This window comes from Tauraco erythrolophus, chromosome Z, assembly GCF_009769465.1.
Source record: "Tauraco erythrolophus isolate bTauEry1 chromosome Z, bTauEry1.pri, whole genome shotgun sequence".
NCBI classification, from domain to species: domain Eukaryota; kingdom Metazoa; phylum Chordata; class Aves; order Musophagiformes; family Musophagidae; genus Tauraco; species Tauraco erythrolophus.
Genome location: NC_141496.1, coordinates 27327464 through 27399552, shown reverse-complemented (window position 1 = coordinate 27399552; position 72089 = coordinate 27327464). Strand labels below are relative to the sequence as shown.

General features: G+C 39.7%; 1 protein-coding gene across 3 annotated transcripts; it reads right to left on the bottom strand.

Moving 5' to 3' along the window:
• Positions 1-15489: 15489 nt before the first annotated feature.
• PIK3R1 (phosphoinositide-3-kinase regulatory subunit 1) lies at positions 15490-70736 on the bottom strand. 3 transcript variants are annotated; one of them, XM_086628750.1, is made up of 15 exons: positions 69977-70736; positions 42654-42746; positions 40845-40919; positions 37835-37966; positions 36747-36948; positions 36468-36547; positions 26457-26559; positions 25690-25788; positions 25384-25564; positions 24774-24899; positions 23578-23720; positions 23130-23306; positions 22953-23021; positions 20476-20646; positions 15490-20022 (listed from the first exon to the last, which is right to left on the bottom strand). In XM_086628750.1, exons 1-15 carry the CDS (start codon positions 70308-70310, stop codon positions 19833-19835), a joined length of 2175 nt encoding a protein of 724 aa, XP_086484876.1. In that variant the 5' UTR covers positions 70311-70736; the 3' UTR covers positions 15490-19832. The 3 variants fall into 3 exon arrangements, with proteins under 3 accessions (XP_086484876.1, XP_009978980.1, XP_009978973.1); XM_009980678.2 differs by lacking the exons at positions 36468-36547; positions 36747-36948; positions 37835-37966; ... (1 more) ...; positions 42654-42746; positions 69977-70736 and adding an exon at positions 30136-30151; XM_009980671.2 differs by lacking the exons at positions 36468-36547; positions 36747-36948; positions 37835-37966; ... (1 more) ...; positions 42654-42746; positions 69977-70736 and adding an exon at positions 27963-28068.
• Between the last annotated feature and the right edge of the window lie 1353 nt (positions 70737-72089).

The window sequence follows — 72089 nt, the reverse complement described above, 5'->3', positions numbered from 1 at the left end:
TGTAATTCCCAGTGGTCACGAATGTTTTTGAATTTCAACAAGTCAAAAGGATCAGTAGGTGCTCAGCACCTCTCCTCTGTGAGAACTGAGCCAGCAGGCTCATTGGAAATCAGGTCCCAGAGCAGTGCAGGTAGGGAAGTGCATATCTGCTGGTGGATGAAGGTTGAAAGGTCTATAATTCCTTGATCAACATCAGCCCAGACAGGCTCTGATGCAGTCCTGGGATAATGCAGTTTGGCTTTGTGTAACTGAGAGCTGGACTTCGCTGAACAAGGAGTGTCTGACTGAAGTCCCATCCATCTATGGTGGTCCTATGCATGTCAGCTACTAAACAGCAGTTTTCCATGTTTTCCTACACTGTAGCACTACAAAGCATGTTGTGCTTCACTGGCTGGGTAAGGATATGATTGAGTTCAGGACTAGAAAACCCACCAGCGAGCGCGAAGAGCAAGTAGCTTTTGCGCGACACCTGTTCCATAGCTATGACTACATTCATGACCATTCAGGATTTTGCTTGATTATTTTGTTGGGCAGAAAAAACAATCCTTGGCATAAGCTTATCCTTTCATTTTGAACTCTGTTCCTGCTTCCTCAGAGATCCTGTCTCAGCAGGCTAAAAAGCATCATTTTTCACTCATGTTAGCTCAAGCAGTGCAACTCATGCAGCTCAAAAACTATGTTAGGCTGCAGGCTAATACGCTTAAAAACTTGTTAGCTGCCCATATTTGGCCCAGGGGGGAGTATAGGCTGTAATGCATTGAGTAATACACCTTCAAACTTTCTTTTGCTCTTAACATAATATAAATAAAATCAGGAAATCGTATGGGTATAATTGGATTCCAAAGAGACACATCGATCACTGACATGTATGCAGACAGATATACACATAGCCTCACTATCTAACTTCTCTAGCAGGTATCCAGTGGCATTCACAAGAGCGACACGAAAGCCCATGCAAAATCTACTGGATATTAGAGAGATACTAGAATTTTTGCAAGTTGCAGCTATTCATTGTACTGGGCTTTTCAATTGTCTTAGGTTAATATAACTGCACCTTTTATACTGATGTAGAAGGATCAGAGACATATCATCGAAGATAGATTTTCTGTACCCCTGACTTGTGATGAATGAGTCTTATCTGACTGAACAGCCAAGCTTTATCAGCGTAATAGCTCTGTTTTACTTGAAAAAGTTTGTACAGGAAATGCATTCTCCCTTTGTTCCTAATGCACATGGCATCTTGATATGGGTAAATTCATGCAGGGATTTGTTTCCTGGCTGCCGATTTCAAGCCCAGACTGAGAATCAAGCCTCAGCTTTTCCAGAGATTTTTATTCAGTTCAAGAACGAGATGAGAGCACTGTGGATCATTACCAATTCAGACCCAGGGCATCTAAACACACAGGTGAGCTGGTGTATAGTTACCGCTGCAAACCCATCCCAAGCATACAGCATGGTATGGATTTTCTGTCTTCTAAAGCCTTCTGGCAGATGACAATGTTTGCTGTCACAGTAGTTCAGTTTCTGTTTGAGGTAAACAGTAACCATAATACATTATTAAAACTAGGAAAAATATTTCCTAGTCCACATTGGAATAACATCCCAAATGTACAGGGCAGTTCCGAAAGCATGTCCTGCCATGCATCATCTTCCATGAGACTCTTCTGCACCAGCCCTTCGGGGTCCATTACCTCTGCCCCGCTCCTTATGCTTGTACTTGCATGACTTCCTCCTCCACACAGCCTCCATCACTGGCAAATCTTCTTGAATGCTTTATTTGAAAATCTAACCAAAAAATATCCAGAGCGCTCTCCCAGTTTTTCCTATTACTCATAGCTTTAAAATATCTAAGCAGTTTATTTTAAGCCACTCCTTCATCTAATTCCATGTCTGTAATCAAATTATCCTGCTGTTAACTGTTCTCTCAGTAATCCTCAAAAAATTGTTTCTCAGCTAAGCTGATTTGTAACAAAGTCTCCTCCACCACCACAACTCTGGAGCCACAGCGCTTGGTCCCTCCACCCTGACCCTGAGCTTTTAAAGTCTTGAACCTCTCTGGGCTGTTTTGCCTGGACATAGATGAGACAAGGTGGTGCCAAAATGCTGAACAGCTCCACAAGCAAACCTTGTTTCAGTTGACTTCCAAGTCCATTTGCAACAGTCCTTGCCTTCCTTCTGTGCTCCAGAAATCACTGAAAAGGTATCAACTGAGCTGAGGCAACGCATCATCTGGGATGCAGTTTTTTTGCCACATCAGTGGCAGGCAACAGTTTTCTTCTTTCATAAAAGTAAATGAAATATACATAATACTACTGTTGTTTGGTGGGAGAAAACCCAAGGCGAAGGGAGAGCAGTCTCCTGCTCACTAGAATAGTTAATTGCTAATGAGCTTCTCTCTCTGAGTCACTTTAAGAATAAAAAAGTATCTTTTTCATGATGTAGTGGAGTACTCTCACCATGATGCTAATAGGCACTTGGAACAAGACTTTTTCAAGTGAGATCTCTTGTTAGTGCTATTAAAGTAGATAAATAGTACCTATTAGTGTATATAAATAATTAAATGGGTGCCAGAGTAGGATCTTGAACCTCGTTCTCCTATATCCCCTGGTGAGAGATCTAGCCACTGAGCCATCATATCCCTCCCAATTGCCTATGCTTTCTCTGGGCCTGTGAATGTTTAATTATTGCTATAGACAGGAATAACTCCCGCAAAAAAAGACTGGTGTTGATGAAGTCTGGTAGTGGTATTGGTTTGCTGAACTTAGTGTGTGGTTATAATATCACAATGCTCTTCCAGAAGTGCAATGTCCTTGGTTGTTTCTCCCAGACACTAAAAGTGGATGTTTGGTGATTATAAGCCTGTGGAAATTGCTTCTGTTAACTTTCAGAGGTTTTTTTCTTTTTTTGTACGCGTGTCTAATATGTCAATTTTCATTTTGTATGGAGTGAGTGTTCTCTAATGCCTTTCCTCCCCACCTCAAAGAAGCTTGTGGCAGAAAGCTAAGAGATAAGGCTTTGCTGAAACAGAGAAAAAGAAGAAATGTGACCAATTGCAATGACAAGCTTGTACTGGGTAATTTAGTACACACTCAAACAAATTCCTGCTTGCCTAACACACTGTACTACTCAGTGTAGCAGCCAGATGGCCACAAGAAAAGACAAAACAAAAAGAAAAAGAAATTATCGGAGGAGGGGAGAACCCACCTATATTCCCAGGGAAGGATACATTTTTTTGTTCATGAATATTTTAGATTACTTGTGTCCACTTGTTCCCAAAGCCATCTAGACAGAAGAGGCAAGCTGATGAGAGCTGTCAGTGGGGTTCCCATGCACAGCCCGGTCCAATAGACAAAAAACTTTTGCATAGTGTCCTGCCAATTAACTCCTATTCTCACGCAAGTCCCAAAATGAAGTAAAATGGGCGCGAGGCTACTGAGTAAAACTGAGGAATCAAAGAATAGGACAAAGTTTATCAGACCCATGTTACATAGTCTCTCCTATGACAGAGCTTCATCTAGTCCCTGGATTAAATTCCAGATGTCCCTTCATACACTACTGAATAGGAGGAACTGGAATATTTGCCTTGAAAATTGTTCAGAATTATATAGTTTTGTAGCAGCATGACTCTTTATCTAAAAAGCAGGAGGGAAATATTGGTTTGTCGCTGTCTTCATATGAAAGAGTTTTTTTGGGTTTGGTTTTGATTTTATTTGCAGTGTTTGGAAATAGAAGGAGATTCCGTTTTACTAGTACATGTTCAAGTAATGGAGAATGACAAAATAGATAAATGGCAGGAGGGAATACAAATTTAGAAATGCAGCAGATGGAAATTCAATGATTGACCTATGATAATTCAGGAATGAATAGGCTGAATCTGGCATAATCCTACGGCTTTTTTTCTCCCTCCTCTCACTCCAAGATAAAACTTCCCCTTATGGCTAAACACTGGCTAATAATGAAAAAAAAATCCTCATTTTTTATCCTTTTTTGGGAGAGTTTTCCAGAAAGGAAAGGAGGAGGAAGCCCTATTTGAATGACTGGAAATTAAAATGACCAAATGATCAGGAAAATGTTTCTAACAAAGAGCATCTTATTTTCATGCAATATGAGTTATAGAATCATAGAATCATAGAATGGTTAGGGCTGGAAGGGACCTTCAAAGGTCATCTAGTCCAAACCCCCTGCAACAAACAGGGATATCTCCAACTAGATCAGGTTGCTCAGGGCCTCGTCCAACCTGGCCTTGAATGTCTCCAGGGATGGAGCATCCACCACCTCTCTGGGCAACCTGTTCCAGTGTTCTACCTCTCTCGTGGTAAAAAATTTTTTCCTAATATCCAATCTGAACCTACCTCCCTCTATTTTAAAACCATTACCCCTTGTCCTATCACAACAGGCCCTCCTGAACAGCCTCTCCCCATCTTTCCTGTAGGCCCCCTTGAGGTACTGGAAGACCGCTATAAGGTTACCCCGCAGCCTCCTCTTCTCCAGGCTGAACAGCCCCAACTCTTTCAGCCTGTCCTCATAGGAAAGGTGCTCCAGCCCTCTTATCATCTTCGTGGCCCTCCTCTGGACCCTCTCCAACTGGTCCATGTCCTTCTTGTGTTGGGGGCTCCAGAACTGGACGCAGTACTCCAGGTGAGGTCTCACGAGGGCAGAGTAGAGGGGGAGAATCACCTCTCTCGACCTGCTGGCCACGCTCCTCTTGATGTAGCCCAGGACGCGGTTGGCCTTCTGGGCCGCAAGAGCACATTGCCGGCTCATATTGAGCTTCTCGTCCAGCAGTACTCCCAAGTCCTTCTCCTCAGGGCTGCTCTCGATCCATTCTCCGCCCAGTCTGTATTTGTGCCTGGGATTGCCACGACCCAGATGTAGGACCTTGCACTTGGCCTGGTTGAACTTCATGAGGTTGGTACGGGCCCACCTCTCCAGCCTGTCAAGGTCCCTCTGGATGGCATCTCTCCCTTCCAGCGTGTCGACGGCACCGCACCGCTTGGTGTCATCGGCGAACTTGCTGAGGGTGCACTCCATGCCACTGTCCACGTCACCGACAAAGATGTTGAAGAGGGCTGGGCCCAACACGGACCCCTGAGGGACGCCACTCGTGACCGGTCTCCACTTGGACATCGAGCCGTTGACCACTACTCTCTGAGTGCGGCCATTGAGCCAATTCCTTATCCACCGAGTGGTCCATCCATCAAACCCATGCCTCTCTAGTTTAGAGAGAAGAATGTCGTGCGGGACAGTGTCAAAAGCTTTGCACAAGTCCAGGCAGATGATATCCATTGGTCGACCCTTGTCCACCGATGCTGTCGCCCCATCATAAAAGGCCACCAAGTTGGTCAGATATATTCAGAGTTCTGAATATATGGGCAGGAAATTACCCAATCTATTACAGGCCACTGCATATTGGATGGCAGCTACTGAACTCTTGGCTTCAACATGTTTGGATAGAGCAGTACCTTAATTCTTCTTCCCCTTTCTGTTAATGGGAAGAACAGCAGCTGGGAGGAACATTTGCTGTGGGCAGAGTGTAGACTGCATTAAGGATCAAACATTTGAGCAGAACATTTCAACAGGGATGCAGAACCCATTTAGATTTCAGCTGTGAACATGTTCAATCTTGTTTAAAACTAAGCCTCTCAGAATGCCTCTGCAAAAGCAGAGAAATACTAGAAATCAAGCTTGCCTTTACCTTTGAAGCAAAAGGTCATAACAACACAGTAAGAATATCTCCTTATTTGTTTATGTTGACAAATACTTGGTGTAATTTTAGTATGTGTAGCTATGGTACTGTACACCCCAGAGTTCGAAAGTGAGTCTCACATCCTCTTGTGGAGGTAGAATGCTGACAGATTTTTCCAAAACTTGTATTAGATCAGTCATGAGCTCCTGGATAGTTAAAAAAAAAAAAAGAGTAATATCCATGAGACACAAGTTTCAATCAAAATTCTGAAAAAATGCCAAAGCAGAACAACATCTCACATTTCTGAAGGTAAAAGTTTAAATCACTCCAATGCGGAGTTGAACATTGCAGCTGAAGTTTTAATGAGCCTAACCTCCAAATCCTTAAAAAATTTGGAATTCGGGTCTGAATTATCTCAATAACATTTTTTTTAGAAACTTGATTTGTCCCCATATAATAGCTTCCTTAGTTTATATTTGCTTCATTTCTACCTGCAGTCTAAGGATTTTACTGCCTGGCAGTTGTAGCAGCAGTTTTTTTGTTCAGTTGTCCTGATGGATTTGACTGCCATGAATGTGTCTAATCACTCTTCGGTATTCAGTTTCTCAGCTCAAAGAATTTCACAGTTCACCTACGTATTATTTGTATTCATTTGTTTTCAACCAACCACCTGTTAAGTTTGTTTGATGCTCGTGGACCTTGTGTTCTGAGAAGCAGCAGCTAAATTGTCTCTGTTTGCCTTCTCTCTGTCTTTCAGAAGTGGTTGTACCTATCACTCCTCATCATCAGCCTCTTTTCCAAACTAAAGGACCCTAGTCTAGCTTATCTCCCCTCTCACTGGAGCTACTCCACACCTTCAACCATCTTTGTCATCCTACCTGGTACTTTTGCTAGTTTTTTCATCTGGTTTTCTAGATGAAGGATACCACAATCATATATAGTCTAAGATTTTCACCATCTTTTAAACAGCTGAATTGCTTACTGACTTATGAACTGATCTTCTTTGGGTTGGGCACTATATAAGAGCTTTCTCACAGATTCAGGTTTGATAAGGCGACAGACTGAGGTGTGAATTTCACCTGAGGAAAAAAGGTAGGTATGGGACTTCTGACTGATTGTGCTTATGGTGCAAGCTGGTGCTGCAGCAGTGACAATTACTTACTGACTTGTCCTATATGCCTGTCTATACACATGTGAAAACCCCAGAGCAGTTTTATACATTGCACTTTTAGAAGAGGAAATGTACACCTCCCTTTGCCCTTACCACTAACGAAAAAACCACTTCCTCTCCACCCCCTCCACTGCCAGCTAGCTTCATGATAAAACAGAGACAGAAAAAGTCCAACCTTCCTGATTCAGGTGACTGCCACAAGAATATCTTTTCACAAGCCCCTGTGAATTTGCTCTCATATAAACTGTTTGTCTCATCCTGCAAGTGACTGCTGATGACCAAGTAAGCCAAGCATCTGATCAGACTGTCAATTTGCCCTCTCCCCCTCCCTCCTCCGAGCTTATTTTTTAGGCAGGGAGGTGAACACGCAGAAGAACATCAAGAAAATTACCCCTCGCTGTGGGAACTACATTTAAACAGAGTTTATATTTGAGATTCAATGCACAGAGGGCTTAAGAAACTTGGGCATCTGAAAGAATAGTCAGACTCTCTAATTGGGAAATATACGTTCTACTTTCCAATGCAAATATCATTCAGGTACATTGGGTGCATGCAGTCAGGCACACAAGTGGAACAGGTTTCTATGACACTAGTACAAAAGCACTCAATGGGAGCTTGCAGCAGCAAAATTAAATGAGACAGACTGATAATTTACACTTTCTCACTTACAAACGCAGTATCATCAGTGCTAGATAAATTATTGAAAAAGTTGTCCAATAAATTGCCGAGTGGATATGATCACCATTTTTCTGGTTGAACAGCATTTGAACAGGTGTTCCTCCAATACCCTCCAAATGGGATGATTTGAGTGAAGTTTTAATGCGGCTCTTCTTCTACTGAATTTTCTTTAATGAATACCCTTGGTGTAATTCTATCACCCACTTAGGATTTTTGTACTTTGATATGCTTCCTTACAAATGACAGGAGAAAACTTTCTCCTTCACCAGACCATGCATGTCTTCAAGGCTAGGAGGCCTGATCAATGATTTCTGTTCAGCCACATTTAAAAATGTTGGGAAAGAAAGCAGAAACCATTTAAAAATATTTTAGCTTAGCAAGTAGGCAGGGCTAATCACTTTAATTTAACAGTAAAAATAGTAACCTGAATGGCAGCCAAATCTATCTATAGGGAACGAAGATAATTCTGTGCTGGGATTACATGGAGTCAGTGAACCTAAAGATATTTTTGGCACACATAGACCCATCATGTATATTTGCCCTTTTCTAGTTCATATGAATTTGTGCTGGGGTTGGAGCAGTCTGGAGGGAAACAAAGACCCAAGGTTCTTTCCTGACTTTGAGCTTCCAATCAGTTAACAGTTACGCTGTAGTACATTTTTAGAGCCATAAAAGCTTCTTACACATTCATTGGCCTTTTTGCTACTGCTGTGTTGAAATGTTCATGTTTCTGATCCAAAGACTAGGCAGTATTGAGCTTTTCAGTAAAAATGAGCCAAACCAAAACTGAGGATCTAAAATACCTTTGATTTCTGACTGGGTAAAGTACAGTTATGAAAACACCAGTCCAGTCTGGTTTCTGTGTCATACTCAGATCTGGCTGGGTTTGGTTTCCTGTTCTGTTTTTAAGTTATATCTGTTCAAAGCAGAAGGTTTCTGATTTCTACAATTGCATGACTAGATTTCTCATGGCAGAAAAAACTTCCAGATTTTTAGAATCCAAAGCCAGACTCACATTGCACACTAATTAGGCCTTGAAATATATTGATCTAAAAGTAGTTCTGATCTAGATGTCACTTCTTAAGCTGTAATAGTCAGTAAAGAACCAAGAAATCAAACTGGTTAGAGAAAAACACCACCATCTTTACAGCTATACAATACCTGTCTCAGCCTAAACCTGCTTAGTTTCCAACGACTTTGAGGCTTCACCTTGTACACATGGAGTAACCATTGAAGCAGGGATGTTAATTAAGTCTTCTCTTGTCTCTGGTGAGTGCCATAATGACTGGGCACTATAATCAGTTTTCTTTATCCCAATGAATATTTTTATTTATATGGAGTAAAACCATCAGTGGATTGAAGGCAACTCTTTAGCCTGGTGGGAAAAGCATTCACCTAGGATGCCTTGTCTCTGACTTCAGCCACTGCTTGCTGGAGACTCTCCTAGACCTCATATATCCTAAGTGACTACTAGCACGGTCACTGTCAGGTAACAGGCTGTATTAGATGGAAAATAGAGTCCTGCTTTTAATTTTTAACATTGAAATAGTTCTGCTGAATCTGTAACTCTTGTGAGGGTTTCATACCAAACAAGTGAAGTTTTTTTAATGAGAATTGTCCTTGCAGAACTTTCCTTGATCAGCTGTAGGTGACCGAGTTTGAGGCTTACATTCCTATCTCTTTCAAGGTCTGTAACTAGATTAATTTCTAGGAAAGGATGGAGAATGAGGACGTCTCGTTGCTTAGTGGGCCATTTATCTGGCACAGGAATGTAGCCTTGGATTATCAAATGCACCAGCACTAACAAAACATAACTAACTTTAGATTGATAAAGATGTTGGGTTGGAAAATTTTGCCTTTAATGACCTGCAGAGGAAAATTAAAAAGATAAGTAAATCTGAGGTTTTAGTAGACTATGTGACTAGAAAAGTTAGTCATTAACAATCTTGTCATATTTCTCCGCCTCGACCTTTCCCCTTGCATTCAAGTAGATCTCTCAGGTAACTGATCCACTGAAAATGGGTAGCTCAGGAAAATATTAGAAAAAAAAGCTTTTCTTCCAGGTCTCATGGTCCCTCTATCTCACTGGAAGCCAGTTCTCAAAGCTCCAGAGCCAGGTTTTCTTCAGAAGTTACAGAGGTGAAAGTGTAGAGGCTTCAGATACGAAATATCTGCTGGGACTAATACCCACAGGTATCAGTTATTTTTCTCATGGGGAGCCTACAGTCAGCTGTTTCAGCTTCAAGACTATGCAGAGTAGAACTGACATTAAAAAAAAAAAAAACAGAAGAAATGAGCTGTCTAACTTGTGCTGATGCTTTTCGTGAGCTAAAAAGCTTTGAAGATCGCAGCTCAAGAAAGAAAACATACATGTTGAATTGGGCATGGACGTGCATCAGTCAAGGCCCACATAAGTATTACCAGATATGGGAGCACTTTCTTTGAGTTTCTGAGATCAGGCATGTTCCTCAGGTGTGTCCTGGCTTCACATCAAGGCATAAGACAGCAACCACCTTCCCTTGCAGCCTCATTGCTACAGAAAACAACTCAGGTGCTTGGGTGGGAGCAACCTTGGTTGCTTCAGCTGGTTCCCCTGTCATTTGCTGGCATACTAAGATTTGAGGACAGTCAAAAAGACCTCAGTCTTTGTTTTTTGACTGGAGATGAATCCAGTAAATCTGATCTAGAAATCATAGATACGTACAATAAGGATGGGGTGCAGTGATGGAACTGTGGTAGACTCACTTTCCAAGCTCCAAAGTGTCCTTTCTGGAAAACTCCTACTGCAGTTTGTTTCACTCAAATAGCGTAGCTACATATTTACTGAGGCATTGACATGGATTTTTGAGGCTTCTCAAGATGTTTTTCACCAATTTTATACCATTTTGAAGGGATAAATGAATTTCAAAAATGGAGGGAGTGTGGCATTTTGAAATGAAGACTATTCACTGGCACAGCTTGGCTAAGAAGCTGAATACATTCTCAATTAATCAGCTTGTCTTCAGATCTGAGGCCACGTTACTGGTTGTACTCAGCTAAGAAATGCCAGGTGAGCCCAGGAGTGCCCGCAGGTACTGTAGTCACGGTGTCTGCAGCATAGACATGCTGAGGGAGCATGAGCAGCCACATTGCCGTTCGTGACCTGAAAATAAGGGGGGAAACCTGCTCATTTAATTGCCACAGCTAACCACCTTCCCCAGCAAAAGGAGCTTTCTTGAAACATCTTAATAGAAGATGTGCTCTTCTGTATGTGGCAACAAAAGGAAGATTCTCGTGAAAAAATTTCTTACCACGACTTTAATAGTAATCTCTTTCCTTTCCCCTCCGCTCCTTGCCTCTGAAAACAGCTGTTTTGAGCCAGTGTCACCAAGGAGCTGTCACACACAGCTTGCCAGAAGAGTGCACATGCACCCAAGTGACTTGCACTAAACGAAGACAACTTGGGTTCAGTCTCTGGTTGCATCCTGCTGGAAGCCCATGTGGCCCAGCCAGATCAGAGTCACTTTCTCCACTGGATAATCAACTTGTTTGTCTGTGCCTGCCAAGATTACAGTGGGAAATGGACAGACCGTGTCAAGACTACAGTTTTAGTAATGGTGTTACTGGTAACAAAGATCAAGACATTTTGAAACATCAACATCATTTAATTGTGTGTATTTGTACACTAGTTGACTTTTTTTTTCTTTATTTTAATCAGTTTGTCCTCTCATCCCCTCTGAAATACTCACGCATGAGCAGGACAGTGGTTGTGCACATTTATTGTCCTGCTGGATCAGTCTGTCTTCAGCTAGGAGCATTGTTCTTTCATCTGGAAATCTACACTGCATACCATAAAGAGGTTCAACACTCCGAACCCATTCTGAGGATCTTATTCACATATCCTGAGGACTCCTGGTGCTCATGGTTTGTTTGACAGTTCATGGCTTTCTTGTTTGTATTTCCTGTTATCAGTAAAGCAACAGCTGTTCGCATAGCAGCTTCTCCTCTTTCATCCCAACTTTCCTGAAGCTTCTCCCCAAAATGTTGTTTCTGTCTTAGACCTGTCACTGCATCTGTTTTATCCACTGAGGCTACATAAGGCCAGATCTTCCATTTCACTGGACACGGAAATTCCCCATGCAGTCTGCAGGCCCTTCTCAGAAGAGCATTCTCCACTGAAAGGTTTGGTATGCATATACTCCCGTACCCAAAAAATATTGTAGGGCCTGACACCTTCTTGAACTTTCCATGTAGTAGGTGTATGGGGAGTTTCACACAGCTCTCCTGCCCTGAGAAGGTACTTTGACTGAAGGTAATTTGACTGAAGTCCTTCCTGTCTTAGTTTTGCCATCACAACATCTTGGCTATGGAACAACTGGAAGGAAAGAAAATCAAGTCCCCTAACTTTCCTGTGGATAAGAAAGGAAATACAGATGTGATGACTAACAAACTGATCTCACTTGGAAAAAACAGCAACGTCTTCTTCATCCATGTCTTTTCAGCTGACCACATGGCTGACAAGAGACCAAATTATTCCCCAAAAGATAGGTCTGTGACTTTGACATAGACAGACTGTTGGAAGGCATTGATAAGCCAGGCCTGAGGCAGAGCCAGGTTTTGCCCTGGAGCAGGCAGAGAAGCCACCGGTATCCTGGCATTAGTACTTATCTGCATTCCTCTGCATGGAGTCCAGCATTACAACTCCAAGGAGGATATGGTCCAGCATCTTTTTGAACCTGTCTGCCACTTTCGCAATTATGATGAAAGACCCAAATTCTACAAACCAACTGAACTTCTTGTCTCGAATTCATTGTCCCTTATCATTATGCCTATGAGCAGAAGATATTGCAGCTGGTAGTGGAAAGGTTAAAACTGAACTGCCTATCAGCAGGGAAAGAGTCTGAGTTCATCTAACCTTAGCCACCTTAAAGTTGTGCATCTAGTGTAAGTCATTTCCCCAGGCTCCCCCTCCAGTCAATGGAGTGACTCCAGAGTGTGATTCACCACATCCCAAGAATAGTGCCTGAGGTAGGTGGGGTGAATCACCCTGGGGAATTGCCTGGCTCCCTCTGAGAAGAGAGCTTTGCCAGACGGCTTTGATGACACGCCTTTCTTTTAGGTGCTTAAAATTAGATGAGATGAATCCCATCTTAAAAGGTTCAACCTCACTGTCTTCCCAAAACAGGGAAGAGCTGCGAATTGCATGAGCATGCAAACAGCCGCTGTTTTTAAGTGGCAGCCTTTACCCAATGGAGTAATGATCCTGCATGGATTTCACAGGGAAGGTGGAAGGTGCCTGGATCCCCAGCACGGTGCAGTCTGCGTCCTTGCCCAGCGGGTGCCAGTAGAGATGCCAGGCTGTTCCCTTTGCCTTTTTCCCCTGGTATGGCATGGCTTGCTCCAGCTTTGGCAGCTGCTGGATTTGCATTCCTCTCCTATTTCCACTTCATGTTCTTCCAGGTCTCTACTGCCATTCAGCCACAAAACAAACAAGTTGCTAAAAGTTGCTATACCCACCTTTTAGATAGGTAAATCTCCCATTCTGCTGAGTGCAGTGACAGGCCTGAGGGCACAGGAAAGCCAGCATCAGTATGAAGCACTGCCACGGGTACTGGACAGGCAGGTGTGATGGACCACCGTCACACAAACTAGCCACACGATTCTCTGCAGGAAGGTCAGCAAATGCTGACTCATGGTGTGTCTATTTCACCTAACACCCCGTGGACAAATCTGCTTGAAGTACTCTGGGTGGTTGCGACATACAAGATAAAAAAAAAGATTAATCCAGCAACCTTCACAGAACGTTTGTTTTACACCAAGCGCAAGATTTGTGGAGAAATAAACTACGTAGGAAATAAACATTTATAGAGGAAGAAATGTTCCAGGTATGAATTCATTATCTTTCTTCTCAGACTACAGTCTTCTAACGAGTTAGGAATACCAGACACAACAGAGAAATCACCATCTGAATTAGATATATTCATGTCCAGTTTTGTCAACATCGTTTGTTCAAAGACCTGAGGAAGGCAGGTTTTAGATCCTTTTGTGTGCTACTTGTTAATTTTTTCTCCTGTCAATATTTGCATATGTTTAAATCAGTGGCCTAAACTCCTTTTTTAGTAAGCAAAAGGTAATTTCTTTGTAGAGGAAAGAAGGGCGCAACCAGAGGCGTCCTTGCAATGCCATTCTGGCAGGAAACACGTCCTGGTGCAGCCATGGATAAAAACCTCCTTTTTCAAAGAATTGTCAGGAAGGTTCTGCTTATCTGACTGCTGTTCAGAGGTTAAAGTGCTGGTCCCTGCAAAGATTATCCAAAGTTTGAATAGTGGCTGATCGATTGATATCTATTTATTCAGAAGGTCCCTACAGAGTTTCTATTTTTGGTAGTCTATGTATTTGGGGACATAGGTCCTCAAAAGGGGTGACTGGGAAGCCTGGGTGCTGGACCTGGGGTGAGGCGAGACATTGGGGGTTGCAGGGAGGAGAAGGCATCTGTCCCTTCAGTGGAGCCTGGAGAAGGCAACAGCCAGAAGTTTTAAAATCTCCTCTTCCCTTTTTGTCTTTGCAGCTCAGACAAAGGGATTTGTGTGAAGTTACTTGCGCACAACTTTGCACGAGTCAAGCGGCTCGGGGAGAAAAAAAACACCGTGACAAGTGTTCCCAAGCCCTTAAAAATATCACATCCGCTTGTAGCTGCAGAGAGATAGATTTAAGCAGTTTTTTCACATTCCCTATGAAAAAGAACCATCAAGCTTTAGCAAAAAGCAGAGAAGGAAAGTGGGTGCATGTTTGTCTGCAGGTAGCAAAAATAGAATGACATTTTTGCAAACTATTATTCCAGTCTGCCAAGAGTGATTTCTATACAACATATCATACAGGTAAGAAATCTGCCGCTCCCCAGAAGATCAGCCAGTCCTACCTCCTCTCAATAGCTGATGATGGATAGTGCCTGATTCATGACCCAGCTAACCTTACTTTTAGATGTTGAGCTTTAGGGCTGTAGAAGAGTTTGTGTTACTCAACGTCGGTTCAGGGGGCAGGAACGAGATAAACTTGGTGTCTGTTGAAAAGAATCAGCTTACTGAGGAAAACTGCAACAGATGCGTTCATCAGAGATCTAACCTCCCTTTCTATTAAGTGGGCTAAAAATATGAGAACAGCCTCTAATCTATGTTTCTTCTAAGCACATCCAAGGGCCAGTGACAATGTGATTATTATTTCAAGCCTGTGCTACCTGAGTACCTGTGCTACCCCCCCTCAGTCAAAGGGTATTGTGTGACCACTGTGAGCAAAATGTGGGCAGAGTTTGGAATGGAAACCTTGGACAGAATGAGAATAGGAATCTTTTTGTCCTTCCAGAGTGGCTGGCTCACTTCCCCAGAGGACCTCTCATAGGGCCAGATATGGATGGGCTCAAAAATGTCAGATACCACATACCAATAATGAGGGGAAGAAAATAATGTTCAGAACTGGTCTTGCCCAATCCCCTTCCCCCCTCCTTCCTCCCTCTTTTTCATTCTCACATTGGTTTTCGCAATTACATGCAGCCATGAAGCTGGTACATGACTTCTAGCTGCAAAGACTGACAGGCTGGCTCCACAAAAATCAAGGACAAAACTCACACTGATTTCAGAACCAGAACTTGATCTGCAGTGTAAAAGGCAGATCACCAACATTGTACTACTTTTGCAGGAATATGAGATGAGCAGAACTGTCATTTTGGCACTGTTTGACATGAGACTATCCTGGAGCTACTCAACTACTCTATTCGGTTCAATACATAGGACGGCTGTGAGTCAGCGGAAATTATTTGCTCCCTAGTCCCCTCTAATGATACAAGCATTTGGGTCTCATTTTCAAAGTAGGCCACACATAGACAGGAAGAGCCAGCCAAGGATGCTGGTAGATAGACATCTCAGTCCTTAAGGAAGCCTCAGCAATTGAAATGCAGTTTCAAAACAACCTTTATTCTGCTTGAAGACTTATTACAATTTTTAAAGCAACTTAAAAACAAGACACAGCTCCATCAACTCTATAGCTTGAACAAAATTTAAAGGAGGCATGTTTTCATTGTTGCCTTGTAAAGGCAATCTACAACCCACTTTACCCTCCACCTCCTCAAAGACCATTTTAAAACAAAGTAATCTTAATGTTTTAAAGACATTTAACAGAACAGAGCTTTATCTTTAAAAACAAGAATAAAAAAAAAATAGCAGCATCTTGGGCAGCTAATGCAGTCTCATTAGGACAAGTGCAATGTAACGTTACCGACTCCCACAGTCCAGTTTACTCTTCAACTGCAGTAAATACAACATGATTCTACATAAAATGTTGCATTTTGGAACCTTGTCCCATGGGAGGCATTGTGCTTTGAGCTGCCCGTTTCTAAAGTGACCCTGAAAAAAAATAGTATCAGGATTCACTTTCCCAACTTAATACCATGCATAGCAAAAGCACTGTGTGAAAATCGGCAGAGTTTTCCCCATTAGAAGCATCTGAATGTTTTCCCAAGCATTATAATTTCATTGCCAATTACAAGACAAAGCCATTTCTTCACCACAGAACAGTTGACACCAAACAGAAAATTTGAAGATTTGGTTTTACAGATTGCTTGACAAGATTTCTTAGATAACTGAACCATACAGACAAGCTTTTTTTTTTTTTTTAAAAAAAAAAAGAAAATATCCAACAACACAGAAACTCAGTTTCTAACTGTATTTGGAAACATGCTGCACCCACAAAGGTCTAGTGTGCATGTGTGTGTGTCTTTAAACAAAGTTAATGATATCACTTACTGAATTCAGCAAAATGATCATGTTTGGTGAAAATGCACCTATACTGGGATCTACTCATATATAAACACAGCAAGTGTGCACGCATATGCACAGACAAATATCCCCAAACCTGCAAATTCATATTTCAACTTATGGAAACCAGAAACTCCTGATTCTGCTTGTGGGTTTTGGTTCTCTGTGTTATGTCTCATACCTTTCAAAGGCCTTGTGAAAGTGCTGCTGCTGTGCAGCGTAAATCAGGGATTTAAGGTAAAACAAAAAACTCCCCATACTGACAAAACACAACAAAGCAAATCCCACCCTTGAATCACTAGATGGAAAAACTACATGTTAATAGAAATACAGAAAAGCACCGTGTTTCTTCAGTCATATCCACGTGCTTTTTTCCTGTATATACTAGTCTGTTCGAGATCAAATCAAAACTGGAGTGAACATTATGGTATATTAAGGACAAACAACTCTGCAGTGAATAGGGCCTTTGGCAGGACGTAGCTCTATGCATTAAGGAGGGAGGGAAATGCAGAGGCCACACAATACGTAAGTACCAAAAAAACCCACTCGTGCCAATTTGGGGGTGTAAGTGATCCTTGCAAACTGCACAGACCCTGTGTAGGCAGAACTTCCCCTTAGGAAGCCCTAAGCACTCGTCCTCACAACATAGTGCTTATTTCTCATTGTTGCTTGTGCAAGAAAAGCAAGTGCCAAATTTGCGCATATACTACTTTTTTTCTCTCCTACAACCACAGATGAAGAGAAGTTGTACAGCACAACAGGAACAAATTATACCCCATACTGGGCTGGGCATGCTAAGGATATGGCCCACTGACATAGCAGAGGTTTTCTTAATATGAGGAAAATTAGATCCAAATGCCTTAACTATGATAAAATTTCTTGACAAATGCTATGTGAAACATCAATTCAGATTATATGTATCTTGTTTATAGAGAAAAATTACAATTTTACTCTTAAAATATTTAACATTCAAAAATTAACATATGTCCAAAGAATATCTTGAATTGCTACAAGTGTTAAAATGTTGTATATTGAACTAATTTCTCACTTCAAGCCCAGTAGTATAATATAACTGGCATGCTGGAGTAATTGTTGGTGCTTTTCATAGTAAAAGCCAGTTATTAGTAAACCAAATTTACATGGTCCTGCAGGCCTGAAAAGAGCACGGAACGAGGATGGGAACGGATGAAGACTAAATTTCTATTCAGAAAAAAATATTCAGAACAATTTTGTAAGTGGTTACTATCCTGAAACATTAATGTCCATTGCATCTTGTTTCCTGATATAAATTCTAGTAAGAAAATACATCCATAGGAAAGCAAAGATAATGCACCAAAAAAAAAAAAAAAAAAAGAGTACAAAATCAAAATAAAATCAAAAGCCTTACATCCTCGGAAATGAAGGAATAATGTGAAAATTAAAAGATAATATAAAAACTACTGGAGACTGGCAAATTTCTTCTTACAATTTCCAATAGCTTAATAGGCACTGTGTACTTCGAATCAAAACACATGTAGCTCTAAAACAGAGCTATTGTGAGAGAACTCCATGGGTTTTACTCTTTTGATTGTGTGTACAACTCCCTTTAATAGTAATGGGTCTTGCCTTTGCAACTTGGGGAAGAAAAATTCTTATGTTCACTTAGTCAAAACTTTTTCAAGATTTCTCCAAATTCCATTACTTTATCAGTTTGCAATGTGCGAATTTCCTCAGTGTTAGGACAATAAATAACCATTGCAAACCACTCACAGTGAGTTGTCCCAGAATTCCTAATAAGTTTGCTCTAGTGGGATCCATGTATTTGTTTCCTTTAACTAAATCATAATTTTGTAAGTCTCTGGTGCCTGAAATTATTGAAGTGTTCACTTTGATGCTGCCTCAGCCTACAAACTTGCAAAAATAAATCCCAAATGTTAAACATGATAGGCTAATAATTTTCAAGACAGACATTTTCCAGTCTTAATTATCTCTACGTTATATCCAAACATTCTCAGTAAAGGTGGGAGCTGTTTTTCACAATACTAATACAAAAAACAAACCTAGGCAACAGATTAGAGAAACCTCCTTCATATCAAATGAAAATATCTTTACATGCTGACAAAAATTCTGCCACAGTAGGTCAAGAAGTCATTTATACACTATGAAGAATGGATTCATTCTGAAATCCAAACTATCTATCCCCATTTTTTTCTGCAATCACTATCAGAGAAGGATGCAGAAATTTTTGTCTTATAATACAAAGACAATCATGATAGAAGTTCAAAATGCTTCGAGAAGCAAACATAGCGTGGTACCATATTCTAAAGATATCTCTAAAACAATATTGTTGGACTCAGTGATATTTTGTAATGTTCATATATTTTTTATTGAATAAAGCAGCTTTGAAGCTTATCAGGCACTGCCCAACAAAATATTTAGTCAAAAAGAAAAATTACGAATGTTTTAAACTTTGAGCTAGTAGCTCAATATTCTATACAAAGAAAATTGTAAAATATTTCATAGTTTTAATTCTGAAGTCAACTCTTGCTGGCTTCCTGTACATTTTAAAAAAAAAACCAAACAAACAACAAAAAGAATAACAAAAAATAATAATCAGGAAAAATATTCTCAGGCAAAAGAAAGAAAGAAAAAAGAAGACAAGGAAACACGAAAGAAAAACAAATTTAACCTGTAGATATGCTTAAGAGAAGACTACAGCCTAAAGAAAATTCAGTATTGCATAGCACGGTCTAAGAATTCAGCTTTCAGCAAACACAAAAGGGAAAAGAGAAGCAGTTTGGTATTGATAGTTTCCATCAATGATAGTTAGTCATCCAATACTATGTACATTATTATATACTGTATGCCATTGAAAGTCCTGTTTTCTTCAGTCTTAAATATATTCTTAAAACAGGATTTTTAAACATCTAAACAAAACACTTCCTGGCACTTTGCTATTACAATTACTCTGAACAACATACTGTAACTGAAGTCCTTTTAAAGTGTCCCTTAGAAACGAAAGTGCCATTCTGCTACATATCATTCACCAGAAACCAAAAAATCCACAATGCTGTGTGTCTGGATCCACAGAGTGCAGCAACACCAAATTCAAGCCAGGTCGTGACCACGAAATTCCAAAAACTGAATGACAAAGACCTCTTACACCTTGTGTTTGGCGAATCCAATGTTCTAGCTGGTAAAGCTTCAGAAGTGGTCGTAAACAAGCACCATGGTTAAAGGCCTCTATGTCCCTGCAGGGAGATCAGGTTAGGATTTCTCTCTCTTGTGTTTGTCTTTTCTTAATTAAAAAAAAAGCACTTCAGATTAGAAACATACGTTCACAGCTTCATACTGTGATGTCTCCCACTGCAGTTGTGAAGGAAAGCTCTAGTCCCATCTGAAGACAGACAGCTTTGATACTGCAGCTCAAATTCTTGAGTAAGGCTGAAAGGAGCCTTCTCTCTCCAGAGGCCTCAATGTTGTCAAATCTTTTCTTTAGGAAAAAACCAAACAACCCAGAGTAGAAAGATCTTCATCGCCTCTGCTGTGCATATACTGGGTAGGCTAGTGTGACATTGAGAGAGTCATTGTGCTGCACGAGTGATGTGTGTTGATAATGTAGCACCAGTTCTTTGAGCGAGTTGTACAAGTTATATGGCTCTGCAAATCCATACCCAGTAGGTGTTTTGTTTATCACACAGTGCTTTACTTCTCCATCCACCCTGAAGAGGGAAAAAAACAAACAGTTTTTAGTCTGACAGTACAGTAAAGTTAAGCTAGAAAATAAGGTATTGGCAATAAATTTTAAGATTCTGGTCACCCCATAGAACTCCTGCTTTCTGTTGGGGGATAATAGTAAAAGCCTTGGTTTAACCCAAACTCCCATATGTTGTGTTAGCTTAGGGAGGCAGGAGACAGGCAGGACTTAGCAGCTGCACATAAAGGAGTGCACCCATGCTTTGGTTTCCCTTCTGTGTGAGGCTCATCTGTGGGAATGGCACAGGTCTGAGCTGTTTAGGAAACAGAGTGGCATTAAGGATGATCTCAGGACTTGTTGCTCCACTTCTAAGCCCGAAGGTCCAATGGGATCCACACATATGCAAGTGTGTATCTGGCCCTGGCTCAAGATAGGTGCCTCAAATATTGGTTATGTATTCACAAATTAGGGTACGTACACAACAGAGCAGGCGTAGCAGCCTTGTTTGCTGCTCTCTCGGACAAGGAATGTTCCATCTCGCTTTCCCCGCAGCAGATTTTCGGCTTGACTTCTATTGATATTTCCCACATTCCACGTTCTCTCATCATGATGGGGCAAGTCCTCATCATCTTCTACCATAGAGTATTGGCTGTTGAAATAAGACAAAACATGTCAATGAAACACACAGCACAGCAAAATCCATGAATTAAGTAGTCCCCATTCCATATTACTTGAAAAAAAGTCAGTCAGTGGTTAGTAGAATGCCTTCCTGGTAAAACTAGGGATGTAAACCATGTAATACTGTACCGTTTAAACCACTGAACAAAAATAAAAGCTCTGGTTCTTACTTATTTTAAAAACATTCAAGTAAATCTGAAGAAGGATAAAGAAGGATGCGGTGTTATCTTTCAGAACCTGCTGCGAGTCACTTCAGTACTTCTACTGTTGCTCACCATTTTGGTACACAGCAAACCCAACTAAATCTAAAGCCTCTGAGTCAGCTTCATTTCCAAAGGTGAGAACACTTGGTCACCAGTGGAAAAATCATGCAATGTATCACCTACAGCTGCTGCCTGGGAAAGCTATGAACAGCTGTACAGGTAGACAGATTAATTATTTATAGGGGATATGGCTTTGTGGAAAGTGTGGAATAAGAAGAGTGCTCTCTCTCTCCTTACAACCAGATTATGAGAAGAGCATATAATATAGGGCCTTCTCTACCAAAACGGCCACCAACTACAAAGCTGATTCAGAGTTACGGAGAACCCTCTGAGCTAAAGCCCACCATGAAAGATGTCTCTGGTTCAGCTTTGTGGATGCCATTTTGATATTCCGCAGCTCCAGAGCTCCCCACTCCCCCAGCAGCCTGCACAGCTGGACCCTGCCTCTCCTGCTCGGCTTGCAATCAGTCTGTGTTTGGTTAATGTACTTATTCCCTCTGTAATAGGTTTTTAATCAGATGTCCTTGGTCTAAGAAAACATGACTTCTCACTCATCCACAGTTCTGTCTTTCTGAAGATTCTCAAAGTAGTCTACAGAAATCAGAAATCTCACACAGAGTTCAATTTTTCAGAAAGAAGAAGGGTTCTTTTGTTTCAGATGACACGCTCTCTAGGTCCCTTATCTTATTGTACTCCTTTGTCCTGCATGGTATTCAAATGGATTCAGCAGTAGCTCTTATTTTCAACCAGGACCTAGAGAAGGTGATTCCTGTTTTTCCTGCTGTTCCTTATATTGATTTTTTTCTGTATTACAACTTTTTTTCTAAAGTCATATTCTGAAAGTTTAATTTTTCAGCAGAAACCTGAACACTTACCAGACTCATTGGCAAGGAGAGTCAGAGAGTGAGAGAAAACAACAATCTTCTTTACTATTTTGATGCTACATTAAAACTATGGCCCGGCATTGTTCTTTGTCTACTGTTGAAGTGATGGGAGTACTACTGGAAACAGGTGCCTGCATATTCTCCATCGTATCTTCTCTGAGCTGTGCTAAGACTGAGTGAATGACATGGCTTTAAAACGGGTATGCCATTTTTATCCCCTGCTTCTACCACTGCAGCCACAGCAGAGATGCACACTTTCCAGGATAACAGTAGAAGACTCAATGAACCCAGCCAAATTAAAACAAATGTGGACAAGGGTAGAATGGAAATCCACAAAACAGTCATTGTCAGTCTGCTGCTTTGCTGTATATTCAGCCAGGTAGTGTAAAAGGCATGCACAGGAAATTACACAGACAGAAAACATTGATATGAATATTATTCAGGTAACTTTCTTTTTCTGTTTGTTCATTTTTCACTGTTACTACATTTTAGATATTATTTTGTGGCTTGCTTTTGTTTAAGCTTGGTCTACATTCACATCACCCAGGTGCTTTTTGCTTTTTTCCCAGGGATTAAGTGAAATGTATCCATTAGCCAAGCCTCTGTCAGAACCTATAGTAAACTGAATTGCTGAAATGACAGAATACTATCTTGCCACTTCCTAGAAATTTAACCAGACCACAAAACCAAAGAAGGACTGCTCTTCAGCATACACAATTTTATCATGTCCAACAGCAATGTGATACACTGATGTGGCTACACCACTATACTAGATAGTATCATAGTATCAACACCTGAAATTTGCAAAAATCCTGCTCATGTCTAAGGGACCTTCTGAACAATTTATCCATTACATTTTGCTGGTAAGAATACAGACACGTGTTAAACTCCTGTGCTTTGCTACAGCAACTTGATTACATACTTCTCTGAATAATGGAGAGTAGGGGGTGAGACAGAGTCCTTTCTAATACTTGCATGATTTAGGCTGCCACATGTTAGCAGTGTGCACAGTCACTGGGGTCCTACGCTTGAGATTTCCTCTGTGTGGTCCAGGAATTACATGAGCTTTATCTCACTTTTGTGTAAGATGATTTGAAATACCAGAAATATTTAAATCTTTTAATACTCACTCTTCTGTATTTTCATTTCCAAGCCATTCATTTAGCTTCTTTTGCCGAACACCTTTTTGAGTCAGCCACCTGGACAATAGTTGCAAATAAAATTTATTGTTAGTCACAGAAGTTGGATATCAATTGAAAAAAAAAATCGGAAAAAAAAAAAATTTGTTATTTCATAACGATACTCACATCAAGTACTGATCTCTCGTCTTCCTCAGCTGTATGAGGTCTGGCTTAATGCTGTTCATTCGCTTGTCTATCTCTCTATATTCAGCTGCTTGCTTCTTTAAATCCTCTTCTAATCTACGCCTGCTGTCCACAATTTCACTTATTCGAGACTTCAGTTTTTCATAGTTGTGCATAATTCTAGAATGGAATAATGTGGTAGGTTACACTCTGATGATGTCTTATTCATAACTTTATAATCATTGATTTAGCAGTGTAGACACTTAAGAGAACAGATTATTTCTCTAGATGTAGCTATACATTTGGCAAGTATCTCGTCTACCCCATTTGAGGCTTGCTTTGCTTATAATTGAGCAACTTTAAACTTGCCATCCTGCTTTAGTTTTAGGCAGGTCTATATTGTTTCTTTCTTCAAAATTATACAATTTGAAATACAAATACAAATACTAACCTTTGTATTTCTTTTTCATTTCCTTCTCGTTTAAATTTTTCAATGTATTCCTTACTGTATCTTTCTTGCGTCTGGCACTGCTCTTCAAATATTTTTATTGTTTCATTAAATGCTTCAATAGCTGTTCTTTTCATTTGAATTTCCTGAAAACAAAATAATTGTTATTATAGTTGTTATCAGACAGAGGGGATGATTTACTGGCTTGTATCACAGAAACCCTTTAGTATATTGTAACAGAAGACTCCAATAGCCCTTTGCCAGAATGCATTCTGTCTGCAGAGCCTTATAACACAGAGAGAACAGGCCTGTGCAAAAGGTCATCGTGACTAGGCTTTCCATGACGAGATTTTCCAGAAAGAAAAACTGCTAGACAAAGAGCTATCTATAACCTTTGTTTTGTAGAAATAAATTTTATTTGTGATTATTAGAGCCTTATGGTGATGCACTTTGCCCTTTGTACCAAATAATATCCTTAGATGCACATCTGGCTTCTGAAATAAAAGCACAAGATATGGGCCTGGACATGTCTCAAGAGGCCATCTAGTCCACCCTCCTGCTAGTCAATAGCTAAGTATTTTAAGTCATTAGTTTAAGTTGCCTGCACTTCTCTGCCTGTCTTCAATTACTTTTAGGCGTATTTCCTACACATTTTAAGAAGCAGTCTTGATTCTGGGTCTGTAACACAGCACTAATTCACTGGCACTTCAAGACTTGGCTAATAATTTGAAAGCTAATTTGAAAGCTTGGCTAATTAAGTTGAAAGAAGGAGAGAAGCAGCTCTTCATTGCTGCATTGTGTCTACACCTCTCTACCCCACATAGATGAAACCAAGACCTTTCAAAAGCTAGTAATAAAATACAACGCCTCCCTGCAAACTGAAAACTGTAACTCAGCTTGATGAGAGCAGTGTGCAGAAATGTTGGTAAATCAGGATAGCTTGTGCTTGCTTTGGAAGCAGGTGTCAGACTTGGGCACAGCATGGCTTAGGTTACAGGTGGTGACTGTTCAAACATGGGTAAGTGATTCTACTATCCTGAGCAAGCACATCAGATATGTTCCCTCTTTTGGGCAATGGTAGTGGTGGTGGAAGGGAGGGGAAGGAGGATGAAGAAAGATGACAGTTATGAATTTACAGTAATATTCCCCTGAATCTACAGAAGTCTTCCACTCTCCATTTGATTTCAAATCCAGCTCACCTGAGATGTTCTTGTGTAGTCTTCATAGAGCCTGTCATATTCTCGGCTTTTTTCTTGGAACTGGGTATTATATTCATGTAATTTCTTTCCCACTGCTTCAATGCTGTCCTCTTTTACAACTTGATCCTGGAACGATGAGCAGAAGAAAAGATACTCCATAAAGAAACAATTATATTGCACACATTTTCAGCATAAAACTGCTTAAAAATGCCTAGATAGTTACATGGTAGATGTGACTACTCTTCCATCAATATGGAGATATAATATAGTATATGCATAATATGCAAATGAGACATTAATGACATTAATTAAAAAGCCATTTTGTATTGCAACTGTTCAGCTTTATACTGAATATTATATATTTCATCATTAATGAGTATAATATTTATTAAAATAAGTTTATTTCTTAATAATGTGTCTGCACTAGTTAAAGTTTTAGTTATTTATATGAAAACTGTGGAGTTGGTTTTAAAACAAAAATACCCAGTTTTATACTCACTTTATTTTTTCAAATATTAACAGAGCTGAAGTTCTTCATGCTAAATGACTTTCCAGTCTGCAGTAATTTCTCTGTATTTAAGTGAAACACAAAGCAAATAGACCAAATTACCTGCTGGTACTTAGACACTGGATACAGTAGTTTTACATCCAGTTTAGGATTATACTGGGCTAGAGATTCATTCCGGTAGTGGTTTATTAGCTCGACCACAGAGTTGAAAGTCAATGGGTCAGAAAAGCCATATTTTCCATCTCGATGAAATATTTTGATTAATTTGTTATTTCCTCCTTTCCTGCAAATAAAGTTTGTGGAAACGTTAGGCATACTTCAAGTACTTTTTCCTAAATAGCACTGTATTTTAAATGCAGTATTGCATTTTACTGTCAAATATTACACAACTAGTGTAACTAATCTTACCTTAGTGTAAGTGTGTAATCCCCATGCATTTTGGTTGAAGCATCTCGTACCAAAAAGGTACCATCAGCGGTGTCTCGAAGCTTCTCATTTACTTCTTCTCTAAAATGAAAGCAAAAGTAACCATTTCAGCTTCTTATCACTCATTTATTCTCTCTCTGCGCTCTATATTCTTCTGTTTTAAAATAACGAGGTTTTATAAGCCTTCTTGATCTCCATGTTAATAAATACAGTTATTTAATAGCTTATTTAACATTGCTGGAGAACAACTGGGATATAAAAATGGTATATCCTATGGCCTCTCACTGCTGGACAAAATTATATTAATGCAAAGGTCTTTCTGCTTGTTCCTACAAGCCTGCACGATTGGAGCAGCTAGTGCTAGTCTAATGTACCTATATATAGTACAGTTAAAAATGGTGCTAATATATTGCACTTGTTAGTCTGGTTGTGCCTACAGTTGAGGTTCTGGATGAAAGACAAGAAGAAAATACCTATTTCTTGGTGTTGTCTTTTCATGCTAGCATTTCATACAGCTGTCTTAAAGTAACAGAACAATCATTTCACATACAACATTCTATGTGACTGCCAGTAACTTTTTAGTCATGTTTGGAAAAAAAACAACTGTAATACATTTGTGTTGAAAAATATCCTAAAAATGGCTCTTAGAACTGTAATTTTCCTATATTTAAGCATAATACATACACACAGAATAGCATAGTAAGAACATAAAGGCAAACATAAGAAATAAATGTCTTGAACTGTTTTACCTTGAGATATCTCCCCAGTACCACTCAGCATCTTGTAATGACATGTTGTTATTCATGCCGTTGTTAGTTACAGTATTAGGTTTGGGTGGCTTAGGAGGCAGTGCTGCAGATGAAAGGGGGCAAAAAAAAAGTTGATTACAACTCATTGAAAACCTGACTATATATTCCTTGAAATTACACATCATACATGAATGAGAAAAAAAAAAAAAAAAAAAAAAGAAAAGTTACAAAATAGAGTTTTCCATCAGTAACAGTCTTTAAAAAGACATTAGAGGAATCAAGATATTTTACTGAAAACAATATAATTCAACAAGAAAGATGTACTGTTTCAAAAAAGTATGTTACTTTTGCACTAATATATTTTAAGCAAAACATAACATCATCCTCATTTCCTGCCCCTGTGAAGAAAGTGAGAAAATTTTTCTGAAGTTTGATTTTACCTCTTCCATTATCTTCAAGTGATTACAAATAATAAAACATGTAAAACTTCTTTTTTTTCCCTTCCTGTAATGATCTTAGAAGAATGTTGCTGCTTCCTCATCTAGGAGCTGAGTAATAAAAGACGCAAACCCACAGCAATACTGTATATTTTAAGAAGAATTGGGTTTTTGTGATCCTCAGCATTCTGTGCGATGATTTGCCAAAAAAAACCCCAACCATTTTAAGAAACCCATCTGTGACCCAAATATCTCTTGTGTTAATCTTAGTATTCTACAGAATAAATCGTGTTCCAAATGCCAGGACTGATTAAAAAACACATCCCCCTTTTCTCAATGTCAAAGCTGCATACATATACCAGTGGGTGCCAGAGAAGATACTGCAGCACTCCTGTGACTTAGTAGCAAGGGGGACTAGATTGGAATCAGAATTAAAAATCAATTCTGCTCTTTTAGTTCTCCAGTAAGTACATTATTCCTTACGAACGTCCCTGTCCTGTATATTATGACCAGTTACAAAAGACGATATTTTAAAAGTTGCAATGAATACCAAGATACAATAATATTTTTATATGATATGAAAAAACTATGCAATATCAGGTACTCAATTAATATTTCCAGATTTTAAAATATCTTTTTTCTCAAACGATCCAAAACAATTATTTGTAATCACTGTTTCAGGAAATAAAAGTGTCACGACAGCATATCCTTTTAGTCACAGTGTGGAACAGAGATTGTAAAGATAATAATAAAAGAAATAAAAATTTTAATGATATAGTAGCAGAATTAGAACTACATCTGACAGAATAATATCAAAGCAGGAACAGGTCAATTCAGTAAAAATTCAATTAAGTAAGCAGACAGGTATTTCTACAGGTTATGATTCTAATTACTATAACCATGCACTAAACCACAATTTAATTCTACTTTATGGAAAAAAAGAAAAAAGAAAAACTATTTGTATCAATGACAAAGTAAAGAAATCCTATATATCCACTAAGAATTTTTTCAGTAACTATTGTAAAGACCAAAATGAATTAAGTCTTCCATAATAAGACTGCAGTTTTACCTGGTGGATCCATTTCTATGTAAAACATCAAGTCTGTGCCACAATTTATATCTGTCTTAGGATATTCTATATCCAGCTCTTCCATATTCCAAACAGTATTGTACATGTGTATGAGTTTCACTGAGTAAGCTCAGATACAAGAAAAGAGTCAGGCTCTCTTTGTAATGGTGTCTTGGAATTCATTTTAAAACCTATAAGGGGCTGCACTGTAACCTATTACATCATAATCCTCAGCCAATCATGTCAAAATAATGTCACCAGACCACTCCTGTTTCATCATTTTGTTCTACATTAATCTTAAAACAATTTCAGTTTCGGAAAGAATCGACATTTAGCAGAACTGCAAAATAAAGCTGGTATTACAAACAAAAGGAGCGAGTGAGCTCTCCTTGCCCGCATTCCCGGCTCATTTTCCTGGCTTTGCAGCATGGTACAGTCCAATCCTGGCAGGATGACAAAAGGCTGATATGCTGCAGCACGTAGCTCTTACACACACACAACACACTCACACACAGAGCAGCTCCCTTTGGAAGTAGGTCAGTTACATTTTCCTGCTCGGATACCTGAAGTTTACCATTCAAAAAGCGTTAAAAGGCTTCTGGACCTACCGTACATATTAAAGATACAGAAGAGAAAAAAGCATGACTCTGTGTGTGCGTGTGCATCCATTACACATCCATTTTACACATACATACATGCAGAGACGTATGTATCTCCACATAATGAAATATGGATTATGTTTTAAAACTGTACACATTTCTATTATTTTAATGGACACACAGGTCTGATATACTTGATATTATTATTAAAAATGCAGAGATGTCTTCCCCCCTTATCACTGTGTAATAAAATACAATTCTGATTGATCTAGACTAAATAATTTTGAAATCTAAAGACCAAATATTGCAATCTTGCATTCAGCAGACTTGCCTAAACTGTGGGAAGAAAGTCAAAACTGAGCAAGATCTTGAAAAGTGATTTTGCTGAACATAAAAAGGCAGCCTGTCAGGATACAACATGATTTAGTCTACCTTTTCACACTGTTTCTCTACCCTGTTCTCGTTGAGATATTTATCAGGTAAATTGTTTTTAAAAGCAAGGGTCACTTGTCAGCATCTCCTTCCTCATTTGACTTTATGTCATCAGTATCCTCCTAACATTTAGAAATATTCCTTCTTTACCCCCACTCCCCCCCCCTCACTGACTGTAACTCTCTCAGACCTCTCGGAAGAAATATGCGCAGAACAGACTTATTAATTCCAGAGCAGAATGCTATGTAAAGCATTGCGAGTGCTTTATACTCGCTATAATCTATGGGGGTAGAAAACCAGATACCAAAAATAACCGCAACAAAGAGTAGCTGTAGCAACTATCTGCGCCTACATCACAGAAATCCTAGTGTGGCTGAAATGTGTTCTATCTCACAAATGCTTATTAAAAAGATTAACACGGTTTATATCCTTCCCAAATATTCCACACACATCGTTCCCCCTGCTCTGTGCCCCTCAGCAGCTTACCCCTTTTAGACAATCATTAACATACATGAACGCTTCTGGAGTACCAACAGCTACCAAAAAAATGCATGCTAGTTTGCTTTATACACCAACAAGCTTAAATTCATTCTGAAGTAGACTGTCCCCTCCCTGTTTAGGTAAACACGCTCCAAAGATTCCTTCCATTTCCAAAATGAAATAGGATACTTAAAATCATCCCAGACACAAGTCCAAACACAGAACTTGGAGGTTTAGCCCACCTGCTACCTAAACAGTTGAGTTGCCAAGGTAATCATTTAAATTAGGTTATAAAGATTTCCTACAAGGACTACATTGCTGCATTTAGGTCTCATGTAGGGTCAGTAACATTTTTTATTCCATTGAATAAAGGCTTTCAGGAAAAACTGCTCCTCCAGGCTTTCACTGGTGGCCAAATTCTGGACTGCCCACACTTGTATAATCAGTTTAGTGCTCAGCTCAGATGAGCTTAGCTTGCAGGCAAGAAAAGATAGGAGGCAGACAGGCAATTCCCCATCCCCTGTATAACCTCGAGAGGTATTGAGGTACTTGACTTTCATTCACCTATCTTAAGACCAAGAAAGCTCTACCTGGTAATCAGTTACAGCAAAACACTTCCACAAGGTGATGAAGAAAACACATAGAAATTAAAAATCACTTACTTTGTAAGTTATGCATCACAAATCGCTCACCCTTGTAATGCAGCCTGAAAATACAATCCAATAACCTGAAAAATTAATCGGTTTCCTCTTACAAAAATCTTGCTTAGAACCCGTCCCAAAAACTCCTTTTACTAGGAAGTTTCTCTGAAGCAATGAAGAAAAAAAAGATTCTGAAAAAGATATTGCTTTGCCTTCCCACCAATGTTCCATAAAAATCCCTAAAAAAGCTGTAACACGCAGTGAGAAAATCCAAGCCTTCTCTCTCCTCTTAACAGCTTAAAGCTGTGCTGTGCTGAAGGTATCCACTTACTGTGGTTCATCATTAAAAAGTGAACCTGACTTTAGTACTGTGGAAAAAAAAAAAAAAAAAAGAAACCACCACCCTCAGTAGCTTGCACGTCTCTCTCAGATAAAGATCTCAGTTTCATGATTAACTTGGGCAGGTTCAAATATTTGCTGAGCCAGGGATTTCAGGTGGGGGAGGGGGAGCCAGATTCAAAGTAAAAGTTGTCATCGGCTAACAAGTGGCCAATGCAAGGCTAACGTTCTCATTCTAGCTAAGTAAATGAGAAGACCATTGTAAGAGGCCTTAAAATAGTCTCTTGTCACTGCCTGTTGAGTGCAGCATTAAAGTGGAGAGAACACCACGAGGAGCCAAATACAGGAAGCGGCTAACTACCTACTGCAGAAAAGAAACAGAATCAAAATCTTCCTTGAAAAGAGCTGCATCTCTCAGACCAGCCCTGTGCAAGCCAAACAGCCTGCTTGCAAGCACAGCATCACCTCTGACACACTCACACTGGATTCCAAATACGGGTGCTGCTTGAAGACCCTTAGCATGATGCTGTGAGGCTTTTTATCCACTTCCTATAAACTGAAAATAGTAGAAAAAACACCTGTCTGTATCCGTGGTGTTTTCCACTACTTCAGGATTGTTCATTTCTCGGACAGGCAGGCAGGAAAATAGAATGTACAGAGAGGAAGCAGTTGGGTCAAACATATTTTCCTTGTCTTACTGTTTGGTAGAGATCAGACTTGCTAAAGGAACACAGCAGCAAATGAAGAGCATGCTCCCCTTTGCCTACAGAGGTTAACTTCTTCCCCAGCTACACTTTTACAAGGAAATAAATTCCAAGTGAAAGGAGAAGCAGACCACAAGATTTAACTCAGAGAAAGAAGAGAGGGGGATTAATGTTTTCTTCCCACTTGTTGGAAAGAGTGAGAACTTCTAGTAGCTGTGTTCCTTGAGATCAGCTTGTGCTCCTTACGGCAGTCAAATGGCTTTGAAAAGTTTTCACCTCCAGAACACTCCACACACCAAAATCCTCCTATGCTACAAAGTATCAAACCCATTCGTACCTCATAATGAAAACCCAAGTATTTCCAGTGCATTTTTGATATTTTACAGTTGATTGGCTTCACCTAAAACAATCCCTTGCATTTCTAGTTTTAGTCTTTCCCTACTTGGACAATTGTCAGTTCTATATATTATTTAAAGCAGCACAGTCGTTAAGATACAGCCTACTTCAAATGGAGATGGTAATCCGTGTTTCTGAACTAATCCAACTTCTGACAGTAACTGATATGCCTCCTATTTACCATTAAAATTACACAAGGTGCTGATGACACTTCTTGGTGTTGGTTTATAGGGCCACAATACAAAACATATTCTCAAAGGAGAAAAGCCAACCCAAACCTGGTTCATTGGATTGTTTATAATTTTAAAAAACACTAGTACCTGCACAGAGATAAAAGATAAGGCTTTGTTCCTAAGTCCAATTTTTTTGGACTGGATTCCAGTGCCTTGTGCAAAAATGAGCTCCTAATCATCCTGCAGAAGGGAATCAAGTGTCTTGTAAAAGAAAAAAATTACTGGCATGCACACACGTGCATTTTCACACAATTGCCCTATCTTAACTTTTATTTAAATTTAAATTTCAAAACCTTGAGTGGTGCTGATCATTGAATCTGTGATTTGTATTTGCAGAAAGTCAGCAGCCTACTATTTTTTGCCGTCATACTCACAGTGTTTTTCTACAAAAAAAAACTTCCTTTTTTTTTTTCCCCTAAAAAATGGTGTAGGAAGCAGGAATAGAACTGATCAGGTTTGACAGGCTTGCACGTGCGTGCCACACAGACTTACACACGAATACACACGCACACGTACTAGTCTGTAAAAAATCCTAACGACGCCGTACGCCTTGTTTCGGTTTTACCGGACACTTTCAGTAAGTAACGAGTAACACCGAGCAGCGACCACCGTCGCCGCCTGCACCACGGGCACGGCGGTGAACGGAGCCACCGCCCGCCCATTCCCGGCGCCCATTCCCGGCGCCCATTCCCGGCGCCCATTCCCGGCGCCCATTCCCGGCGCCCATTCCCGGCGCCCATTCCCGGCGCCCATTCCCGGCGCCCATTCCCGGCGCCCATTCCCGGCGCCCATTCCCGGCGCCCATTCCCGGCGCCCATTCCCGGCGCCCATTCCCGGCGCCCATTCCCGGCGCCCATTCCCTTCGCGGGGGCGCCCTCTGCCGGCCGCGGCGCGGACGCGCAACTTCCCCCGCCGGCTCCCCCCGGTACGGGCTGCGGGCTGCTCGCCCCCGGCCACCCTCGGCCCCGCCGGCGCTCCAGCCGAGCCCGTCAGACGGCGGGGAAAAGTCCTTGACGAGGGACAGCGTTTGCGCCCCCGAGACGCCACCGGCAGAACGGTGGGCTGAGCCCGACCACGGCAGCAGTCCGGGGGAGCTTTGTATCGGATTCCAACGGGAACAGGACCCGCCTTTACACTCGCTCCCCGGCTCTGGCTGTTAGGCTACCACGCTTGCGCAGACTTTGTGCAGCGAAAAGTAGAGCGACCGCATCGTGGCGGTACTGCCAGTACTCTCACCCCATCCCCAGCAGGCGAGCAGTTACCTGTAAGGCAGTCTCATTACCTGACTCGTTCTTAGCTATGACCCTGTGAGTAGGAAAACCTACCTCTTCGTGCTTAAAACGGCAGTATTTCACAGCTTGAGCCCTTATTTAGAAGCCGGGGGAAACAGGAGCAAGCTAGGATAGCTGCTCTAGGCAAAGCAGCTCAAACCAAGCTAGTGCACAGGCCGTTAGCAGCTTCGGTCCATCTGTACCAGACGGCGGCTCCTTCCCGCCCCTGCACGACTGGCTCCTCTGCTCGCCTGCCTGCCATGCCACCAGCTCTCCGCGTCCCCTCGCTCTCCCACCACATCCCCCTTCCTCTTTGCCTTCCTGCAGTGAGACACACCTTACATTTCACACACCTGAAGCCACTCCACACTCCTTAACAATCTCCGATCCTGAGAGGACCCCATCTCCCTGAGCTGCTCCTCAAAATCCCCTCCCAACTTTTCCCATCGCCCCCTGTACGACCTGTTCTCCCAGCTACCAGCTCCAAAGTGACCACGCTGCCCCCAGCATCCACCTGGCCCCAGGGACCTGCATCCAGGGCAGGCCTCCTCCCGACGAGAAAGCCAGGAGCCTTTACAATCCTTGAAAATTAACTTACATGTGCTTTGTTGCTGACTGTAAAATCAGCATTACTCTTCAAATTAAAGCCTGTGTGGCTATTATCAAGTCAGGGTATTAAAACAAGATGCTGAACCACCTAGCTGGCCCACTGAGATCATCTTTTGGCCATCCTACTGATAAACACAAAGGATGAGACAGGAATCAGAAAACCGACCTGGTTACCACTTACTCAAAACACCAACCACTTCTCCAACCTTGCTTCTCCTCCAACATTATTTTGTCTTCACTTCACTACATACAGAGGCACAACAGGTATTTTAACTTTAGTACTGTAACTTTTGTGGAGGGCTAAGCACTATTCTAATTCACAAACTAAAACGCATAGTTTGCTGTTGAACACTGTGACAGAGAAAAAAAAAATCAGTCCAGAGCTGTTCTGCAATTAAAAAAAAAATCAAGCAATGGCCTAGGAGTAACGCTTGGTTTTGTGTTACAGTGTGCAAAGCATCATTCTAGCTAGAAGATGTCCAATTAAAGTGATCAATTTAAGATACTAATTTCAAGGTATATTAAGATATAAGGTCCAACTGCATACTTTCTATCGCTTTGAGGCAAGAAGCATAATTAGTGTGTGGTGCAACGAGAAAAAACTCACAGTTGTGCAAAGAGCTCCTCCCTGTTCAGATCAGTTATCTCAAGACTACACTTAATGTATCTATGTACTGCATAAGATACCACTAAAACTTCAAGCACAGCTTGTTTTAGACAGAATGTTTTTATCCAGACTTAAGAATAACAGAAAAAAAGGAACGGAGAAAGCTATCACTCCAGCCTGGAGAAAAAAGAAAAAAACCTGGCAGCACTGGCTTCCCTGGTATTGCTTAGCTGTCATTACATTATTGTCAACAAGTAAGATTCTTTCTGCTTAAAACCTCTCAACTTCTACACTTTTAAAATTCTATTCTAGATGGTTACTCTCAGAACACTTATGTGACAAAAAACTAAAAAACATTCCACAGCCCAGGATGGACTTGGAAATGTAGAGGGAAGGAGTTCTATTTTCGTAACCGATCATATAGAAAAATCCCAGGAGGACCTTCAAAATAAACTATTGCATCACAAAACACGAATTAATGCAGAATCAACATTAAAAACAAGTGGATGTTAGATTATAATTACTAACGTAGTGTCAAACCCTATAAATCCAATGGTTACAGCCACATTTCTTCAAGCGTCCTAACGATGCTCTCAAGATGACTAGACTCTTTGTCCTCATTAGCAGTTCTAACATCAACACCTTTCACTTTTACACTTTCCTCTTATGAAGCAACTCAGGACGACATGCAACCAACTGATCTCTCAAGTGCAACTTAAGAAACTCTCACTTTGAAACTTACTCTCACCGTTGACTCTACCTTTGTAACATCCCAACCAGTCTCTGGCCATATGAATTTACATGCTCTAAAGCATTTGCAAACATATAATTTCGAAAAATGGCGATTAGCAAACCCTTTAGAATATTAGAGGACTCAATAACATATTTTGCTTTTTAAGGCTCGTGGCAAAGAAAACAGTTATTTAACAATTAGCAGTTATTTGCTGATTCTTAGTAAAATAGGACAAAAAGTCATTAAAAGTTTGGACTCTCCTGGTTGTTAAATAGAATCAGGAAGAAAAATACACAGTGATTCCAGAAATGCCTGCTTAACCATTTTGGCAAAATTGAACAAAATCAAATGGGCATAAACTAGCTGAAAATAGCGCACACTAAATTTAGGGAAAGATTCCTAAGTAATAGAGCTGGCAAGGTTGGAAAAGCCTTCCAATCAATGCAGCAGGAAAAATCTTAGCCATTTAAAATTAATCTTCATTAGTTGATGAAGGGTATTATACAGTGCGCCTACCTGAAATACGAGAAATAAGGCCTTTTTCTGCTGTTTTTTTGCTGTGTTCTAGCTTTTCAAATATTAAGCAGCCTTACAAATCCTAGTGCCATGAATTTTACCTTGTACTCCGCATAGAGAGGCGGGAGAACTACAGCCCCACAACATTCTGTTCACCATCGCCCCACCCTTTGTTCGGATATTCTCTATTAATAATCTGTGTAAGGAATTACTTTAAGCTAACATCTAAAGCCTCTCCCTGTGTTAATAATTCCTTTTGCACACAGTTAGCAACTCTGCCTTGCTCCTACCAAATATTTGATTTAAACGTGGGGATTTTTGTATTAATTAGAGGTGGGTTTTACTGTTTGTTGACTAAATTAAATGCTAACTCACAGAATCAATACAAGTGTAATCTAACTTTCCTGAACCAGGTTTTAATATTTTCCATGTTGTTTATTGAAAAATAAATCTTTTGAGTCTCTGGATTAAAAAACATACACATGTAAATTAAGGGGGAAATCTTACTTTTTTCCCATGATCTCTATGGGGTACAGCAGTTATAAGAAAACTTGCCTGGGAGTAGAGGGCGGGCTAAATAAAATCTCCAGGATTTACACCACCTCCCCCCACACCCGCCCTGTATGATATGCATTCTGTTGGTTTACAGGTCTTAAAAATTCACAAATTCATGTTCACTGTTCACTGAAAAAGAAATGAAAGTCCGAAGGCTGGACGAACTATGAGAACTAAAATGATTTTAATGAAACAGACCATTTCTTACAAAACAAATGTTGCACACCACTACAGAACATACGAACAACTTCTACTTAGTTCTGCAATTATCTACTTTTGCAAGAAGTTTGATTAAAAACAAAACCAACGAGCATTTACTGTATTTAAGTTGAATTCTAATATTTAAGAAAACAATGGTATATAACTTTTTAAATTAAAAGTAGTTTTTACCTGGTACAGGCTGTCTCTCATTCCATTCACTTGTGATTAAAACCTCTAGGATTTTTATATGGTGTTCAACATTATCAGAGCTGCAAGAGATGGATTAGACAGTAAGAACTAGAAAAAATACAAAAGTTTACATTAGGATTAGTCAAAAAGAATTGGAAAAATTTAAAACAATACCCTCCACATTAGAATTAAGATCAGAAAACTTGATTCATTAAATCCCTTTTGTATATAACTAACCCATATTTACAGTACAAAATATAATAAAGATGACCCATGTACCTTGCTATCTGGAATTTGAAAAGCAGAGGGCTGAAAATTTCAGCCAGAGACCTTGCATTCAAGAGATTTTTGCTGGAGGCTTGACAAACTCTGAGGAAATGTTTGAGCAAATACTGGAGCGTGAGCCAATACTGGGGAGGTAAATTTGGAGATCTGATGAGTTTCTTCAGCAACTGAGCATATTCCTCTGAGCTCTGCACTTCTGCAAGCAAACAGATAAAAAGCTCTTGAGACTAGCACAGGAACATTCAACAAGTAAAATGAAACTACATATGACTCCTTTGGAAGCATCAATTTAAAAAAAAAAAACACTAATTCTGTCCTTCATTAATGCCATATGACCTTCTCCTTCTTTTGAATAACGTGAAATGCTCAGGGAAGAGTAAAGAACAAGTATTTAAAAGTCAAATGGAAACAGATACACATTTTGGTAAAAACCACAATGTGTTCAGAGTGTACTGGTAGAAGTCTGTCTTGTGTTTAGCGTCACACATGATTGGGTAATTCTGAGATGCACTAGATAAGTCTCACAGGTGCTGTTCTAACTTTGAAGGTTACCAGCAACAATATCCTGTCCCGAGATATACAACAGAATACTTGGCCCACGTGCTGAAAGCCTATAAGCTGTACTTGTTTGAAATCACCACTGTAGATGATGAATCTTACATGCATGTATTTCTCACTTCATAATCTGCAACTCCCAACGTACCGCAGAACACCATGACCTCTAATACATTTACTTTGTCAGCACTGATAAAAAGTTAAAAATTAGCTTTCTGCATACAGATAAGTCCTTGATTTTTCCCCCTAGTTTTTCTATAGTCATTCTACTTACTGAAATCAAGAGAATAGTATTATCCCTTGTATTTTCCATTATGTTTACCTAAACAGGTAAGCAAACAATGCATGTCTAAAACTGAATTGAAACAGCTTTCATCAAAAGCGAGGAAGGTATGAATCTTTTCGGAGTTGCTGCCACGTTGTGCAGAATGTTCCCTGTTCTGCGGGTGACAGCTGAATCCACTAGATATTCAGAATCCTAATAAAAGATTTTTGGTTTGGCATTTGAAATAATATGATAATCATACCTTGAGCTACAGAAATGATGTCACTGTAAACAGCTGCTGGAATGATGGGATTTGGCAGGTCCAGGAGATACCTCTTGAGAGCATCTGATAAAGTGTGTATATCAAATGTCTCTAAATCCAATGAAGAGGCATCTAAAGGGAAAGAACTTTAGACATTAGAAACTGGAGAAAAAATATACAGGCTCATGATATTAGGGCTTTTTACCAAGCCAAAACTGCTAACTTGTATCTGGTTTACAGGAAATAACTTGTAAGAAAGAACATAAGACACCAAGAAACATCTCTGAGATGGAGAACATATAGTGCTCAACACCATGCCCAGGCCTTTGGCATCTGATGAACCAAATGACTTCCAGAGCTGTGTGTGGCCTTCTGTCATATACAGTGCAGGGCTGAACTCAGAATAACAGTAGTGACTTGCTGCATGTTGGCAATGTTATGGAACATCAGAATATTTTTAACAGGTCTCTGTTTTACCTGTAAATATTTTGTGTAAGAAGTGAGTATTCATCAAGGTTCTGGGCAAATGCAGCTTCCCTACTTGTAGCTACTTCTATTATGACTGGAAGTTCGATTAACAACTTGAGGCTCCAAGTCTGTAAATATTTATGTGAGTCGAAACAAATACACGCATGCAGAACTGGGTGCTTGGTGTTTTATGCAGCTGTTAGGATTTATCTTGTAAAACTTGATATCGTTCCAGGATAACAATGACTTGGGAGTGTCACATAAAGGACTACTTGTTAGCATCACAGCAAGGAATATCAGCAGCAAGAATACAAATAGGAAAATACAAAAATGCTTACTTACTGCAAGCAAGAATCAAGTTAATCTTAAAACATGAAACTCTTGGTGCAGTAAAATCCTAAATGTCTACAAAGATCCACATTTGGTAGAACAATTTAGAGGTATTAATGCTGACCAACTTTCTAGGCTAGCCAAGTCCCCTGTAAAATAACTTCTGAACCTATCAGGCCAGTTTAAACCAAATTCAACAGGGAGGTAGAGGCCTCAGATATATGGTGTGTCTGCATGTACTGTGAAAAAAAGCAGTCGAGAGGGCAGTGAGAACCTTAGCGCTCCTCCACCTCCTTCCTGTTTTTCCCAAAGGAAAGCTTGCAGTATGAGCTCAATTCTTAGCAGACACCAAAGAATTTACATGACAAAAAAGACACTATGAATGGCTAAGATGATAAAAAACTTGCAGTGTGGGTATGAATTCTACAAGAGCAATTATGTCTCAGAGAATCCAACCACAAATTCATAAGAAATAGTCTTCATTAGTTTTGTTGCTCACAGATGTTTTTTATTTCATAAGGCAAGTTAAATCCTGGTTCTTTCAGTGTTGACCCATTCTCTGAGGTATATCCCAAATTACTATAATGAACACATAAGTAAGGATAAGCCTGAGGTACTCTGCAACTCTTTGGGTGTAACGTCATAAATAGACCTGAACTGTTCCATCTGCCGGGCTGGCCAGATGCAAGTTAGCTTTGATTTTGGAGCTAGATAGCACTGTGTTGAAGCTAACAGGCAGTTATCCAATTAATATGAAGAGCATTTTAACCATAAGCAGAACAGCACACTAATGCAGTTCACAACTGCATTAGAGCAAAGCTGACTTTGCTCTCTGAATTAGCACTCTGCTAATTCAAAGACAGTAGGCGGAGGAGATGAGATCTGTCTGTATCCATGTATCAGGACATCCACTGCACTGGCTCTGTACTGGCAGATTCTGATCCTATCTTAAAGAAAACTCAGAAAGATATGCTGTTACTAAAGGGTAAAGTCCTGTTTTCTTTTCTCAAACTTAATTACATCTTAGAGAAGAATACATGTAAACCACAAGTTTTCGATCTCAAGAGATAGAAGAACATTGCAGAGAAGTACAACTTAAGTTTAGAGACTTAAAAAAGGGATTCAGATAAATTAAGAGGTACATTCATATTGGTGTCATAGAAAATCTGGATTTACCTGGATCAAAAAAATATAATCACAATGCTAAAAATATGGCTTAGGCTGCTAGCACCACATACATGTCTCCTGCTGCATGCATATACTTTTCCACTCCCACCACGATCATCAGAGGACAGGATGCTCTTTTCATTTGAAGGAACAGACAATTCATAGTATCATCTCTTGTTCATTTTCTTAATATTTTCAATTACTAAAAATGAAGAGAGCTAATTCAAAGTTTGAGTTTGCTTCCTTCACCCCTTTGGCAACATGGCATGTAACCAGTTTCGCTTTCTAGCCCTTGTATTTCTGTGCTCTTTTATGCAAGTGGAAGCTCACACACCACACTGCATCCCAGCTTGCAAAGCCGTGGTCAAACACTCCTCCTACAATAGCTCCTGAACTCTCATGCTGCAACTGAGTGTTGCCGTGCCAGTACATGCTGGCCTGAAGTCGAAATAAAGAGTACCAAAAAGAGAAGGAAATATATTTTAAGAAACTCAAACGGGTATGTGATGTTAGTGGTGTAGCCGCATTTTACCATTCAAAACTTGTGAACCCAGCCTACTGCAGCAATATTCATTCAATTCTCTCTTTCCCTTCCAGCATCATCTCTGCAGCAGGCAGGGAATGTGCAGCTACTGCCTCTACACCTCCTGGACCAAGAAAATGCACACAGAGAACTGTGTGTAAACAAATGGCCATTTGCTTACAAAACAATAACCTGCAGCTTTACAGGAATAGTAACAAACCACCTTGTTTTCCTCTGTACAGCTAGATTGTCAGTCCTTGAACAATCTAATGACCAAGAAGTTATTAAATTAATTATTCTCGGAAAAAAACAGGCAGCAGAGCCATGAAAAAAAGACAACCTGTAAAAGTGAAAAATACCTTTCATAGTAAGTGTAAACGTTAGAAACCTTTTTTACTTGTATTTTTAAATACATTATTCAGAAGCAGCACATATCTATAAGCTGAGTAGGGGAGCAAAGAAAAGAAGAGCGATCTGACCACAAAATCTGTCTATTGCTTTAAGGAAGAGAACTGTACTTACCACATTCAAGAATTTGTCGTAATTCTGTCGAGCTGCTTGAGCCTTGTGTTCCATACAAGGTTGAGCAATCCAGACCTTCAAAACAAAATCGATGGGATACATTAATATTCTAGTGACTGTTGCCATGACACAACATACTTCTGTTTTCTTCAAGTAAGTACTTACAGTGTAAATTAGCAACATTATCCCACCATCATTCACCTATCACACTACGGAATGTGATTGCTTTTTAAGGCTGTAAGACACCTCTTGTAAGTGTAAGACATGCATGTAAGACACATGCAAACTGCTGGGTCCGCAGAAGTAGCTAGCCAAGGAAGAGCAGAGTTGCCAGCAGTCCCATGTATTCTGTACAACTCTCCACGGGCTGGTTGTAGAAGGCCAGGACGAGGAAACAGATTCATGTACCCCAGGGAAGAAAACAGCTTGCAGGAGCAACAAGGGAGTCAGATCTTCCTTTACCCTCTACATGCCAGCTGGAAACACCAGACCTTTCAGGTGAATGAGAAGTGAGCAATCTGAGCCAGGCCACCCCACAGGAACGGAACAGAGACATGAAAAAAGTTCTCATACATCCTGATTAGCTTTAAAGGTTTAACTGAGACTTCTGAGTCACAAGAATGACTGACCTTTGGCACCCTGTGCAGCCAACAGAGACAGAGAGCCCCTTCCATGGGACAGGGACTATGTGTAGAGCCCATAACCTCAGTGTCTATGTAGGCTGCGTGTCACATAACTGGTGTGAGAGAAAACGACTGTGTGTGTCAAATAATGTTATGTCTGATAATCCACCTGAATAAAAGACACCAATACAGTGTTTTCACATGAACGACACTGTTTACAACTTCCCTACTTCAGAGAAAAATAAAGAAGACACAAGGAAAGAGGCCATACTCAGGGATGCAGAGCACCGACAATTTAACAGTATCAGTGGCATCTCCTGATAGCAGTAGTTGCTTATACAAACTGTTACTAAATACTGGCCCTTCTCATCGATACTAGCAAGCTCCTACTCATTCAGGAAAGGCTTATGCACTCTTCAAGTGTCAGAGCAGCATGTGAGAACTGGTGTCCCCAAGGACAGTAGCCTGAGTCTGACCAGAATACCACTTTTGCTCTTGCTCCCTGGCTGTAAGGCCACTGAATGAGCAGGACTCACGAGCTGCTCCTTACCTCACCAGGACTATGAAGGTGACACCAGAGGAGGAGCCAGGAGGAGAGAAATAGGGCAAAAAAGGTAAGACATAGTAGAAGAAAGAGGAAAGCCTCAAAAGTATGTTGAGACATCAACATGGGAAAGCAGGAGAGAAAAAAACGTAAAAATAACACCGGTTGGCTCAGCATATGGCAGCAATAAAGAATTGGCTCCTGAAGCATAAAAATAGTTCTTGTAACCTTTTCATATTTAATGCTTTTTTTTTTTTTTTTCTCCCTGCTATGGGGCAAAACACTACCTGTTTGGCTGTGTATCCAATTCAATGTTATGACAGTGATTTCCATAACCAACTTAAGGTTCTTATTGGTTAAAAAACCCAAAGTAATACCAAACTCTTCTCCATTACTTTCCAATACTACTCTTATTAGCTGAGTTATTAAATGTCATTTGAGGTAAGCTTTGTTTTTGCTTCTACAATGCAAGTAGCCTCTACTGCACAGAAACCAATGCCTTAAATGAGGTTATTTCATATATGTTGAATAATGTGATGCATTAGCAGCTCTAGAAAGGGGAGATGCAAGTTCTGGATCTGATTCTGCAGTCTTGGCTCACATAAATAACAAAAAACCTCGGTAGCCCATTCTTCGGCCTACCTTTCTTCTCAATTGTCTCCACTATCTTGATAAGAATCGGTGGAGCAATATCAGGAGGTGCAAACTGCTCTGTAAGATCTGGAAGTGAAAAAGCTGTAAAAGAAAAAGAAGAAAAATAAGTCAAGCTATAGTTGAATGCAACTTCTGTTTACGAAAGTTATGACACATAATGCAACCAGTTAATTCTTAAGTACAGAACAAACATCCCACTTGTCAAGCCTAAACGAGAACACTCCACAGGTAATCAGAAAGCTGAACAAAAATGATGACAATTGCATTTTTATAGCATTTTCTTCTAGGGACCTCAGTCAGTCCTCGAATCACTTTACATATTGCCTAGGAAAAGAAAACACAACAAAAGTTTCCCATCTATGGATGGGCAGAAATAAAATGCAAGGAAGAAAAGAAAAAAATATTTTGGTCTGAAACATTTACATCCAGCATGTACCAGACGAGGGAGCTGAACACATCACCACTTGCGAGCTGCTGATCCCCTGGGTAAAACATACCTACAAAGGCCCAAAATAGCAGTAGAAACAAGTATTTCGCACTCACACAAAAGTTCAATAACTTCTGTTTGCTTTCAATTTTCAAGCATAATACTATTAACTGTATAGTTTTCTTGAAGCAAGAATTTTCTCTTCTACAATGACTGGTTAAGAATAAATAGCAGTATAATCAGAAAGGGACATTTTGCAGATTCAAACAAACCCGCATACTGATTTTATACAAAGTCAGTTTTCACACAATCCAGTTTCTTCACAGAGAGAACATACTGTATAAAGGAATGTTCTGGCTTCGTAACATGAGGGATGATCTCTCTCTAAACAAACTATTTTTGCCAAAAGAGTAATTCAAAAGTTTTAGAGTAGTCTTGTTTAACTCTTGGAAAGCATGAACGTTTACATAAAGACATTATTAAACTACTGCCAGAAACATCTGGCATAGTTTGATGAATTATGATTGATAAACAAAGCTTAATCACTGAAGTAAAAATTGCCAGTTGCCTAAGCAATGGTGATCTCCACCCGATTAAACTCACCACGGACAAACAGAGAGCAATTCTTAAACACACACGCACATATGTGCCTGCATGCATATGTGTATGTATAGCTACATGCATGCACCGTATTTCTAGAAGACTGAAACCAAACAAAATTATGAAGATAACCAAGTAAAAGGAGAAAAAGAAAAAAACCCAACCAACCAGTAAAATACAAATAGAGAGTTATTAATGGAAAACTTTGAGATACTGCAAAAATTAAATATGTGACTACTGAGAAAGAGAAAGCAGACAATTTTGGCTGAGAATTCATCCTATTTTGGAAGCACCAATTACATAACTTTCTAAAAATACAAAGAATTTACAAGTGGTAAGACATGAAGGAAAGCACAGAAGAAGTCTGGAAGTGCAGAAAACTGAAGAGAGAAATACCAATTATTTACAAACGAGTACTGGAAGTGGAGCATAATAGGACACTGAGACATGTCCCTTGCAAAAAGAAGCAGAATAATGGTATGATAATGATGGAATACTTTCCAGCCCATTCATAACTGAGAAGGACATTAGAAAAACATCTGTTAGTCATAATACTTTAACTCAGGAGGCCCAGAAAATGAACATTCAGGAGTCCCAAAAGAGTTGCCTAAACAGATCTCTAGGCTGCTGATGTTACTTTTAATGACTTGTGGATAATCAGAGCAATTCCTGGGGATCAAAAGAATTCTAATGCCCAATCCGGACCCTGGAAGGATAAGTAAGATGAGTACATGCTAGTTACATTATCAGTCCTGAGCAAAATAAAGGAAAACCTGATACTAGACTCATGATAAAGCAATAAAAGACGGTACTGTAACTAAAGATTGTCTACATAGCTTTTTAGAGGATGGGTTCTGTTAAAAACCACACTACTTCCTTCCTTGATGGCACCGTAGTTAGCTGAAAAATGCAAATGAGTTGAGATAATAAACTCTAAAGTTTTGTCAAATAGTTGACTTTGTATAACACTGTGATTAAAAGCTAAAATCAAAGCAAGCACGTTATACAGGTGTAGCTGACCAGCAGATCTCCAAGTATAGCTATTAATGCACAACAAGGTACCCAGGGAATGAATGGTCTTTTCCTCTCTTTACATCTTCAAACCACTTTCAGGTTCCATCTGGAACACCTCTTTTAGCTTAACATCATATCTGCTTTGTCAAACACAAGTGGGGCTCAAATGCAAGATGCTGCACTCCAAGCAGCCTCTGCTGAGGCATGCTGAAATACAGACCATTTGATTTGTAATATTCAGATCAAATAGTTCCTTTCAACCTCAACTACGAATCCATCTTACGATGAGAGCAAATCTACTGAAAGAATAAAGAGAAGATCAGATCAGAGTCATATCAAATGGCATGCCATGAAAATAAATTATGAGATACTAACACACTTACAGAATGCTAAGGACATAAAATGCATCCCTTATTTGACAGCAGACAAAGAACAGAGTTTACATACTTTCACTTATGAAAGTAACCTTCTCCTCCCTTAGGTAGCTAGTTACATTAAGTACCTTTCTCCCTGTTGCATAACAGCAATGAAATTGCATCATCTCTGAACAAAGATGCTCATCTCATAATTCCAGTTGAAGGCAGCATGCAGCAACAGTCAACAGTCTAAAGTGAAACTGAAGAAAGAAAGGAGAGACGAAGAAGGAGAAATAGAGACAGAGGATGGAAGTCAAACCTGACATGTTTGAAACATTTCACGTGACAGCTCAGCAGTTCAGGGATGGTCCATCCAGGCTACTGAGCAGCAGAGAGAACTACGCTTTCTTCCATTAACCAAACTGTGCCTTGAAAAGATGGCAAGACATACACTCCAAATATCTATAAGCAAGGTGTATTTAGAAAAATAATTCTACTTCCCACTAGAGTTAGATTTTCTACATGAGGGATCGAGTCCAAGCAAAGCAAAAAGGAGAACCCAATGTCAGAAGACTTTAGTTCACAGGAAGAAGCCTTTGCAGGGTGAAGAAAGGCACTACAGAAAACGGTTTGTCTCCATGGGACATAAAGAATGGGGTGAGTGTAGACCCTACCTAGATTACCGAAACAGAGAATGCCTCTTCCTGCACCTTAATTGATGCTCAATGCTTTTCATCGACACTTTAAGTAGAATCTTAGCTTATAAACTAGGTTTGTATCATAATCTGCTGCTGAATCTCTTTGTTGTACAATGTTCTTGGATTAACAATATTCTTGGTGAAAAGCTTTTGGAAGCTACACATTTACCTTTACATTTATGCTAAATCTATAACGTGTCTACAGAACATATGTATGTAAAGCAAAGGTCACATTGGTTAAAAAGAAAGATGTCTAACACTCCTCTGCTACCCTAAAACATACAATTGGAAAAACATTAAAATTTCAGTTCAGAGGATTTCAGATATATCTTCCTCCTTATACCCCATTCCTTTTCTCCAAAACTGTAAATTTCTATCTACCAGAGACATTACTGAACTTCTAGATATTAAGAGTGCCTTTAAAATAATGACAATCTATTCCATAAATACATAAACTGTAAAATACTTATGTATTTGACTGACAGCTCAGGGTATTCACCTCTCTTTTAATATTATGCACACACTAGAAAGTATAAGCTCTACTGCGAAAAGACACAAACACACACACACATACACAAAGGTAGATTCAAAACCTGCAGTTACCTTCAACGCAGCAATGACAAAAGGACATACATAAGTTGCACAGTTATAGCGATCAGCAACACTGAAAAGAACATTCACTTCATCAGCATGTAAGAAATGGCATTAAGAAATTAAAATCAAACTTAACCTCACACCTGCTACACTATTTCCTACTCATTGCGCCATCTCCAATATAATTAACTCATAGCATCATACTGACTTGTACTTTAAACTTCCCAACTTTTGCACAAAATAGAAAATTATGTTCCATTAAAGGCAAAAGGCCTCATGAAACACATATCTGTCACTAAAAAAGACGACTTAACAGTACTTATAGAACTGAAGTCAGTTTGTAACGTTACGCAGAAGACAGTCAAATTTGAGAACTATGCCTTTAAATTCTAAAATGCTGAGAGGAAATGGCAGAGGCTAAACTGAAGAAAACTACACCTAATTTTGGAAAAAAACAATTTGATTCCCAGAGCCAGAATACAAGATATCCTTAAAAAGGAGTTCTGATTCTGTATTAGGTGTTCCAGAAGAAAGCTCAGCATGCATATTTAGATTCACAGAGGGAAAACTTTTCAGACAGTTCAGTTTTGGTAACAGAGAAGAGAATAAAAGCCCACATGCAACAGCATTTAGTACCTGATTTCAAAAGTATCTTTTGCTTTGAAGCATGCTGTAGCACAGCACAGAGGTTTGGAGAATCCAGTCCACTCTTAAGAATCTGAGCAACTTTGTAGATCCCTTTGCTACAATCCAGTATCAGTTTTTCACTTAAAGCAATCATTTTCCCCCCACATTCCTGTATTTTTATTTTTTTTTAAATTCTCCGGTCTCCCAAATATTAAGGCTCTGAAAAGCTGTCATACAGTTTTCGTGTCTTCTTTCTAGTCACAAGTCTGGTGGTGGGTCTCCAGATAGTAAGGAAGCTGCGGATGACACATGATAAAAGCTGGATTTTCCACTAGCTCTATTTTTACCTTGCCACCGTAAGAACCAATGAGATGAACCATAAGCCAGGGTTCACTCCAATCTGCGAACTCTTCCCTCTCCCTCATACAGACAGGCCTCAACAGCAGTAAGGCAACGGCAACATGTGGGAGATGAGAGCATACTTTATGTTCAAGGGTTGCCAATACCCCTCCAAAGTGCAAGATGAAACCAGCACACAGCTGCACCTTTTGGAAGCGTTCTCAGCAAAAAGAGATACTTTAGAGTTAGTACCTGGCAATGACGAGTGGAAATTTAAAGCTGGAATTTGGCTTCAGACGCTTCTGAGCCAAATCTTTCGTTGTTGCTAGAAGAGCAAAAATTAATTTAAAAAAAACCCGCCACCACCTTAAAATGTAATAATAGACACCACGGAAAGGAGTTTAATTTCTTAATATTTTACAGGAACTATATACTAACATTAATTGAATTTAGCTTTGAGTCAAGAATACTTCACGCATGTTCTTTTTTCAGAAATGGCATTTAAGTTTGTGCATACATACTGCATTTGATGACAACACAGCTCTACATAAAAGTCTAATATTTGAGAGCTCAGGTCTTAAGATGATCATAAATGGCTTATATGCAAGCGGATATACTCTTTAGGCATGCAACCGTATCCATTTACATAGCGAATTATGCACTCATAGATTTACACGTATCCTTGTTTGAGAGTCACACAGTATGGCCAAATGTGAACAGTTTGGCCCAAATTCAAGTGAAGACGCATTGGAAGTGAGGGCGGTTTGGCACTCTTGCACAGCCTTTAAGGCAGTGGTACGAATCGAGGCAGTCCCCTGTAGTCCCGTGTACTGACTGCTGGCAGCCCCCAGACCAGAGACGGCACTGAGAACACACCAAAAGCCATGCCTGTGGAAACACAAGTTCAGATCCTGTCGCACTGGAAAGCACCAGGAGCTGCTTCCGGACAGATGACAGCCTGGTCCAAAGCTTCTCATGGCCCTGCGGCAGCAGCTAGTCCAGACAGAGCCTCAGCCATCGCAGCCTCCTCAGCACCTGCTGTCATCAGCCGGGGAAGGAAGGTCACACAAGCCTCATAACTCATCAGAAAGTGAAATGACTCTTACTGACACAAAACTCCTAACTTTTACTGAGAGACCACTTCATGGTCCATTATATGTTTCTTTTATAGTCTTAAGAAGCAGCAAGTTCCTGCAGAAGTTTTCAGAAGAGGGTGAAAGAGTAAAACCGTCCTAAACCTTACAGAGAAAGTTTCCGTAGAGATCTGTGCCTTGAGTCCAATGCCAGATCAACACAGGAAAAGATGAGTCTGGTATTATGAATACCAGAAAGAAATTTCCCTCTGAGATGTGAGGACTGTAACCCTGCTTTGCATTTGTAATTTCAGAGAGCCTAATGGCATTTACCAAAAGAACAGGCAAAAAGAGTGTTCACAACTGCCCAACTGCTACTAGCAAAAGATTTTCTCTGGGCAAGGATGAAAGAAAGACAAAAAGGTGAGAGTAAGACAAAGAAGTTGATGTCTATGTGTGTCTCAGATAAATTGAGAACTGCAATGATAGCAAGTTCAGCTACAACTGTTAGAGGAGAAAAATAGACCCTACTGACCTGAGATGATTTAGTTTGGCTATAGTTAATTTCTCCTAGAGGCAGAAATCATCACTGAAAACAGCATGAGAAAGAGCTGTTCAGGGCTCAACCACCTTCTCTAGTACTGCCTTCTTTAGAAAGACTTTAAAACACAACACCATTCATGGAAGAATATGAAAGTGATTTAAGCTTCAGTGAATTTGACACATCATTACAAGTCGTTTAATAAGTCTGTCTACTATTACTTGTCTTTCATTTTTATCAGATGTCATCCAACAGGCAGACTGCAGATGCAGGATACCACAGAAGCCTTGACAGCTAAAGGAGACTAGATCCAGGAGAAATTAAGAGAGGTGAAGCCTATCCCAGCACTAGAAAAAGGAATGGTCTGGCCCACCAACACTATCAGTCTTCGGGCTCGCAAGAAGCCCATTTTTATGGACGCAGAAGAATGTCTGCAGGTCAAGATTTATTGCAATATGAATGACTCCGGAGCTATAAAAAGGAATAGGGAAAAGATGCCTGCTCCTGTCCTTAGGTGACTGGAGTACAATCAGGAAGCTGGATGGAAATACTGCCAATTCTAAAATCCTTCAACGCTACACAGCCAGCAGAGTCTACTTCTTCCATTAGTCAGTAGATGTTAGGTATGAACTAGAGGACAAAGTGACAACTTCATTCAGATGCTCTCTGTTAATGGTACACTGAAGATTTTAGCCACAGGAGGAAATGCAGATCTGTACTGAAAAAATGTTGTATCACATCAGCTGTCGCTCCTCTTTTTCCTTCATCTTCAATGGAGAAATATCCAAATAAAGCAGAATACCCTTCCTAGGGCATCTCAATGACAACATTTAACCCTCACGGATGAAGAGCACTCTGTTAATACGCTTCTGGAAGTAGCTTTTTAAAGCATCCATATTTCTCCTGTGATCCTACATCAGTGATACAGAGTGACAAGAACTTTTCCAAGGTTTTCTCTTCCAAAGGATGACAACTGAAGGAGTTCTCACCAGCATGAACTTCTGAACTCCAGTCAGTCTCAGTGTACTGTCCAAAATGCAAAGCCAGCTTCTCCAGAATCCTCTGTGTGAGGTAGGTACTGACAACATCACCCCACCCATAAGCTTTAAAAAGGGCATTACAAACTGACTTTTGTAGAAAAATGTACACAACTTGTTATAATATATGTGGTACTTAATAGAGTAAGGATAGGCAGTCACTTTTCCAGGAGGACAAATATATGTATATTATGATCGAGCCATTTATAGTCCAAACCACTGAATCTCAGAGGGTCGGAAATAAAAACTGAATGTTACTTCATTTTGTCCAATGAAGTATGTCAAAAAAAGGAACATGTCAAAAAAGACATAGTCACCTGTATAAATCAATGCTGTAACTGGGACAAGACAAACATTTTACTTAGATACTTTCCAGGGTTATCATATGCAATCAATGATCCAATTGATAAAATATCATGTGTGTGGTGATTATGCAGGAAGTCTGAGGGCCAGGAGAACTAATTCTTCTCTTCATTCCCATTTATAAAGTTGTACCAGCTGCACCCTCAGGGCTAAGGAGAGTAAGGGGCAACTATGGGAACAGAGGGGAAACAAGCCCAGGCAAACACAGATTAGTGCAGGAAAATACTCTACAAACAATAGATGGCAGAACTAGACAGAATAAAGCTTTGATTTGATATAGAAAGTCATACTTTACAATGTACCAATCCTCTCAAAAGAAATCTGGGGTCTCTTTACCTTTCTTTGACACAAAAATCAATGCTGGTCACAGAGCTGCTGCCTTAATCAACAGAAAATTCCTCTAAGACAAAACAAAATGAAAGTGTGCAGAGAAAGAAAAAAAAAAAAGCAGACAGTGTCTGGCTTGAGGAAAGTTTAGCTGCATAAACAGGCAGAAAAAAATACCAAGCGACATAGCGTAAAGTACTGTATTCCTTTATAGTAGTTAAATACTTTTAGTAGTGGCTGCTAATCATGTTTCACACTTATTAATTTAATGTTTCATAAAGCCCTATTTCTATCATCTGGTGAAAGGGAAGTGATACTGTCTGTACTGGGAAGGAATTCTGTACATAGTATCCTATCAGATATAACCTCAGTAACTTCATGAATTATGAGCTGTCAGGCACTTTTCTCATCTGCTGCAGAATATATTTCTTAGAAATAGGAGCTATAAATAAGACAACAGATGTTCTTTTTTGGCTTCAATTGGAGCACGGGTAAGTTTTAAAAAGCAGCCTGTAATTAAGACTGTTGTAAAGACAGTACTCTGCTTCCCTCTATGGGTGAGTTTTTGCAATACTCCTTTTCATACTAGAACTGAATTTAGGATTTGAAATGGCTGCCACCATTTACAATTAGTATTAAGACAACTGGAGAAACGAGCAGCCCAGTTCTGAGGAAAAAATGCAAGGCTTATGAAAAAAAATCAACTAAGAGCAATATTCTGGCATGCAGTTCACTGGATTGTAATGCCATACATAACACAAACTGTTTTGCAAAAAAAAACTCCCCCAAAAACCCAAGGAAGAGATGGAAAAACCATCTGCTTATTCAACTGTTCTTTCAAAGGGCTGTAAGATACGCAGAAACAGTAAAATAAGAAATAAGCAAGAATCTAGTAAAAGATGCTGTTCTGCTTCTAAGTAGAGGAGGGGACTCAATAAGCTGAGGAGCACACAGGGGGCCCAGGACAGACACCGCTGGAGCTGAATCCCAAGTATGCTGTCTGGCACCAGGGCTTCGGTACTGCCAGTCTCCAGGAGGAGGGTGTCTCACCTCCCTCCCGTGGTCTGGACCACGGGGCACTGCTAGAGGCTTCCCACTCTCTTCTCAGGGGTGGCAGAGTGAAATGTAATTCCCTCTTACCCGTCATTTTCAGGGATCACCCCAAGCCCTGTGTGAGGTGTCGGCGCACAGCAGGCAGCAGTGTTATCGCCATCCTTAGAGTATCACTTTAAATGAAAAAGCAGGTTAACATCTCTGAACAGAACGAGCCAGCACGGTCCTCAGAGTGTGATTCTGAGGACAGAGAAAGAAAATATTTTAATAAGCCAACACCTGTTTTTCATGTCTTGTTGATATCTGCAGGTTCCCTGCCAGCAGTTTTCAGTCAGAGAGATATTAGCAGATGAGAGGTAAAACGTGGTGTGGTTACGATGTTACTGCATCCCCATAAGCAAGGAGATGATAACAGAGGTGACAGTAAGGGAGAGACAGGACTGGGTCAACCAAGAAGCCGGACCCAGTGAGGTGCCAAACATTGCCTTTTTCATCAAGTGAGGCTTATTCCCTCCTCCTCCTTCAGGATTGCTGCCCCAGGGCTAGAAAAGAGCTGAGCTCTGCAAGAATTTGAGTAATTCTGCCCAAATCACCTCAGAGATATTAACTGGTAATGAAAAACTTACCATCACAGCTTCTGGCAGTGGTTTGACATGAAACCATACATGATATCAAGAAGGAAAACACATGACATTGAATATTCAAGCGTCGTGTGGATAGCCCAGGTGTAAGGACAAATGGCACGTTCCGCTAGCAACTGCATCTTGTGACCTACTTATGAGGTTCCCAGTGCAACCTCCAGGGTTACTGTTATCATTAAACATCCAGATTGCAGTAGTACCTAGAAGCCCTTATCAGTATCAGAACAAACTTGTGATAGTTCTCTACAAAGAAAACTTCTCTTACTGGTCTTATAATTAACCAAGTGATCTCTTAGAAATTGATGCCAGCTACCTTCCCACAAACCCTACCTCATCTTTCTCAAGGGTATTAAAGCCATGATATTCTAGTAACTTCTGCACATTATACTTTATTTTTTAAAAAAAAAAAAGGAATGGTGAAACTCTAGTAAAAGAGTAATTTATTTTAAAGAGACTGTATGTAAGTTAATACAATTACACAGTATTTTACTACAGTCACTCTACAAGGAATTATCAGCAAAGCTCCCTGTCTGATGCCTGCTATACTACACAGACATACAAACAAAACTACATTAAAAAAGCATCAGGACCACAAGGTCAACCACTCAAAACTTAAGACAACAAAGAACTAAGGCTGCATGTGCAATTTCAGTTCTTCATCTCTTTCCACATAATGGCATAGCACTTTCCCCATGAAATTACTCTGCCCATTTGAGCACACAAAGCCTAGTGCTCTCAAGGGAGAGAACCCAGCTGAAGAATGAGGTATTTATTACCTGGAGCATTATCCAGATTGTGTAAGGACACATGGTAGTGCTGTAGGATCATATTCTCCTGTTTACTTTCCTATTCAAACATGAATTTTCTATTATTTCATCTCAGCTCAGCTTCCCATGCAAGAGTACTTTGCTCCACAACTTCTTCTCGAGTTCTTCCTAGCAAGTAGGGAAGGAAATACGAACTCAGTTGTTCCTGGAAACCTTTGTCACACAAAAGAGAGACAGCTGACTATCTTTTAAGGGAAGGAATGCTGAGGTCCATCTCAAGAGGCACTTGAAAATTTTGGTACTGGCCAGCCAGTGGAGAGTCATGGTGAGATAATTTCAATGACCACTACTATCAGGTAAAATTTCACAGATAGAGCAAGCTCCCATGCTGGAAATGTTTTACCTAAAAAGCAGTGACACGTATTTTCTTCTGAATATTTGGCACTAACCATCCTCAATTCTCTTTCCACATAACCATGGTGATGACTGGTAATGGTGCTCCAGCAGCATCTGCTCTTTGTAACTGAGGTAGAACTGCTGGATGGACATTCACTGTGACATACTGGGGATGCTGGAACTCTCTCCGGAACAATATGTCCCACCTGTAAAGGATCGTGTTCCTTACTGCTGATTTTTTTTGGTACCATGAAGTTGTTTCTTACGCAAGGCCATCACTAGTTTGTGATAATAACACTGCTTGATAAGCATATTTTAAAACACTCTCTTTTTATGCACTAATCATAATATATAAAAATTCAGGACAGTATGTTGTTTTGCTCTGAAAGAGTACTTTGTTTTGCTACCTTTTTGCTGTGGAGAAACTAATGGGGGAAAAAATGCTAGCAAATCCACCTCAAATTATCCACAGACAAGCAACCAGAGGAAAAGAATAAGCTCTTCACTACTGCAAGAAAAAAACAGTCTGTATTACTGTGCTTGAGAAGTCAAACTGTTTGGATCTGGAAGATTTACATAAAAGCGCTGGCAGAAGTTGCTGACAGACAAAAGCCAAAACAGCTCCTTCATCTTTTGAGGATTATGGGAAACATTTGTAAGTACACAGAAAGTTAAAAATAATGAGTGTATAACAGTCACCCAGAAAAAAAAAAATGCAAACAATGGTAACAGCAATCCAGAATCAGGACTCTTTTATTCTGCAAACTAATGTATTTCAAATCAACTCTTTTTCCTCCTCTTTAAAAAAAAAAAAAAAAAGAAAAGGAAGAAAAAGCTTAGAGCTCTAGCTGTAGCAACAGAAATACAGCAATGCTGAAAGGCAATCTTCTAAGAAAGTAAAACTGGGTTAATCCTTACAGCCATTAAACCATGGGCTGATCTGACATAGATACAGAAACAATATTATTAGGAAATTCCTGAACTGGATCTACAGAGATCTTTCATTTCAGATGAAGAAGAAAACTCTAAGTCTGCATGTAACAAAATTTTTTGACCCATGTCATACACCTGTCGAGATTTCTCTGTATAGCAATGTGAGCCCTGATTTCTCACTCCATTTCACACTATCAAGATACTACACAAAAAGGACGCCACAGAATATGAAGTGCATGTACTTAATGCATGAACTAAAAGACCTCTCTTCCATAAACCACACTCCGCTGCTGAAGTCACTTTAATTTATACTTTAGCAGTTAAAGTGGTGAAGGAATTTCATGGACCTTTATAAAGCAGTCAGAGTCTCAACTGGCTGGCTAATTGCAACTGGACAAAGACCTTCATTTGTGTACTGCATTGCTGAAATTCAGACAGTGCAAAATCTGTTTCTAGAAAGTGTAAAAAAAGAATTGAAAAGAACAACAAAGACGGTGCTAATGAAAAGCTAGCATGAAAAGCTGGCTATGTTTTTACATCACCATCTGCAAGCCAAAGATTAACTGAAGTCAGGGTAAGGAGTATTGGAACAGGATTTCAGTCTGCATTGTAAGTATTCATTTGCAAAGAGACTAAAAGCAAGTGGCAAAGACTCTTTTCAAGACAGCTCTTTAACGCTGAGAAATCCTTTTGCAACCTCCATGCACCTCAAAAGTTTTAAAGACTTTCTTGGGGTCTAAAACAAAGAAAAACGTGTCCCTTTTGAAAACAAGTAGTGTGTTGTGAGGGAGTGAGACTGATCAGAAGAGGCTGAAATAAATGCAAAAAATATTTTCTAAGAGCTCTTGGAATGCCTAAACTACAGAGGGGCTGTGCAAACTAAAAATCCATACACATCTGGTTAAGAACTGACCAGTTCCCTGTGATTTTTAAGTCAGGTGGATCAAATGAAAGCTGCTCTTCCAGGAAAGAAGCTGGGGAGGCAGAACCTCTTTTTATGTCCTGTACAAAGACTCAAGAGGTGAGCAAGAAGCACTCTGACCTGCTGCTGCTCTCCTTCCTTCCCTCTGCCACCAGGCAGCAGCCTTATGCTGGCCTAGTCCAGCACAGGTGAACGTGCTGTGGATGTTCTCTGACTTCCCTGTAGAAAATTGATGGGAAGCAGGATCAGTGCTCAAGTTGACTACCTCTGAACTTAGGGGACTACTAAGAGTATAAATGAGCATGCCAAGAAATACTAATCTGCTAAATATGTTAAGTGCTGCAAGCATACAGAGCTTCTACAGGTCACATACACAAAAAAAAACACAAAACAGTTTTTCCACCATCCTGCTCCTGCCAAGAAAGTTAGCTAGCCTTCTAACTAACCCATCCACAGCTGAAAATACAATGGCACTAAACAGTATCTATGTATCTATACATTCACCTCTATTTCCACTTACGTACAAACACAGCTTAAAGCTACAACCACTCGGTTGTTTTTCAGAATGTTCATTATAGGATGCAATAAAGCAGTGAAAATACATCACTGACTTGCACATGATGTGATCAAACATGTGAAAAGGTACTCCAGCTACAACTCACTAAGAAATGGGTGGAGGTTTGTGAGGCGGAAAGGCTGCTGGCTGGAAGAAGTAAGCCTTCTTCCACGCTGGCCAGCAAGGACTGGGAATTGGCTGCTATTCTGTCAAAAAGCCGGGTATATCCTGGTTGTTTTCCTGCTGTCCTATTGGAGGTGTGGGGGCAAGGACGTCTTACATGTCTGTTTTTGTTACTCTGCTCCAGAGGAATCCCTTAGACACCTTGCCAAAAGAAAGAAGCAGAGTTACCTTTCTTTGAGCCTACCAGATGGGAACACCTCTTTCTTGTTTCATTTTACCTTTTTAAAGGATTTTTTTAAACTTATTTATTTAAATGTGGGCCATGACAAGAAGGGAAAGGATGTCTCACTTGACTCCGAGATGGAGAATCCTTCCAGAAACTCAGATCCTTGCTGAGAACAGAAGGAAGAGGACTGCATTAATTTTTAACTGACCTAATTTTTGTAACAGGCTTATGAGTCCCTGTTTTTATGACTCCCTGTTTTTTAAGTGTAGTTCACATGAACTGCCTGCTACATCAGAACAAGCATCTTTCTCCTTCTCCTCCTAAGAAGCTGGAAAAACTTGCATTCTGATTAGCTCAGCCATGGCATCTTCAGAGAACTTTACTGAAGTTTTTGAAAGATAAACCTCCTCAAAAATAGTAGATGTAGAAGACAGCTGGTGTAACTCACGTAAGCTCTGCTACACTATTGCTAGGTACCTGATTCTTACAGGACTCAGAATTGCTTAAGAGGAGCCTGACATCTCCCAAAAGGTTCTAATATTTCACGGTAAATGTGCCACTAATATGCTCTTTTAGAGAGATCAGTATGAGCAATCGTCTAAATCTAGATGTTGTTTTAAGGGAAATGCTTTTTTGGGGATTTTTTTGGTTTTGTTTTTGTTTTTTTTAATAGCATATTTCTTGATCTCTCAAGGGAGTGAGCCCTTCTGCTTCTCTTTTTCTTGTGTTTCACTACATCAGACAGCTTTCCACCAGTCAGCTTCCCACATTTCAAAGCTTGCTCTCAAACTGAGAAGCCTTAGGACACAGAGCAAGGCAGCTAGTTATTGTAGTGACATTCAGCTAGGAATAAATAATCCAAATGACCAAGTGAATATTCTGATCTGTGCTGCCCTTCTAATCTGAAGGGACCCAACTCCAGTGAGAGAGTGCAAGGCCACAGGTGTAAGACTTCTTATACACACTTACTCAACTTGTTGGCTGCTGCTTCTAAAACCTTGCAGAACAGTTTGGGACTAAACTACTATGTGTAAAGACTGGGTTCCTTTTTATTGTTCTGGGTTTTTTCCCCCAAGATCTACAAATTACACATCACCAAATTACATGCAGAAATTTGGGAGTCAATACTGTAGTCTTGCATCAAGCTAATCAAGACTAAGAACACAGTTTCAGAGCCTGTCAGAGTGACCACTTATGCCACAGTCTAACAGCACTTCGTAAAGCCTCAATGCAAGCTGGTTTTTTGTTTCTTCTTAATTTTAGTCAGGAAAATAAGCATAGATTAAAGATTCCTGACAGGCTGCAAACAGGTGACCAAATCATATTTAACATGACAGAACACTCTGTATTTTCCAAAACACTAAATTCATACTGAAGTGAGAGAACTTCATGCTTCTTCTTCTGCATGGCTATCAACTTGAGCCCAATAGAACAAACCGGAACCACATTTAAGTCTACTTTTTCCTTCTGACTTTATAGCTTCCCCATGCTTTCTGCACATCACACGTTCTCTCTCTTTCTCTCTCAGCATTTGGTCTCTTTCTCCTTCTGGCATTCTGTAATCCTGCCAGCCAAAGAGCTTTGCTTTTAGTAAGGAGATCTGCCAACTTAAACACCAGTCTCCTACGGCAATCAAATAATGAAACACACATGTATGTACTTGCACGTAATCTGCCAAATGCCTCTCTAGCCCACTACAAACGATTCTTGCAATTCGAGGTTTGTATAGGAGCATGTATTCATACACTCTTGGTTTTCAAAGATCAAATGCCACGGTTCTTCAGAGTCCCGTGTCTTATTTGTACATATAAACCCAATGACCCTGCAATTTCCATATCAGTATCTAGAAGACATGAAATCGGAAAAAACTAAAAACGCAAAGGTTGTACAGACAACATCATATGGAGTAAGTATATCCTTCAGTTTCTTCAACTTAACGTAGAGGTTTGGTCCAAGACAGCACAGATTCCTCCATGGCAGAACACACTTCCCATGTTTCCAGTGTGTCTGGACAGTTAATGAATAACTATTCCAGGTGTCGAGTATTTTTCGTATCTCCCACATTACTCATCTGTCATCCACACTGAAGCCACCTTGATTTCCACCTTATAAACTAGCATTTCCCAAAAGAGAAATGTAATGTATAACGCTAGCTACACAGTAATCCAGGAAAAAACATTGTCTGTCACACTGGGATGAAGTTGCACTGCCACACTTCTTGACTAAATAAGGTTGTGTTTTACAGCATGGCAGAATAAAGATGGCAGCAAAAGCATCTATCAATATAGTTACTGATTGGTATTAGAAAACTAAAATCAGGTTTCAAGGACTGCATTTTATTATATAAAGCCATCATTTGCAAAAGTTCCTGCACTGTGAATCACAACTATGATACAGTGAAAAAAAGCAAAACTACTAGAGATACATCATAAAAACATAAAGCAAAAGGTACTTAAAATGTGCATGTCCCTGAAATGTGTCTTTCTATTGCAAGACGTGCTTTACATGTACAACTTGAAACACTGAATTCTCAGAATCGGGAAACAAGTGAGATAACACTAAATTATGTCACCACATCCGTTGAATCTGTGCACTCACATTCTACTAATTCTTTTGCTTTTGGTGCTTTTATCTGGATATCAGCTGGTGGAGCTGGATGATGAAGGCAGAGGTATGCCAGGAAGATTTGTTCTGCAAGGAATTGTCTCAGACACCCAGTACTCCGTAGCTGAAGCCAGCCATGGAGTGAGCAGATGGTACTCGCTCCTTGTGACAAGTCATGGTCAAACCTAATGCAGTTTTGGTTCCTGGTTTCCGTTATCTCAATGAACATTTAACTGTTAGAGTTTAGAGTTCTTTAAGTTAAGAGTTTTGTCCCCAGATTCAGCTTTTTGAAGTGTTTTTCCATGTGACCTCCCTATTACAAAAAGATTAACCTTAAACTATCTTAAACCAGTAATTTTTAAAATTGTCTTTTCGGTGTACCTCATTCCTCACAGGAATGATGATAACACCTTTGCTTATTAAGTCCTGAAGCCGACTTAATATTTGCGAATATGAAGCTGTATGAAGCTGTTATCCGCCATGCCACTGGAAAGAGCAGAAGAGGCAATGAAGAAACCTGTTTCCCAGACAGGAGCCTGAAGGCTGCAAAGAAAAGGTCACTTAAGACCACATACTAAACAACCAGAATGAAGCAATTCTCATTCAGTGAAGACCTGGACAATGAACAATGCAAGCATAAGCAGAAAAAGGGGTCAGGCGACTATGTAATTAAAAACTGTATCAGATGGCATACACCAAAAGAAGGTGTAATTACATGTACATACACAAGTTTTAGATGTGTCGTTTTGCAATTTTAACAATATATTCCTACTATAGTGTGTAATTCACTGTATATATGTACATGCATCAAGGTAATAAAACTCTGTATTTATTGCAAATGTAATAATTTGTTACAATAACAGAATATACAATTAAAACTGTCATATAATTTCCTCAATCACAAGAAATCTTCATTATGGTCACACTAGTTAGCCAAACAGGCAGTCCTTTAATATAAAAAAAAAAAAAAAAAAAAAAAAGCAATGCCAAAGTACCTAGCAGCATGAAGCAAATTTTTAATATGCATTAGTGAAGAGAACTGAATACAATGGAAGTAAATAACTTGGTGAAAATAATCTTTTACTGTCATCACCAAATATAATTAAATGTGTGTTCCCCCCAAATAAAGACATTTCTACAACTAAATTTGCAATTCTTACTATATAACGGATGTACAAAGGGCTAAAAAGTTAAGTGATCTACACTAAGCATGTACTAAAGGGAGGAGTTTGGACTAATTAGGAACATTCTTTAAATCTATCTATAAGTTAGGAGCTCGATACAGGAACTACTGAGTGAAATTTCATGCCCTGCATTAGCCCAGGACCTCACAAGAGATGATCATAACAGTCTTTCCCTTCCATGTCTTCAAAATTCCTGAAAGGACAGTCAGACATTGTTCTCTACATCAGTGTTAATCCCGTAGTATTTCATGTGCTTTCACATTATATGCAATCTAGCATATTGGAATCTCTTCAGAACAGAGCTAGCATTTGTGCTCCGAACCCTAAAGGCAATAAGAATTTTGCCTGAGAGAAGCAAGAGTAAGAACTGTGGGATTTGTCCCAATGCTGCTAAACCTTGACTACAGGTCTGATCCTGTTCCTTGAGAAGGCAAAATGGGTTTTGCCACCAATTTAAGGGAAAGTAGAATAGGAGGCTGCTGCTTCTTGTATGAACAAGCCTTCTAAGTAAACAAAAAAAATCCAAACATGTATAATATTTTTAAGGACACTAGTACTTTAAAATCATCTTATTTTGAGTTTGCATCCAAAGGGATTTTGAATAAAGCATTTTAATACTCTGTTTAGAAGAGAGCAGCTCACATTAACAAGCATAGGCATGTTCCATCTAAATTACCAAACAATTTACCACAGCATTTGATTGACTGGCTATTTAGATCCAACAGACAACGAAAAGCGAAAAAAAACTCACCTATCCATTCTCATCTTATTGGCGTGTTCTTACTGTGTCATAATAAAACCCTAGATATTTGTCTTAGAGGAAACATCTGGAGAAAAAAGCATGACAGTTGGTAACTGTCTTCCCCTTTTTTGCTTAACTGCACATGCAACCAATGTCTTGCATCTTAAATCACTGGGGAAGGCACCCACAGCCCACTATCCTTTTCATTGCAAGCTTTAATATTGAAGATATAAGAGACTTTTAACTATCTCTACGAGATTAGTCCAAAGCAATTATTCGTACTATACACAACAGATGAGCGCCAAATGTTCTTCCAGCAGTCAGTCACAATTCTCCCCAAAAGCCAGAAGGCAGCTCAAAAGAAGTGAGACTTGATGCTAGTCGCTCTATAGTAAACATTGTTGAACCAGCCATTTATTATAGCCCCCCAAACCAGCCTGATAATAACAGGATTGTGAAAATCTCTCATTTCACATAGGGAGCTGCAGCGTTCACAGACTACCAGAAGGGTTTTGGAGTTGTCAGCACTAAGTTTGAACCAAAAGGAAGTTAGAAAAACATGAAAGTGGTGGGGGATGCACGCTAATCTTTCAACCAATGGTAATAAATTAGAAATACAGCAGAGCAAAGAGAATTCAAACACTCATCCCACTGTGCTCTTGAGGACCGCTCGCTGAGGGAATAGAGGTCCTTTATTTCCAGATATTTGAGATGAAGTTTTTGTTACTTGCTGTTTTGAATATGAGTTCCTTAATGCTTTCTCTATTGACCAGGCCAGATTGCAAGGACCACTAAGAAAACACTTTATTGTCAGAACTGGTTTGCAGTGGAACAAAAGGCCTCCCTAAATCTCTCTCTCCATAAGAAAATTGCTTATACAGGCTAATGACTGGCTATGCTATTCTGGCTTCACAACAATGGAGTTGATTTGGACTGGCAAAAACATACTCTAAACTATACACAAACATCTGTACAGATTTGACTCCAAAGTACTCAAAATAACTTGCTTCGAAATGTCAAGGGATGAGATGTTCTGACGTTTCTCTCAAGGGAATGGCTGTATTGCGAACAGTGCAATAAATATCAAAGGAAGAACGAAAGACTGTACTACAGTAAGAGGCACAAAGCCTGGTCAGTCAAGAGCGTCCTGCTCCAGAGGAGCTCTCAAAGAGTGCTGACCCCTCACAAAAGACTGATGCATCAGTGGAGATGGGAAGACCATGGGAGCAGATCACACCTCGCTGCACCCCATGGTGCCCTGAAGCCTCGCAGCCCTTTGCAGACCACGGCAGGGCAGATGCCCACGGCCTCTGTCACTCCTCCCCTGTGCCAAGCGACTGTGTCTTGGCGAGGAGACAATTCATATACACAATAAATGTTTTTGCGTCTCCATCCAAGCTCAGCACATGAAAAATTGCGAATTAGCAACAGAGGACTGGAATGTGTGGTCACAGGGCTCAACACTGTGCGCAAGTAGGAAAAGGAGTGCATATCTTTGCCCTTAACTGCTTATTTCTGGAATGTTCCTGGATAGAAAGATAACGAAACCAGACACAGCTGTGCAGCCTTATCTACCAGTGTGCATAATTAGTGGTTTCTTTCATTAATTCCCTAATTTAAGTGCTTCGGTCTACCTCCAGCCAAAAACGGCTTAGAAAGAGGGCTTGGAAATTAAAAGGTTCACAAACTAAAAGCCTTCCCTTTGACACAGACTGCTGGAGAAGCTGCAACATGCTTTGAAACTTCATCTGCAGCATGTGATACCATTTAAAAGTTTCTTTGCCAAGAATAATCGTCCATGCTTTTATCCTACCTACCAATGTTGTCCAAGTGGGATGAAGAGATCAAGGAAGAAATCGGTGACAACACTGAAGCTTTCTCTCCTAACCTCAACAAATAAATTCCATTATTGTATCTGTAAACAAGACATACAAAACTAGTGCAGCCAGGCCTCCTGGGAGTTGTGTTCCCTCCTGGGACTACAGATCTCAGGTTGTGCCTTCCTTCCCAGCTGGCGAGCAGGAGGCTATGGCACAGGAGCGCTCAGACCTGCAGCAGCCAACAAATCCAGTCCCACAGGGGAGAAAGAGCAAGGAAAAGACCCTTGAATTACACCAATCTGATGTGTTTAAGTGGAATAGTTTGGCTTTTGGCCAGTATCTTTACATTTTTAAGTGTGCATGTTTTTTAGAAGGAAGCATCAAAACTTTGGAGGAAAGCAGAGTTAACTTTGTCTGGTTTTCCAATAGACAGAAACTCAGTTTAAAAAAAAAAAAAAAAGGCAAAGAAACCACAGAGAAAAGATTAGCCTTGCCTATTTACTGAAAAACAACAATAACTGCTCAAGAGCTTCTAGAAGCTGTGTGGACCCGAAGTAACTGCTCTTCCTGCACCAGGCCTGCCTTCTGCAGGAGCACCTTCCCATCCCAGACACCAACGGGTGATGCGCCAGCACGGATGGCATGTTTAGACCTGCCAAGGGTAGATCTCACTTCTTGCCCTCGACAACCACAATCTCCAGCGAAGAAATTATCTCAGACATTAACCTCTGGGAAATGCTCTAACGCAGCAAATGATGCCAAGCGTATACAAACAGATCCACTGGATTATACAAGCAAATTGTCTGACAGCTAACTGAACTGTTAAAGACCCTTTTCATCATTCATGCCACAGTTTACACAGTAGTTTTGAAGTACAAGATAGTCTTAAAAGATATTTTTAAAGCGTAGAAACCATACGCATCTACATCGTTCCCTAGCTCAGTGTGTTTCTGAAACTCTGTCCTGAGAATTTTGATTACAGATTCTTATTACCTGACAAGCTGTCAGTGTAAATATTATTTTTAAATGCCATCTTACATGCAGACTGTTTTATAAAGTGGATCAATATGTGAAAATAATGAATAGTGTGTAGGTGCTGTTTTTGTGGACTGCTGCATACAGCATTCATAAAAGACTGAACAAAAAGCAGTCAAGTTAGTACAAAAAGTTACACCCGCTAACACTTTACCGGAAGACTTCAGGCAATGTCCAAGGATGCAGAAATTTCAATAACAAAGTGCAAAAAATGTAATACGTAAAAAACCCAAAAAACATTAAAAAAATCTGTTAATGAAACCACAAAACAGGATTGTATTTTAGAAATATATTTTGCTGAAAGCATGAATGAAAGTTAGCAAATGTTAACCACAGTTATTACTTTTTTTTTTTTTTTTAAAGCCAAAATTCTCTTTTAATTATCCTAAGTGCCTAGATTCTCACCAAGGTATTCTCAGGACTTAAAATCCTTCTCCAGATAAAATAAATATTTCTTTTAAATCCTGTAATTCCCCTTGTCATTCTTAGCTACAAAAATAAAGCAGTTCTTTGTATTCTAGCCTTCAGATTGATTTCATGGATGTTCATCACAGAAAGCAGCTTTGGAGCAAGACGCAGATGTGAAAGAGTTCACAGCCAGCTGCAGTTACAACACCTGTGTTCTTTCACACAAGAAAATCTGGATGCATATATGGCATCACACAGCTATTTAAGTGGGCACGGTTATTTGCTCGGGGTGCAGAATGATCCATTCTTGGCAAATGCTTAGCACCATGTGTTGCTGAAACTCACAAACTGATGTTATCATATGCAAGCCTAAGAAAGAACTATTTGCTAACCAGTGGTTTTTTCAGATGTTCCTGGATCACAGCTACAGGAACAGATCAAGACAATTCCAAGGGAGAGGAGCAGACTGCTTCACCTTTGCCTTGTTTTAAATCTGCCCCAGGAGCATTCCTATCAGCAGGGGGCAGTAACAGACTGAATAAGTATCACAGAAGGCTGAAGAAAGGTAAGCAATGTCACTCAACATAATGCCACTGTTGTAACTACAGAAAGGCATTATTAAAATCGGTGTGACACAAAACAAGTATTTCTTTTATCATCAAAATAGGAGCGTCCTATTCCTTCAGTTTCTTAAAGTCAAATGTGCAACAAAAGGCAGTGGGTTTTTTTAGACTAATTGATTAAGTTGGGGAAAAAAGACGCATTTCAGCCAGACAAGCCTTTTCAGGTCTGAGGTCACCTTTGAAGATCAAAAGCAGGTTCTCTGTGCCCCAAGTAATACATTTTTCCCAGAAATATCAATTGGTCAATTAAAACACTCTTCTCATCTTACTCTTATCCTGTGATGACGGAAACACAACATGGAAGACGCTGGTTTTGAAGCACCTTCCTCCCTCCTGCTTCCTTCCTCCTCTACCAGCAGGTGGGGCCACGCATCAACCATGAACTTGCAAGCGTATCCCTGTGCTCTCTGTGATGCTTACAAAGACTTTTTTGGTTACTGTCATCCTGATTTTATCACTGTGAAAAAAAATGCCCTGCCTCACTTTAGTGCAACTTGCAAAATCTTTGTTTTCATTAGCAATAAAGCAGGTGGCAAGAATTTTGTTTTCAGACGCAGGCGCTCCTCTGGCAGCTAGAAATTTCCCTTGTACACCAAGAAACGTGACCACAAGTAGCTGGCGAGGCTCTCTGGCAGGAACCTGCTCCGTTTCTCAGCGCAAGTCAAAAGCAACCAACTTGTGAAGTTCACAACTGGAAGCCAATCCTGACAACTGCAGCAGGACAAAGGCTTATGCTCAAACTGGGCTTTTCAGAATGAATCCAAGAGCTCTGGCTTGACGGCAAATACATTTACCAAATGAGATAGTGACTCATCAGTTCACCCCATAATTTCCTTTTTCCGTTTGCCCAGATCAGGAGAGACGATGACTATTTTCTTCCCAATGGAGGCTCCAGGCTCACCGCATTCCACTCACTCTTATGTCCCCTAATTTACAAATGTAAATAATTTTCAGAAACACAATCGTTCTACTGGTTTTATGGAAAAATTAAAGAAACAAATCCTACAGCATATTCAGTTCAAGCATGTACAAACCATTTTATGCTCTCTGTCATTTTAGATCTTTGTCAGACATTGCATAACCTGGTCTCTGAAAGGAAAGGGTTTCCAAATGTTCTGTGGCATTATCTTTGCCTAATTTGCTGATCTGTATCTTTTCTAGGAGAAAAGCTTAAAGAAAGGTGTGATTTGGGGTTTTTTTTGTTGTTGTTGTTGGGCTTTTTTATTTTTCTCAGAAAGAAATCTATGTTATAGTTTCATCACAAGAAGGAAGAGCTTTGGATTATTTTTAGGCTCTAAACCAGCTGAAATGACATGAAGTGACAACATACACAACCCTTCTAAGTTACACAGGAAGTTGCAGGAAGCTCTAAAACATTAAAACAAACAAATTATTTATATGAAATTTTGGTCTGCCCTTCTGCAATGTGACCTTCATTTCAAAGTGGGAATTTAGCATTCCAAGTTAAATCTGAAAGTATATCTGTCTATTAATCAAAGATTTACGCTCCAAAGTCTGCTTAAGACTTCCCGGGCTCTTGTATCCCCTTTATTTTAATATTTTTTCAGATGCAATAAAAAAATAAAAGCCCCACAAACTCAGACTAAGTCTACTTTTTTATTGACGAAGGTGAGGGGGAAGAGAGGCAAAATGCAACGGTCATAACATTTCAGTCAAGGAGCCCCAGTTCTGGTCTTGACCAATGGTTCTAGAAATTTAAATGGGTCATGGATAAAATAAAAATCTAGGGAAATATTCTACCTAAGTGTTGTAATAAATAAATGAATGTTTTAATTGAATTTAAGACCATCAGCAGTTTTATTTGTTTTCAGAATGGCTTTTAATATTTAAAGAGCTCCCTATTTAAAAGTAAGGCTGTGATTGCATAAGACACTGGCCTGGTGAGCAACTCCGCCCATGTTACTAGCCTCATTGACTGCAAAGTCTGTTCAGATGTCTATGATTATTTGTGTATGAGTACTGCAGCGTTGCAAATACTGGCAGTACTGTACCCCAATATTGCAAATTTGATCAAATATAAGACAACCAGGACACAGAGCAAGAGATCATGCTTCACAAGGCCAGGGGAAAAAAAACATTCAGAATAAATAATCAAGGAGTATTAAAATTTTTAGAAAGTATTTTCTTAAAAAAAAAAAATCTCTGTGTCTGGTAAAACTAAAAGAACTCGTATGAGTACATATATATTCTTTAAAATCTACAATTAAGTTTCTGATATTCAACATATACACAACAGGGACACATACAGAATTGACTCTTCATGGAATGAAAAAAAGTATATGGATTATAAATAACAGAGGCACATTTAAGAAGTCTGCTTCCAGTTCCCTATTAATCTGTCATTTTGATCCACAGCAGTTTCAAATCATCAAGTACTGAAAATGTAAACTTAACTGTATTTGGTCAAGCAAGTTTCATACTATGCATTAATTTATTTGAAATACACTCTAGGGGTGTAGACAGAAGTATCATCCTGGGAAGAATCTTCTGGCCCACTGCCCATTAAGTTGGCTGCTGGACAATATTAACTGCTATTCCCTTATATACAAAAAAAAGTGAAGTCACATGAAAGTCAAATGTACATTGCCACATTGTACATTCTCAACTCTATTTCCTACTGCACCTCTGTTTTCACCATAGGCATCATTTTTGTATCATTCTGCTCACTTAAGAATTTCACCTTTATTTTGGTTTGGTTTTGGTTTGGGTGTTTTTTTTTGTTTGTTTTTTTTTTTATAATACTCTTTCACTGCAACATTTCCCAAAGTTGTTTCTAAGATTTAAAGCGCTCTCTGCCTTACTTCTTTACAGTACAAAGATCTGTAAAGAGACCATTTACTATTATTTTTCTCAATTTATTTTAAGTAAACATACATTATTTTAGAAGTAATTAAACACAACTCTTGAGCTATTTGGAGTTCAAATTCCAGTGTATCTATAATTTTGTTGAGGGAGGGTCTAATCCCTGATACTAGGGCATTACTGAAGGTGCCTAGCCTTTTACATGAAGCTTAAAATCCTTAATTCAAAAGGAGTTATGGGAACTTAGCTTTTTTTTTTTTTAAATTAAAAAAATATAAGGCTGGGTTGCAAGCTGATTCTTAAACATTTTGGAGCATGGCAGGATCATGCGTGCAGACTTTGAGATTAAGATTCCCAGTTAAATTAGCGGATTTTCTTGTTTCAAATCCCCACGGTCCCAAGCTATTAAAAATAATTACATTGCATGTAAATAGCACTCTGTCTAGAGGCAATAAACTTCAGTTTAGGAGAGATACAGTCACTACGGTTTGGGGCACTGTCTCATCTCAAGGAAGGAGAAAAGCCACAATTAAGCAGAACCTCTGAAATCTGCAGCAGTTTCCCAGACTCCCATAAATGTGTTACAAACGCGGTCCTGGAAAGTGCAAGATTAACACCAGGACTTCCCAGCACAGCGCTGTGGCCAGCTCACAGCATGGCGCTGCGAACAGGAGCATCAAGCAAGCATGAGTACAGAGACCAAGCAAGTTACAAAGCACTACTTTTACGTTTAAAGCAATAAACGCATAAAGCCTGGGACGCCAGTTACCTCACCACAGCATACAAATATAAAGAATGAGATTTTCTTTCCACCCTCTGCCTCTCAAAATGACCTAGCAGCACTGAGGTGCCTATCCAAAGAGCCATGTTTATTCTGAAGTTACATATGATGGAGACAACCTTCTCCACAGATGGGTTAAGAAAAAGTCAGTGTTACCTACCTGATCAGCACATATTAATATCCAATACAAGGAAGGATCAAAGAAGTAATGGAGTTTTCTTTCAAAAGTAAATACCCCATTTTCAGAATTAATCTAATGAGAAACCATGAGACTCTGATGACTACAGACTGATACTTTGAGGACTTAAGAAACACGGACAGCATACCCTAAAATACCACCATGCCCCCCATCCTCATTCTAACAACGATGTGCACTTAGGCATTATACCCTTGCATGGAATTCTTGAGTGCTTGAGGACACTGTTATATAAAACAGTTCAGATTTACTCTTTATTAAGCGCCGACTAACCTAAAAAGGCTTCTGCCAGGTTTCCACTTGATTGCCACATAAAACTTGCTGTATTTCCATTCTTATCTTTTTTTATCAGCACAGCTGAATATAAATTCATAATAGACACAGTGGGATGGAAGCTGATAAACTGACACCATGGCTTTGAAAGTGATGGTGCAAACATTTCTATGGAGGCAGAGGGCAAGGATACCATTCAGGACTATGGTGTCACTGTGAGAATCAGGACCACATACTACAACTTGCATTTCCTACAGCGAGAAACACTGAGAATTTAAGAAGTCTTAGATGTTGAAGCAATTTAAGCCATTCTAGACTTTTGAGAAATGAAAGACCAATGTAAAAATCTATCCTAAGATGGACTTGGCTTGTTGATATGTAAAACTCAAATATCTGAATGTCAGTAGGCAAATGAGACAAATCCCTTGGAGGGAGAGTGTTTTGTTGGGGGTTTTTTTTAACCCTAAAGTTTTTCCAATCAAAAAAGAGATGACTCCTTTTATTAACAGAAGAGTTCTGATCCAATTCTGAGTTCTGCCCAACATACTGTTGCAAATGTAGGTCAGAAAGCAACTTACATTTAAACAAAGGAAATATCTTCCTTTGTTTACTTAAGTGCTATTTTTGCTACTGCATGCCCTACCCCCAAAAAAGTTACATCTGAATTTCTCTTTATCATCATTCCATTGTTCATTTTTAAATAACCTGCTCTTACCTTCAATATCACAGATAAACCTCCATGATAAAGGACATATTTTTTGCTGTTAGTAAGAGATTTATCATAGGAATATACTGTTTATTTGGAATTTGTACTTCGGATTCACTGAGAAGTTTCTCAATAGTGATTTTTATGAACCACAGAGGAAAACACTTCCACCATCTTCTTAGAAACCTAAAATAAAGGCCACCCTGCTTATTCTCCATTTAAGTCTTTACAGTAATGAATTATAAGCATACTTTCCAACCTGTGAGATGTACCTCACAGTAAGTTATTAGTCTCTGTGGTGCCTGAGAAAAAGCACATGAAATTACAAAAGTGTGTGAAAAATTATTAATTAGAAACAAATCTTAACTGACTGAAATGAGCCATGACCTAAAAAAAGCTGACCAGCAGGTGTTATACACATAAATGTACAGTCAGATCAAGTCGACGAAACAAAAATATCTGAAAAACACAGGACACACATGCCTTCTGAGAACAGTACTGACCTTGTTGCTCACTCTCTGCTTCAACTTTTGCAGGACTTGGTGCTACAGGAAGTGGTCGGGGAGGACGAGGCTTCGGAGTTGGGGGAGATATTTTTTTTCTTCCAATGTACTCTACATAAGTTCCTGGGAAATCCCCCCTCTCCCCTGTGGTTTCATTAAAGCCATTTAACCAACCAATTTCCTCAGGCTTTGCTTCTTCCCCTTCACTGAATCCATGTGCTAGTAAGGTACCTTTATTCACAGTTAATATATCTCCTAAGTGCAAGTCAATGTCTTCTTCTCGCTCTTTTTTGTAGTCATATAAAGCTCTGTATTGGTATCCTTCGGCACTCATTTTGGCAAACAATTTAACATTCAGAAGTGTTATTAAACAGTATCAAAATGCAATTGTCCAGTTATATTTTTATGTACTAAGAGATTCAAGATGTATTAAATGGGATAATAAAAATGTCAATAGCAATGCCTAAGTAATAAAATCCACCAGAGAATCAAAAAGCACCAGGATCTGTCATTTCACTGCTCATGTTTTTTACCGATGTATTTATTCGAGTCAATGATTCTTGCAGAAGTATGTGTTCCACTTCTTCTATGTCTAGCAATATTATTTCAACTAGTTCCTCTTCTGGGCTCGCTGGCACTTCTGGGTCTCCATACTCAAGTTCAGCTGATTCTTGTAGCCAGTCACACCTTCTTCAGACGTACTTGCCACAGATTGCCCACGTACCTTAAATATTCTGCCACTGAACTCTGCACACATGCTCTTCCTGGAAAGAGAAGAGAAAACCAGTGAAATCATTTCAAATTCTCTTGATTGCGAACTTGGGATTCCACTTATGCCTGAAGATTTCTGCAACCCTGGCAGAGGTTGTGTCCCACAAAAGAGCCCTAAATAAAAATAAAGCAAAGCAACCTCACAAAAAAACCTGCCAGCTAACGCTTGTGTTTTTATAAAGGACGTATGTCTAATTACTTGAACCAAATTTGCACCCCTGCAGTACGAGACATGCTTTCTTCTCTGTGGTTTATGGCTACTGAAGTCTCGGAGTGAGAGAGGTAAGCCCTGGAGCTATCCCTGTAACGCAGTATCTAACCCAGCAGCAAGATCTTACACGTTATCTCCCTGAAGACATACAGTCACAACCCTTCCCCGTAAGAGGTCTGCTAGGACAGAGGAGGAGCTCACTGTAATTAGTGCTGACGCCCACCACTGGAGTAATTCAATCTCCTACTGTTTATGCAGAGGGTGAGTATGGGCAACAATCCCCAGCCCAATACCTATATTCCAAAAACCTATTGCAGGGAGGGGTCTTTTCATAATCTGCAGGAGAACCAAAAAGTCCAGAATGCTTTTACTTGATGAGTACTATATTTCTGTTTTCTTCAAAGGAGGGGCTTCCCCACTCCCCCATCTTCCAGATGTTTTTTTAATGTGTTTATGGTATAATACTAGAAAAACTATCAGCAACTGTAACAGGCACACCCAGACCACCTAAGCAGCACTCACAGAAAGAAAGTTATTAGGGTGTATGCTTAAATTATTCTAAAGGCAAGAGAACACAGGCCTGAACACTTGACTCAGGGTTGCCCAAACATGAAGTAAAAAGGTAAAATATGACTAAAAGAAAATAAATTTAGAAAACAGTAGTTTAAAGACACACAGAACAGTGAAAGTTTTCTAAACATCATTTCAACTGTTACTCATTTTCATCTACTTAAAAAGACAAGCCTAATCATAATTTCGAACGCTGCACTGGAAACCAGAAAGTGCTAATTACTCAAAGTCACATTGAAACTCGTAAACTACAGCTGAATAAAAGACCTGAGGAGGCTATGTAATACCAGTAGGCGAAATATTGACCGCGTACTGTGTACTTAGTTTTTGAGAAACACTCCCTTTTACATTGTAAAGCGACATCAGTAGACAGGGCTGGAACAGGGAACCTCTGACAGCTCTTTTCCACACCATCTTCTCTAATGTCTTAGTCATTGGGTCGCTGGAACACAACTAACCGACAAGCTAAAAAGTGTTTTTAAAAATGTATGTGAGCTTCCTTCGCCAGCGAATGACCCTGATCCCTAATTTGTATACAGCTCCTCTTCAGTCCATCAGGTC

What these genes read in the sequence shown, in the direction of transcription:
- PIK3R1 (XM_086628750.1), bottom strand. Translation starts at nt 70,310, where the DNA reads ATGAGTGCCGAAGGATACCAATACAGAGCTTTATATGACTACAAAAAA. An exon ending in ACTACACAAGAACATCTCAG is followed by an intron (nt 23,721 to 24,773) that starts GTGAGCTGGATT and finishes TTTTGTTTTCAG; the next exon opens with GAAATTCAAATGAAAAGAAC. An exon ending in GGAAATGAAAATACAGAAGA is followed by an intron (nt 20,647 to 22,952) that starts GTGAGTATTAAA and finishes TTATTTCAACAG; the next exon opens with CCAATACTCTATGGTAGAAG.